Source organism: Taudactylus pleione, unplaced genomic scaffold (assembly GCF_031769625.1).
Source record: "Taudactylus pleione unplaced genomic scaffold, aTauple2 ptg002376l, whole genome shotgun sequence".
Classification (NCBI taxonomy): domain Eukaryota; kingdom Metazoa; phylum Chordata; class Amphibia; order Anura; family Myobatrachidae; genus Taudactylus; species Taudactylus pleione.
In genome coordinates this window covers 215,711-287,799 of record NW_028286764.1, presented here as the reverse complement: position 1 = coordinate 287,799, position 72,089 = coordinate 215,711, and the positions used below count along the sequence as shown (strand labels likewise).

The following is a 72,089-nucleotide window of genomic DNA, read 5'->3' as shown; positions in this document are numbered from 1 at the left end:
CCAATATCACTGCAGTTTGTTCTACTGGTGATCTCCTAATTTACTCACTTTTCAGGCCAAAGCTTTGACCAGACATCAGACACCTGGAGAGCCCTTAGTAAGGTGGTCAGCCTCTGCAACAGAGCCTCCTTCAAGGGCGGGCAGGACGGAGTACCAATACCCAAGGTGAGAAGTGACCAGGACAGATTTTTCACACCCAATGAACCAATTATATCATAGTACAAAAATATCACAGTGGTCTTGTGCCCAACGCCCAGGAAGGGCAGCCGTTGTCTGAGAAGAACCAATACTCATTGCCCAGTGCAACCTATCAAATCACCATGAACTGGTGGCACTACTGAGGCGTAAGGCACTCTGTGCTTCATGCCTCAGTAGTGTCACTAATTCCTTGTGAATTTATTGCCTGACTCAAGACTCCTCCTGCAAAATACCTGGTTTTAAATTGTGTAATCTTTAGAATCAATCAAAATAGTGTCAGTGACCCCTTTATTGAGTGACTTCTATCCCACAGCGTATTGTGATTGGTGATGCCTCGGAGACAGCGCTACTGAAGTTCTCAGAGCTAACGGTTGGCAACGTCATTGAGTACAGAGAGCGATTCAAGAAAGTGACTGAGGTCCCATTCAACTCAACCAACAAGTTTCAGGTGAGATGACGTAGGTCCGTCCATGCAGAATGAACCAATCCGTCTGTGGTTTGGTGAAAACTCTGCTTTGCATCTGGTCCCAGTGGTCTTGCCTGTATGGTGGTGTGGTGGCAACATGATCCTTCACAGACAGAAAGCCCTACAGCAACCCTTCCAAAGTGAATCATGGTTCAGCTATCCTATAGCAGATAAGCCGGAGAGTTCACACCTGACTACACGCTGAGGTTCTAAGCGCATCTTTCATTCTTCTTCTTCCCCAGTTATCCGTCCACGAGCTGCAAGATCCCCTGGACCTGCGCTACCTGCTGGTGATGAAGGGAGCCCCAGAACGTATCCTTGAGAGATGCTCCACAATCCTGATCAAAGGGCAGGAGATCGCCCTGGATGAGCAGTGGCAGGAGGCCTTCCAGACAGCATACATGGACCTTGGCGGACTGGGAGAGAGAGTGCTGGGTAAGCATTGCTGGAGCCGCAAGAAGCCAGTAGGGCTGTAGTAACACAGGAGTGATCCTACAGAGCACAAGATGGAGCTCAAACAATATAACTGTGTTAAAAGCAAGGACGTGACTAGTTTTGCAATCAGCGGAAGAGTCCGTCAGTTTTTAATCTGCTAGAATACTGCTGAAGCTTCCCCTCCTACTCATTTACATAATGCAGCCATTGGCAATTCTAAGGGCTCCAGCCATTTCTAGTTATTCCGCTAATGACAGTATTTATACTTTAAGGCAATCCGTAAACCCATATAACCGCCCTTTGTGGAGTAACGCGCCCCGCCATAGCTTGCATGGCATTGTGTGTGAGATACAGTCTCACTATATTTACCCCCATCAGGATTCTGCCACCTCTACCTGAATGAGAAGGAGTATCCCCGGGGATTTCACTTTGACACAGAAGATATGAACTTCCCCACCAGCAGCTTGTGCTTCGCTGGGTTGATCTCCATGATTGACCCTCCTCGTGCCACCGTTCCTGATGCCGTCATGAAATGCAGAACCGCAGGAATACGGGTGAGTAGTTGGGAAACAGGCGGGTGGTTGTGCATAGAGGAATACAGGGGAATTATACAGGTTGTGGAATCAGTATGTTAGTACATTACTATCTGGGGACAGAGCAGGTTCACCAGAGGTGCCTCATGTTTAGCCCTCCAGTAACTCTCAGGCCTGGGGAAGTTACTGTCACTTTCCACATAGCATCTCCAGACAGGGGCACAAATACAGCTGGCAATGACCTATCACTGTGACCATCAAGTCACATCTATAAATGGAAACATTGGGAGGACTCGGCCTATCCCCTGTATGGAGTATCCTGCGTTCACACTGTGTGGCTGACCATTAATGGCCTCTTTTGCGAAGTAATAAATAGCGTCTGGCTCTTTCCCCCAGGTCATCATGGTCACTGGAGATCATCCAATCACCGCCAAGGCCATTGCAGCCAGCGTGGGCATAATCTCCGAGGGCAGCGAGACGGTGGAGGATATTGCCGCCCGCCTGCGTATTCCAGTCGAGCAAGTCAACAAACGGTACGAGCGGTGGGCGCACAAGCTATCGCATGAGTAGCAATGTATGGAAATATAGTCACACATTGCCGAGGCACTCCTTGTAACTAAGCCCCTAACCAACTGGATCCTTGGAACTGTCTAAGTTGCCAATTTGGTAATCAATGACTTTGCCATGTGCCATTTCCTTATTCAGCTTCGGCAACCTGTGGCTTTCTATGTAAGACCGAGCACTATGGCTGCCACAATAACTAGTCTGCCTACCCATGTCCTAGCCTATACTGACTAATGACATAGACATCCTCTGTGTCGTCCCACTAACGTTCCCAAATGTCCCCCCCAACCCCAGGGATGCCCGTGCCTGTGTAATTAATGGCGGCCAGCTGAAGGACATGTCCAGTGAGGAGCTGGTGGAGTCTCTGAAGTTGCACCCCGAGATGGTCTTTGCTCGTACCTCCCCCCAACAGAAGCTGATCATTGTGGAGAGCTGTCAGAAGCTGGTATAATGCTTTGTTTTATTACCAATATTCAGTGTCTACGACCAGGGCTGTTTCAATAGCATTGTAGGCCCTGGGCAAAGCAATGCACTGGGGCCCCTACCCACCCATTCACGGGAATACAAATGTAAACGGTAAATAAAATTAACCTTTCGATTTATTGGTACTTTCAACAAAATCAATGTTTATACATAAAACATTACGTGAAGCAAGGATTACGGATTCCACATCCCTCTTCTCCAGCTTGCAGTGCAGCTCCTGCTCTTCACTGCAGCTGTGATTAAAGTTTGGTGGTCTCCTAAGAGAGGGGGCCCAGGGGATTGTGCCCCCTTTGCCTCCACCCCCTAAATGTGGCTCTGTGGTCGCATTTCTGTATTTTTGTTGTGTTGGTTCTTCCCAACAACAGAAAACAGAATTTCCTTAATTTCTCCTCCTGGACCTCTGTCATTAGCCAGATCTTCTGAATAAGGGTGGGAGCATGCCCCCGTACCCCCCCCCTTACATGTGTGACCCGAGTGTGAGCCTGTATGCTGCCCCCATTAATGACCTCTGACAAAGTCCTTGTCCTCTGATTTCCCTATTCACTCAGGGAGCCATTGTAGCAGTAACAGGAGACGGTGTCAATGACTCTCCTGCTCTGAAGAAGGCCGACATCGGGGTCGCCATGGGAATTGCGGGATCGGATGCCGCAAAGAACGCAGCCGACATGATCCTGCTGGATGATAACTTTGCGTCTATCGTCACAGGAGTGGAGCAGGGTGAGCTGTAATCTGGCACCATCTAGTGGCAACGGTGGTGAAGAGCAGAATGCAAAGACCATTTTTATGTTAGATTAGCTCTCCCCCCTTCTCTCTCAATTATATGGATATTAGACGTAAATAAGGAGTTATGGGAAAATACTAAATAAAGCGCAGAATGATGGTTTGCAAACAGATTGCTAATAGCCTTATATAGATTGCTTTCTGTATCATTCATCTTCAGTTTGTATTTCATATACTGACTGCAGAACATACAATATGTGCTTGCACATTATATATATATATATATATATATATATATATATATATATATATATAGGTAGCAATGTCCCGGCACTCACTGGAGTATAAGGTAAATGGCGTCGGTGCCTTCCATGGACCACCGGGTCCTAAACAGCGCAGGAAGAAATGGCAGCACTACACGTAACAGGTGTTGGGCGGACGCCGGTGAACGGAAGCACCTGAGTAAGGTAATGATGATTACATGTGTATATATATGTTTGTACGCACTTGTGGTGTTTGTATCCCAGACGAAGGGCGTTGGCCCGAAACGTTGGATTATGGAATAAAATTTCTGTGTATTTTATCATCAGTCGCCGAGTGCTGCCATTTCTTCCTGCGCTATATATATATATATATATATATATTCCAAGTGCCCCATTTCTTTCTACACTGTGTCGCTGATACTTACCTAATTATGTCATTGCTTAGCAGAGCTCCTCACAGTGACCCATGGAAGACATACTTATATATCTATATCATACATGTAACACGGGATGAAGGATAAAACGTGGGCCGCCCTGTATAACACAGGAGATGTTGGTACTCTAGCGCCACCTGTGGTGAACTAGCAAAATGTACATTCCAGTCTGATACTGGGATTTGTAGAGGACCAATGTCTTTGTAACTGGTTTCTCCCACAGGTCGTCTCATCTTTGACAATCTGAAGAAATCCATCGCCTACACACTGACCAAGAACATCCCAGAGCTGGCGCCGTACCTCATCTACATTACGGCCAGCGTCCCCCTGCCCCTGGGCTGTATCACTATCCTCTTCATTGAGCTGTGTACGGATATTGTGAGTACGGGCCGCAGAATCCCCCAGTACTACCCGTATACATCCATGATGTGGTGATAATCCAGAGACAGAGACATATGTTACGAGATGTAGTCAGGATACTGACCGCCAGAATCCCGACATGGGACTAAAGATAGGCGTCTAAATGCCGACGCTTATTAGCCCCACGTCGAAATCCCAATGCCCGGCATACCGAACATAGGGAGGATTAGGCACCACCAGGGGGAGGTTAGGGTTAGGCACCCCCCCCCCAGAAGGGTTGGGTTTAGGGTGCGGGGTGGGGGGTTTAGGTACCACGGGGGAAATTTAGGGTTAGGCACCCCCCGAGTCTTAGTGTTAGGAACCCCAAGGGAGTGTTAGGGGTAGGGGGAAGGGTTAAAGATACTTACGAGCCGCCATCGGGATTTTCATCTGTCAGGCTTCTCTCGCCTGGATTTGAACCGGCGGCTTGTAAGCCATCGGTATTTCATACCCATGTTATTATGCTTACAGCCTCTGCCAGCAATACCCGGGATTGACAACGTCCTTCACACTTACCGGCATGTGTATCGCAACCCACTTTTTAAATGCCATTATGGTGTGAAACTCACATGCGAAAATCCAAATTTTCACCTGGATTCGGATCTCAGGTGCCGGGACAGAGCTTCAGCGAAGCGTTAGAAGAGAATTGATAACTAGCGCTATCACTTTTCTCCCGGGTACAGAATCGGCTAACCTAATGCAGATGTGCAGCCATAAAGGGTTGGAGGGGAGAGATCTGGAAGAATTATGTCTAACCTATCTACTTGTGAGCTAAAGATTTCAACTGACTTGTCAAAATTAGTTTAAAGCCCCGTACACACTGGATGATGTGTGTACGGTGCAATGTCAGATGCGGCGGGCCCGGCAGGGGTGTCGGCATCGGTAAGTGCATACACACTTGCAGATGCCGGCAACAATGAAGGACGGCGGGGGGGGTTGGTGGAGCGATGCCATGCTGCATTTGGCAGCGCTGACCATATACCCAGATTGGACTGCATGTACAGACAACTGGGGATATCGTTAACGACCCGCGGGAGCGCGCATCGTTCGGCGGTAAGTGCATACACATTGGACAATTTGAACGATATATCGTTCAACGATATCATTATCCTTCATAAAAATCGTCCCGTGTGTATGTGGCTTAAAAGATAGAGGTCTGACTGCCGAAAAATCTGCCTCTGAAATAAATATGTAACGAGAGCCCGCAGGCTACACTGGGACAGTGCCAGCTACTGCGGCCAGGCTCCTGGTACATTACACAATATAGCAGCACCCATAGAGACTGCTGGGAGCTGTTTTTGCAATTGAAAATGAAGGGGCCGCAACAGATATCTCCAATACCCACTGCAGTCACCCCTTCATAGGTCCTGGGGATGCTTAATTATAGAGGCCTCTTTAATAAATATGCCCCTTATTCCTAAAACACTTTCGACAATGCTCCATGATAGCTGGAACATGAGCACAGGATGACACTAAGGCGGGGAAAAATAAATTATGTCTAACCCACCTACTTGTGAGCTGAAGATTTCAACGGAGGGGACAAAATGAGTTTAAAAGATAGGAGTCCGACTTCCCCATTTCTGTATTGTGTGATAACAGCACATGATGTTTAGCATTTGAGGGTGAACTTTGTTTAATATTATAAATGAATGTCTTTTATTTTATGTATACCTCTATCCGCCCAGTTCCCCTCTGTGTCTTTGGCGTACGAGAAAGCGGAGAGCGACATTATGCATCTTAAACCAAGGAACCCTCGCCGGGACCGTCTGGTTAATGAAGCTCTGGCGGTGTACTCCTACTTCCAGATTGGTAATTAAACCAGTCACATATGTTTTCCCAATATACACAAATCACACATACAGTATATAAGTTCATATGCCAGTACAAAGAAAGATCACAATAGCTCCCTCTAGTGGCTGATTACCGATTCAGCAGGCTACACAATCGGCATGTTTTCTGGATAACCTGTTTGAGAATTCCACATGATTGCTGGGTAACTGAATGTAAGATGTAATACAGAAGTGTTCATCCCTCCTCTCTCTCTCTGCCCCAGGTGTCATTCAGTCATTTGCTGGCTTTGTGGACTATTTCACAGCAATGGCCCAGGAGGGCTGGTACCCGGCGTACTGTATCGGGCTCCGAGCGCAATGGGAGAACCAGCACCTTCAGGACCTGCAGGACAGTTACGGGCAGGAATGGGTATGATTCTTACTGCGTATAACATGTAAGAGGTGTGAATTCTGGGAGCTAGCAGACAGCCTGTGGGTATATAATGGATGCCTTACTATCATTATTTGCACAGAAAATATCTAATACATCGGAACTAAAAATAAAAATTTTAATCGAATCTGCATCAAACTAATTTTTATTGTGCCAAGAAACTAGTCCTAATCCTAATGGGCAAATTCATTAATAAAGGGAATAGAAAAGTTAAATCACAAAGATGGATGAGAGTCCCACAATCAGGATAGGGAGGGATTCTTTACAGTAACAGCGGATAAGCTGCGGCTCCCTTAGGACATTAGGTGGTGTCAGTAAATTCACATACAGAATTAAAAACTATCAGTTTCCCTTCTTGCAAGTACCAGTCTCCATAGCTATACAGACGGCATTATGGGCCCAGGTCAGACCAATGGGCACACTTACAGCTGTATAAATTGGGGGGGGTCATCACAGTAACCTAACTCCGACAGCTGTTCTTTCCAGACCTTCAGCCAGCGACTCTACCAGCAGTACAACTGTTACACCGTCTTCTTCATCAGCATCGAGATCTGTCAGATTTCCGACGTACTCATCAGGAAGACCCGTCGTCTCTCAGTCTTCCAACAAGGGTTCTTCAGGTGTGTTCCCATGGGTGCCATCTTCCTCTACCAGTAATACTCATCACTATATTAGTTATACATCCAGCGGCCTTTAGTACCTTGGCTTTAGATGATAATCCCTGCCCAGAATTATAAATGTCAGATACTGATTCCCCAACTAATATTTTACATCATTCATGTATTATATAATAATTTTCCACTGATTTAGGGTCTACTATTTTTTTTTAAACCCCCTATCTGAAACCACCTCTATTCTCTCATAGGAATAAGGTTTTGGTGATTGCGATCGTCTTCCAGCTGTGTTTAGGCAACTTCCTCTGTTACTGCCCGGGAATGCCGAATGTCTTCAACTTCATGCCGATCCGGTAAGCCCAGAGTATTGCCATAAGACGGATACAACCTGAGAGTAAGTGATGGCTATGATCCCGGTGCTGCCCGTCCCAGCAGTATCATCTGAACGCTGGAGAATATTCGGTTTAGGTCCCTTAAGTCGGAGCTTGTTGAACATTCAGTTGGAAAACAGTTTGTAACCCGCGTCCTGTATTTTACCAGGTTCCAGTGGTGGCTGGTTCCTGTGCCGTTCGGCATCCTCATTTTCGTGTATGATGAAATACGGAAACTCGGAGTCCGCCGACACCCCGGCAGTGAGTATAGTTAGGGGGAATGTAAAGTTACATAGTGATCTATGTATATTAGACATTAATGATAAATATTCATGGAGTGCTACGCTGAAGCTTTCAGACAGGACTTGTACTTTAAGTTATTATTGTTCAGCATTTACAACTGCACCAACAATGTATGCAAGGCTGCACAGAGCCTGATAGGTACAGAGATTGGTTCTATGTCACAATCAGAACCAAGCTTAAGGTCCCCATACATCAGATTGATTGCAGCAATCGTGCAATTTGCAATCGATTGAAAAAGGGAAAGATTTTTGTACACAATCGATTGCAAATTGCACGATTGCTGCAATCAATTGCTGATGTATGGGGGCCTTAAGATTGCATATCACATACAGTAGTATTACATTGTTCATTTTCCTGCACACCTCTATGGGGCTACATTGAAGGCGCTGAAATGACGCCACAACATTGCCCGTAACTCGCTTCTAATTGAATCAACAACCTAAAAATGAATACAATCCGTAAAGCGCACTTTTCTCATGGAAAATTCCTGTTTGTGCACCTTTCCCCCAAAGCCAGAAAAGTCCCTAAACGTATCCTGTCATGTCCGTATCACTCTCCAAAAGGAGATCCTGTTTTTGCCCAGCTCCATAGAACTAGGCACCAATTCTATTGCTGATACTCATCCCAATGACCTACATGACTGCATGTTCTGGCTCTGACAAGTTCCAGCGGTAACATCCCTGATGAACAGGACATGAAGCCTGAATGCAGTAAGACACTAGCGAAATGAGAGGTGGGGTCTCTTTCCCCAGAACCACGATTTTCTAGGCCCTGGAGACATAATAAAACTGGGGCCTCCCCAAAGCAGGAGTCAGCTTACACAGCAGGCTGCAGGGACCTACACCTTGGGGGAACATAAATCATTTGTAGTAGTAGAGTTGTGTCATTTAATGGCCCTGACCTTTATTTGACAATCCCGAGCCGCCATTCTCTCACTGTATGACCCTTTCTGGTTTATCCGCAGGTTGGTGGGAAAAGGAGCTGTATTATTAGTCGTCCCGAACCTTACCATAACACCTCCGCAGCTGAAGACACCGGACGTTCGGGATTTTCTCCATTGATTATATATCTGGCACAAGAAAACAATCAGTGAATCTCCTGTATATATTTATATAAAGAATTCTGGACAGTTGATTTCAGTAATGGCGCTTCCTGCGGGTGTGCCGGCCAGGCTCTGCCATGCCAAAGGCTAGCGCTGCTGGCTTACGTAACGCGGAGTGAGGGGCGGGCGCAGTAACCCTCTTTTTTCCCTGCTATACACCCCATGGGAAAAGGGCGATAGCGGTTTATATATCTTGTGTGGCATTATAGCCCTGTATATAATGGATGTTACCGACTTATTCAAATAAATTATTCCATGGATAATACCTGCTGCGTGCGGTCTGGTAAATGACATGTTGTAGTTAGCAAATAAATAAAATAAAAAGTAGTAACAAATGATGTATAAAACTGGGAGGTGACAAGTCAGCGCATTGCGTCTGGGTCTGCAGTGAGGAGGTCCGTACAGCACCTAGTTCCGGTCTTTGTAATATTATCCAATACATAAAGCCTATACTAACGTGTTCAAGTGTACGTGACTCCTACACACACTGGGGCAGCCATGTTATCACTAGGCGCTAGTCAGTGCCTCAGGGGTGTCACCTGTGTCCAGAGAATCTATTACTAATGCTCCAGCCACCTCTATGGCTGTCTCCATGGTTTATGCTTCTTCTAGGTCATTGAATTAAAGGCTCGATCCAATTAGGTGCGAATTGCAAGTAGCGTTTTTGTTTCTTTAAACTCGCACAAATCGTCGTGAAGCGCGCTCCCGAGAATTCTCCAATCCAATTAAACATGCCTATTCCCACTACTCGCAGCGGAGGGGTGCGATTGACTGCCAAATGAGATTTACGAGAAATGCATGAAAATGTGGGGAGACTATCCTGGACCCCCCAAAATGGATAATTTCGTTAGCAGGACCGTATAGAGGGCGGTTTGTGGGCATTAGGAAGGTACTGTAGGTTTTGAAATGGTGACAAATGGCTGATTTGGGGGGGGGGGTTAAAATGCAAGAAAATGATTAAAAAAAACTTTTTTCGTTTAATCTCAAAACAAATTAAACGAAAAATGCAAAAAAAAAAAAAAAGTAGGAAAAAGGGTGATTTTGGGGTACTTTGAGGGCACCTTGAAAAGTGGAAAAAAAAATGATACAATAATTTTTTTTTAGTTGAAAAATAGTTTTTAATTACATTTGGGGTGCCTAAACTAACGGAAAAGCTGATTTTGGGGAAATTTGAGGACATTTTTTTTTACCTCAAAAAATGACGTAATTATTGGACTAAATAAGCTAATTAGAAACTTCCAATTGTCTAATTGGTCATTAGGGGGGTGTCCAAGAGGTTTAGCACGGTGTCCCCACATTTTAACCTTAAAATACAGATTTTCCTTCCCATCTCTCACCCTCAGTGAGGTGCGAGTGGAAAGTTGCGAATTCAGTCTGACTGGTCTGTCCGAGTTGCTATTTGGATTGCAAAATAATTCGCTATGCGAATTCGAAGAGGAAATCGCAACTCGCACCTAATAGGATTGACCCATAGAGTCATTACCAGATTTCTCCAAAATAAATAGTAGACAATACAGTAACCAGATGCAATCCAAGTATTTGCTGCATCTAAACGTCATCCCAGACTCTATGCCAGCAAAACCTGCACCGCACGTATCACACACACGTTATATACACATTATATATACACACACACAGTGCATCCAGAAAATATTTTGTTACGTTGCAGCCTTATTTCAAAATGGAATAACAAGAGATATGGTAAGAACTTACCTTTGTTATCTCTGTTTCTACGAAGTCCATAGGGTCCACAGGGTGACCTTGTGGTATAGCTGGATCCTGGATCCTCGGGCACCACGGAGTTAAAGCTTTAGCCTTTTCCAGGATGCACTTGGGTCCGTCCTCCTCTATACCCCGCCCCCGGCCACAGCACCTCAGTTGGTAAGCAGCCCAGGCCGGAGGAGGAGACAAAACAGAGAGAAGGAAGACTGGAACACACAAGAAACCATACTCACAGAAATGGGAGACGGAAAACCGGTGAACAGTCACAGAGCCCATATGAAGTCAGGGCGGGTACCCTGTGGACCCTATGGACTTCGTAGAAACAGAGATAACAAAGGTAAGTTCTTACCATATATCTTGTTTTCTACTTCAGGGTCCATAGGGGTCCACAGGGGATGGGGGATGGGGATGTCCCAAAGCAGTCCAACTAAGGGCGGGGACGCTCCTGTGCTGATAGGAGAACCCGGCGCCCAAAAGATGCATCCTGAGAGGCAAAGGTGTCAAACGCATAGAACCTCAAAAAGGTCTGAATGGAAGACCAGGTGGCCGCCTTACACAGCTGAACAGCAGAGGCGCCACGGCTAGCAGCCCAAGAAGGGCCCACAGACCGAGTGGAATGAGCCTTAACAGAGGCTGGAACAGGTAAACCCTCCTGCATATAAGCCTCAATAATAATAGAACAAAGCCAACGGGCTAGAGTCTGTTTGTTGGCAGGCCAACCCCTCTTATGAAAACCAAAGAGGATAAACAAAGAATCCGACTTCCTCACAGAACTTGCAAAAGAAACCTGTTCAGGGACTTCAAATTGAGGATGGGGGCGATGAGAGCCATTGGGTTTCTGCACCAGAAACAGCGTAGAGTAATACCCCATCCCACGTTGACATTGCGCTACGGGTATAATGACCCCCGTCAGCAAGGCCTCTATGGCTTCCTGAACCTGCAAGGCCTTGGTTTTGTCCTGAGAAGGACTCGTGCAAAAAAACTGGCAAGGCGGCCTGTGCTGAAAAGACAGGGCGTACCCCTGGGAGACCACTTCTCGCACCCAGGCATCCGTGGTGGTATTGTGCCAGCACTGGGCGAATTGAAGAAGTCGGCCTCCCACTCTGGTGTCCCCCAGAGGGAGGCCCGTCCCATCATGCAGAAGGCTTATCTTCTTGCTTGGAAGAAGGGCGCCTAGCACTCCAGGCTTGCTTCTTTGGCTTTGAGGCAGTCTTGGTTGCCTTGGGAAGAACTGACCCTTTGCCTTGCCCTGAACCCGAAAGGAGCGAAAGGCCGAGCTCCGGACCTTAGCAGGTGTCGTAGCTGAATGGAGGAAGGCTGACTTGAATTTTGCCAGGGTATCTACTATTTTGTCCAGGTCCGGACCAAATAGTAACTCTCCATTAAAAGGTAAGGCCTCCAAGCCTTTCTTTTAATCAGCGTCTGCTCTCCAAGACCTCAACCAGAAGGATCTGCGAGCAGACACTGCTGCCGCCGAAACCCTAGAGGTCAGCAGGCTAGCATCCAAAGATGCTTCTCCAATGTAGGAAGCGGCATCTCTCATCTGTCCTAACAACGCCCTCTGGACATCCGGAGCTTCATCCGTAAACGTATCCTCCAAGGCGTTGGCACAACCCTCAATGGCCTTGGCCACTCAGGAGATGGCCATGGACGGCCGGGCTACAGCCCCTGAGAGTAAATAGACTTTAGACAAGTCTCCACCTTCCTGTCCGTAGGATCCTTCAGCGAGGATATAGACGGCAATGGCAAAGTAGCACTCCTGATGAGGCGTGTTACATGGGAATCGACCGCAGGCGGAGTTTCCCATTTCTTACAATGCGCCTCCGGAAACGGATAATTGGACGCCAACCGCTTCTGTGGCAGGAATCGCTTACTGGGCGTCTGCCAGGCCACCGCCATGTGATCCGTCAACTGATCAGACAAGGGGAACGCTGCAGAAGTAACCTTAGTTTTTTTAAAACTAGGATACCTCGACTTGGGAGCGGGTGCCTCATCCTCAATCAGAAGAATGGCCCGCACCGCCCTAACCAGAGCCCGCACATTGATGGAAGACTTAGTGTCTACCTCCTGGACTGAGGCATCTGAGGCTGAGTCATCCTGCACCTCACCATCATCCGAGGACCCCTCAGAGTCCGAAAAATGCGCAGCCTGCACCATAACTGTGCGTTTAGACGCCCTGGAGGGCACATCACTGCGCAACATCGACTGAAAAGCCGAAGATGCCGCCAAATCTTGGACAGTGTGGGAAAGCGGATCCACCCAGGGTTGAGGAGCTGCCACAGGAGCCTGAAAAGGCACCACAGCCTGCTGCGCCACAGGGGTGGACTGTATATACATTGGCAACCCCGCATAGGGACCAACAGGCTGAGACCCCGGGGGAGTCTGCAATAATTGTGGGACACCCGGGGAATGGGGGATGGTAGGCTGGGGCAACGCCCTAGTAGGGACGGCAGTCAGGACCGACAGACGGTCCGCGATGGACACCAGCACCTGGGAAAACATCGCCCATGGTGGCTCCTGCGACATAGGGGGTTTAGACGTACCAGGGATCGCCTGGCACCATCCGCACAGGCCGTCCTGTGACAAATCCTCCCTATCCACTCCTGCAGAACAGCGCCTGCAGGAGAACAATACCGGAGCCACGGAGTGCTCAATCTCCTCCTCAGACATGACCGACTATATAATTAAATATACAGTTATGACATAGGAAGAAAACGTGCGCACTCACCAGTGTGCTGGACAACAGCCCACAATATGGTACTGTGTAGCACACAACCGTATGTGACGGACCTCACAAATACGTGATCTATATAAGTGAAGTCAGTAGAAACACCCTTCCCCCGCACACCTGTAGGGCTTGTAGGAGAAGGAAAGGGATAGGTATAGGCTGACAGTAAGTAGAAATTAGCACAGACAGGCAGCACTAGCAAAAGTCACATACCATGCAGGAAGATATACTCACTGCACCTTTCCACTACAATCAACCTGCCCAGATTCAGTGTCTGGGAGGGCTATAGCGCTGTGTACACTGTCCTTTTGCAGGGGAGAGGTACACAGGGGGACCGGTCCGCGTGCTCCCTGAGAGTATCTGCGCTGCCACAGAGAAAATGGCCGCTGGTGACCTCAGAGGAGCAGTGGCCGAGTAGCTGCAGCTCAGCGACGCCAGACTCCGTGCTGAAAGGCGCGCTGAGCTGAGGGGAGGAGCCGCTAGACAGGGAAGGCTTCCTCCCCTGGCTAGCATATTAACCCCCGGGTTGCCGGCATCCCACTTGCCGTGTTATTCACTCTGGTGGTCTAGTGGGGTATGCCTCCAATGGAGGGGGAGCCCACCGCCACCGCTAGCGCCCCCGGTCTGTCCCCTAGACCGGGGACATAGGATTGCATTTAAAAGGAACCCGCGCACCGCCGTTAATCAGCAGTGCGCGGCTTACCTTGATCTCCCCAACAGCAGTCCCGGGGGAAACCAGAGTCCGGCTAGTACAGACTCTGGCTTCCCCCGCCGCGATCCCCAGTTCTGTGCCGGCGCCAGCAGGGAGGAGGAGCGGCAGCGTGGGCGTCTGTACAGACAGCCCATCGCTTCCGCTCTGGAGAAAAAAAAACTGTAGTCTAAATAAAAATTAAATATAACTAAGTAAAAAAATAAAAAGCTTTAGGGGGCACCATCTTAAACTGAGGTGCCTGTGGCTCGGGGGCGGGGTATAGAGGAGGATGGATCCAAGTACATCCTGGGAGCAGCTAAAAGCTTTAACTCCGTGGTGCCCGAGGATCCAGGATCCAGCTATACCCCAAGGTCACCCTGTGGACCCCTATGGACCCTGAAGTAGAAAAATTCATTTTTGTCCTCAAAATTCTACACACAATACCCCATAATGACAACGTGTAAAAAGTTTTGAGATTTTTGCAAAATTAATTTAAAAAAAAAAAAACACCCGAAGAAATCACACGTACATAAGTATTCACAACCTTTGCTCAATACTTTGTTGATGCACCTTTAGCAGCAATTACAGCCTCAAGTCTTTTTGAATATGATGCCACAAGCTTGGCACACCTATCTTTGGGCCCATTCCTCTTTGCAGCACCTCTCAAGCTCCATCAGGTTGGATGGGAAGCGTCGGTGCACAGCCATTTTCAGATCTCTCCAGAGATGTTCAATCAGATTCAGATCCGGGCTCTGGCTGGGCCACTCAAGGACATTCACAGAGTTGTCCTGAAGCCACTCCTTTGATATCTTGGCTGTATGCTTAGGGTCGTTGTCCTGCTGAAAGATGAACCGTCACCCCAATATGAGGTAAAGAGCGCTCTGGAGCAGGTTTTCATCCAGGATGTCTCTGTACATGGCTGCATTCATCTTTCCCTCTATCCTGACTAGTCTCCCAGTTCCTGCCACTGAAAAACATCCCCATAGCATGATGCTGCCACCACCATGCTTCACTGTAGGGATGGTATTGGCCTGGTGATGAGCGGTGCCTGGTTTCCTCCAAACATAACGCCTGGCATTCACGCCAAAGAGTTCAATCTTTGTCTCTCATGGTCTGAAAGTCCTTCAGGTGCATTTTGGCAAACTCCAGGTGGATCTCCCACGATCGCTCAGTTTAGACGTCCTGCCAACTCTAGGAAGAGTCTTGGTGGTTCTGAACTTCTTCCATTTACGGATGATGGAGGCCACTGTGCTCATTGGGACCTTCAATGCAGCAGATATTTTTCTGTACCCTTCCCCAGATTTGTGCCTCGAGACAATCCTGTCTCGGAGGTCTACAGACAATTCCTTGGACTTCATGCTTGGTTTGTGCTCTGACATGCACTGTCATGTGTGGGACCTAATATAGACAGGTGTATGCCTTTCAAAATCATGTCCAATCAACTGAATTTACCACAGGTAGACTCCAATTAAGCTATAAGAACATCTCAAGAATGATCAATGGAAAGAGGATGCACCTGAGCTCAATTTTGAGCTTCATGGCAAAGGCTGTGAATACTTACCGTATATACTCGAGTATAAGTCGAGTTTTTCAGCACATTTTTTGTGCTGAAAAAGCACCCTCTCGGCTTATACTCGAGTTATGCCCGCATGGTACGCAGCTGAGTAGCGTACCATGCGGGCCGCGGTGCAGACTGTGTCTCTGTGACACAACAGCACACACAGCCGCCGGAGCCGGCAGCAATGTGTTTGGTGTAATCAGCAGCCGCTGAGAGTCTATCAGACTCTCATCGGCTGCTGCTGCTGCTCCCACTGCGGGAGCCATCTTCCGCCTCCCGCAGTGGGTAATGGGAGAGACGTCATGACGACGCCTCTCCCATTATGCAAAGCGGCCGGAGGCGCTGATAGCGGCGGGACCAGGAGCGGGGGTTTCAAGTAAGTGTTTTTTTTTATTACGTCTCTCTCTAATGGGGGGGGGAGGGTGGGGGGGACTACTGGGGGCACTACAAGGGGGGGGGGGGGGATTACTACTGGGGGCACTACCAGCTGCTGCATTTCCCACCCTAGGCTTATACTCGAGTCAATACGTTTTCCCAGTTTTTTGTGGTAAAATTAGGTACCTCGGCTTATATTCGGGTCGACTTGTACTCGAGTATATACATGTGATTTCTTAGTGTCTTTTTTTTATTATTAAATTTGCAAAAATCTAAAAAAAAAAAAAAAAAACTTTACACGTTGTCAATATGGGGATTGTGCGCAGAATTTTGAGGACAAAAATGAATTTATAGTGAAGCGCTGTGAATACTTTCCGGATGCACTGTATATTATATATACATATACGTACCACAAACACACACATACATTATATACACATACACACATTATATAAACACATACATTATATATACACACACACACACACACATATATACATACACACACATATATATACATACACACACATATATATACATACACACACATACATATTATATATACACATATACAGTACATATTATATATACATATACACACATATACGTACCACACACATACATGAAATACTTTACACCACAAATACAAGCGTAAGGAATGAGATAAATTATAACCGGAATCTCTACTCACAAGCGTCTAAAAGGTAAAATAACTCAGAGATAAATGGTCCGCATGTATTTTATTATATAAAGTTTTAGGAAATTAATTTAAACCACAAAAAAATGTGCATATAAAGTTCTCCCTCCTGTAGTGCTTTGGTTTGTGTCTTCCTCTCCAGTGACGAGACCACAACAAAGCGAGCGATGTCCGGCATTAGGTTATCCCTGAACAGCGTCAGTTTCCGTGGACGAGGCTGACGAAGAGCGTGAGGCAGCTGAGGGACAGGACCCCGGTGATGGCGGCTTTCAGCAGAAGAGCCGTCCAGCTGCCCAGTAAAAAAATGTGCACAAAACAGCTGCAAAGGAAGGAAAATGGGTCATAAAACGCCACTTACATCAGCGCAATGGTCAGAAACACGAGTCTAGGTCACACATAAGCGACACGTTAACGATCAGACGATACTCACTCCATGAGGAAGGCTTTATACATACTAAGCCCTAATAGGACCGAAACGGGCAGCCGTAAGTGTGTCGGGAGGTCGTACCGTGTCCACATCCAAACCAGGGCAGCTACGGCCATGTAATGTACCTGACAAGGCAGAAGAACGTACATTACACCGCTGGTAAGGGGCATTCAGCCCGGCACATACGCTATGACAAGGGGAGGACATACCAAGCTGATGTTGGAATCAATGCTCATCTGAATGTACTTCCAGTCAAATTCAATCCCACGAGCGCCAACCCAGAGAGGGAGACACCTGGCACAAAGCGACACTGGTCAGACCAATTATATGCTGACATAACGTCATTAATACATCGCCAGATCAGCTGTGACAATAGCACATAAAAAGCAAAAACACTGGAACAAGGAATAAACAATTCATTTACATTGTTTTGTACTGAAAAAAGTCACAATAAAGTATCCTGGGGAGTTCAGATCCAGGCCCCCCTACACCACTGCACAGCAGTCAGATAATCTGTAACGCGTCTAATATTAGCTGACAAGCCCCTTCCCCTCCAGAGCCCTCACTCCTCTGGGCTTAATGACTCAGCTCTGTCCTGGTTCCCCTCCTACATGTCCATGGGCTCATCCTCTATATCTACACCCACCTCTACCTCCCCTCCACGTCCAGGTTCTGTTCTTGGCACCTTCTCTGATCCCCCTACACATCTTCCTGGCAATACACTACATTAACCTCCATCCCTCTGTCCTCTCCTGTATCACCAGCTGTCTGTCAGCAATCTCATTCTACATGGCGCAATACTTCCTACAACTCATCCTTACTCCAGCCTCACCTCCTCCCTACAGCTCCAGCCTCACTGCCTCACCTCATCCCTACAGCTCCAGCCTAACACACTACCTATCCTCCTCCCTACAGCTCCAGCCTCAAATACTCACTACCCTCTGCTAATGATTGCTGCCTCACCTCCTCCCTACATCTCCAGCCTCACTTCCTCACATACTCCCTCCCGTCCACTTCCCTCTGCTAATGATTGCTGCCTCACCTCCTCCCTACATCTCCAGCCTCACTTCCTCACACACTCCCTCCCGTCCACTTCCCTCTGCTAATGATTGCTGCCTCACCTCCTCCCTACATCTCCAGCCTCACTTCCTCACACACTCCCTCCCGTCCACTTCCCTCTGCTAATGATTGCTGCCTCACCTCCTCCCTACATCTCCAGCCTCACTTCCTCACACACTCCCTCTCGTCCTCTTCCCTCTGCTAATGATTGCTGCCTCACCTCAACCCTACATCTCCAGCCTCACTTCCTCACATACTCCCTCCCGTCCTCTTCCCTCTGCTAATGATTGCTGCCTCACCTCCTCCCTACATCTCCAGCCTCACTTCCTCACACAGTCCCTCTCGTCCTCTTCCCTCTGCTAATGATTGCTGCCTCACCTCCTCCCTACATCTCCAGCCTCACTTCCTCACACAGTCCCTCTCGTCCTCTTCCCTCTGCTAATGATTGCTGCCTCACCTCCTCCCTACATCTCCAGCCTCACTTCCTCACATACTCCCTCCCGTCCTCTTCCCTCTGCATTGCACATACTATACGAATAGGAGCATTGCACATACTATACTAATAGGAGCATTGCACATACTTTATGAACACCAGTTCTTACCTAGACATGACAAGTTCGGCTGTTGCCCATCCCATTGCTGCAACCATTATTTTGTACTCTCCTTTCCCTGCATTCCGAGACATCACCAAGTGTAGCCCCAACAGGTCCGCCAAGTCAACCGTGGACTTCATGAATTCCTAACAGAAAGCAATACGCCAGAGTAAGTGAAACACGCAGCATGTTTATATGATAACACTAGTATTAGCGTAAGACCAAGTATCGCAGCTGTGTATATGCGCACCAACTAGATCTGGAAAACATGCCCTGTTTGCCCATGAGGACTGGAGTTGGGAAACGCTGCTATAAAGCAGATGTGCAGATTTGCTTTGAGCGTCTAAGACGCATTTTCTTGATTTAACTTTGTATTCATTGTGAAACATTTTTAACTAAGTACTTTAATTGGGCACTTTTCTGTTGTCTGGCATATGCCTAATCTATAAGGTGTACATTGGATACACACCTGTAGCAGTGTATGCTGTACACACGGATGGGGTTTTCTACGTAGTTGTATCTTTGGACACTATAGCTCTGTAATATACATATATAGATTACACTATTTTGTGTATTTTATTTGAAACAATTTATGGAACTCCGAGACAAGTAAGAGGAGACCAACCAACGGAAGAGACACTTATACCCCTTTCAGCCATCTCGAGATTCCCGGGAAATTACCCTGCTTCTGTCTGAATGGTGCTACCCGGGAATTTACTACTCCCGGGCAGCACCAAGCAGCTTTTACATGTAGTTGACAGCGCAGAGCGTCCTATAGGACGCTCAGCGCTACTGCTCACCACCCCCAGCGCCGGCCGGCTGTGCCACAGTGGGCCGCCCGCACTCCCGCTGGATCACCAGGGAATTAAAATAAATTTTTAAAAATTATAATAAAAAAAAATAAAATCTGCATTATGATTGGCCGGCTTCCGGCTGCTGAATGATGACATCATCATCAGCCAGAGAGGGGATAGGCTAGGAGGAGCAGACGGCAGAGAAGAGGCAGGTAAGCAGAAAAACCCTGCTCTTGTCTGAAACGGGTCTATCTGGGAATTTCCCGGGTAGACGCTGTAGTGTGAAAGGGGGGTCTCGACCAAATACCCGGGAATTTGCACAGGAGAAATTCCTGGGTCTGAGCAGGAAATTTCCCGGGTTGTATATCTGAAATGGGTATCAGAAAGGGGTGTTACAGATAAGCGATTTATCAATATTATTTGGTTAGTTTTTCTCCATAATCCAAAAATGCAGCTGCACACTTTTGACACTAAGGGGGTCATTCAGACCCACTCGTGAGCGGCAGTACGCTCGCAAGTGGGTCGATGTTCCCCACTGCGCATGCGTGAGACCCGGGGAGCGATGGGCTTTCCATCGCTCCGGGTCTCGCACCAAAGGGGGCGTGCTGTCGATGTTGATTGACAGCACGCCCTTTGGTGGGCGTGCCGGGGGCATGCCTGCCAGACGGAGGCGTTCCCATGGGAACGCCTACCGTCTCAAGCCGGCCCCACTGACATCACTAGTGATGTCAGTGGGAGTGATTTTGGCTCTGATAGAGCCAAAATCACTCCAGGGCTTGTGGTATGTCAAGACCATCGCGACCATCTTTTTGGCCGCTCGCATATGCTGTGGGTGGTCACCCACAGTTATACGAGCGGCCAGGAGGCCGCTCCATTTTCATGGAGGAGGGCCCTGATTCAGAGCGAGCGCTCTGGTCAGAGCGTTCGGCTCTGAATCAGGCCCTAAGACAATATAATAGCTGTTTAAACTGATGCTTTAGCTGGGAACACACTAACGGGACCGACAGTCCATGCCACCGACCGATTCTGCAAGCTTACCAGTTACCAATCGGCGACTCGATATGTCTAGCCTGACATCACAACTGGGCGAACATTTCAAATTGCCCACCCAGTTGAGATGTCATCGGCTCCTGCAGATATGTACGGGTGGTCGGCAAGTCGCCTGTACACGCAGGCCGATGTACCGATATATCGGCATCGACTGTGCTGCGGGGCCGACCTGAGATGTCCGTCAGCGAGGTCTTTTACAGACATATCGTTCGCAGATGCACTATGCGATGTGTCGTTTGTTGGCTGCACAGATGAAATATCGCATGGTGAGTACCCAGCATTACAATGAATATGAAGTTATTAGCGCACAGAAGCCCATCTACCACAGCAAGGCGACCTCTTCCAGGTGGGAATGGTGTGTGGTATTATCCGTAACAGCAGTGTAGCACATTTAAATGTATTAAGGTGAGAAGAAAATGACAATCTGATATAAATGGACGTGTACGGTTATAGGCAAACAGAGGGGCAAGGACCAAACAGGTTTCATCCTCACCCCAATAAAGTCATATACTCCAACCGCCCCTTCCCACGTCGGGAAAAACGTTGCCAGGAAGAGCATCTGTAACGAGATCATACATGTTAGTGACGAGATCATACAGGTTAGTGAACAGGTCATTATCAATAGCAACTCTAGTTGTACACGTAGCGTAAATTCACCCACGGACGCAGAGTGATCATCACCCAATTTAGTGGCTCCAATTCTTTAAAAAAGTTCTCAGCAAAACAAAGTTTGACTATTAATTCTTTAAAATGGATTAAATTGATCGCATTTCCGAAAACAAGTAAAATAATCTTTGTTCATTTACGTCAGGGGTGGGGAACCTTTTTTCTGCCGAGGGCCATTTAGACATATGTTAAATTATTTGCGGGCCCGATGCAGCCCACGTCCCCTCCACGTGACGTTACACAGGGCGGGGCCACAATCGCCTGTGATTACAGCAATGTCCGGAGCATCCTGAGGATGCTCCGGGGAGCTGTAAGGGCAGCGGTGGGTCCATCTGAAGCATCCTAAGTACGCTCCAGGCAGCCCTGCTGCATAGATTCTGGCTGCATGATGTCATTCTAGGCACCCTGCTGGCCAGATGAGGCTAGCAGAGAAATGCTCAGAAGGCCTGACCAAATGATTCCACGGTCCTTATACACCAAATGATTCCACGGTCCTTATACACCAAATGATTCCACGGTCCTTATACGGCCCCCGGGCCTGAGGTTCCCCATCCCTGATTTACGTCATATACCACAACTATGTCGCCTAGAGGTCACTATGAACATTTCTATCAGTGATGTCAGTTATCCATTTATGACATTACTATATACAAATCTGACCAGAATTCGTGAGACTAAGCGACAGTGTGAATCTGGGTCCCCCAGTCTGGTCTCGCCCCGATTTACCCCTCTGTGGTTACCCTGCCCAAATTGCAGGAGCCCCCGAGTAGGACTCACCTTGCAGAGCTGCACACACAGGTAGGTGGCTCCGGCCTGAACACATCTCCAGAAGGCACCATACTCAGACCTGCAATACAGACAGTCAGATGCAGCCGGGGCCTGGAACCCCCTCTCTCCTAGTGCCCAGATCTCCCCAGACTCACTTCTGGCTCTCTCCTCAAACTCTCCTGTTGCCCAGTGCCTCTATCTTACCCAACTCAGCCTCCCCCCCCCCCCCTCACCTTCACTCCAGGGGCACACCTCTCCCCCCCATCCCCCACCTTCACTCCAGGGGCACACCTCTCCCCCCCCATTCCCCACCTTCACTCCAGGGGCACACCTCTCCCCCCCATCCCCCACCTTCACTCCAGAGGCACACCTCTCCCCCCGTCCCTCACCTTCACTCCAGGGGCACACCTCTCCCCCCGTCCCCCACCTTCACTCCAGGGGCACACCTCTCCCCCCGTCCCCCACCTTCACTCCAGGGGCACACCTCTCCCCCCGTCCCCCACCTTCACTCCAGGGGCACACCTCTCCCCCCGTCCCCCACCTTCACTCCAGGGGCACACCTCTCCCTCCGTCCCCCACCTTCACTCCAGGGGCACACCTCTCCCCCCGTCCCCCACCTTCACTCCAGGGGCACACCTCTCCCTCCGTCCCCCACCTTCACTCCAGGGGCACACCTCTCCCTCCGTCCCCCACCTTCACTCCAGGGGCACACCTCTCCCTCCGTCCCCCACCTTCACTCCAGGGGCACACCTCTCCCTCCGTCCCCCACCTTCACTCCAGGGGCACACCTCTCCCTCCGTCCCCCTCCTTCACTCCAGGGGCACACCTCTCCCTCCGTCCCCCACCTTCACTCCAGGGGCACACCTCTCCCTCCGTCCCAAACCTTCACTCCAGGGGCACACCTCTCCCCCCGTCCCCCACCTTCACTCCAGGGGTACACCTCTCCACCGTCCCCCACCTTCACTCCAGGGGTACACCTCTCCCCCCGTCCCCCACCTTCACTCCAGGGGTACACCTCTCCACCGTCCCCCACCTTCACTCCAAGGGCACACCTCTCCCTCCGTCCCCCACCTTCACTCCAGGGGCACACCTCTCCCTCCGTCCCCCACCTTCACTCCAGGGGCACACCTCTCCCTCCGTCCCCCACCTTCACTCCAGGGGTACATCTCTCCCCCCGTTCCCCACTTCACTCCAGGGGTACACCTCTCCCCCCGTCCCCCACCTTCACTCCAGGGGTACACCTCTCCACCGTCCCCCACCTTCACTCCAGGGGCACACCTCTCCCTCCGTCCCCCACCTACACTCCAGGGGCACACCTCTCCCTCCGTCCCCCTCCTTCACTCCAAGGGCACACCTCTCCCTCCGTCCCCCTCCTTCACTCCAGGGGCACACCTCTCCCTCCGTCCCCCACCTTCACTCCAGGGGCACACCTCTCCCCCCGTTCCCCACCTTCACTCCAGGGGTACACCTCTCCACCGTCCCCCACCTTCACTCCAGGGGCACACCTCTCCCTCCGTCCCCCACCTTCACTCCAGGGGCACACCTCTCCCTCCGTCCCCCACCTTCACTCCAGGGGCACACCTCTCCCTCCGTCCCCCACCTTCACTCCAGGGGCACACCTCTCCCTCCGTCCCCCACCTTCACTCCAGGGGCACACCTCTCCCTCCGTCCCCCACCTTCACTCCAGGGGTACATCTCTCCCCCCGTTCCCCACTTCACTCCAGGGGTACATCTCTCCCCCCGTTCCCCACTTCACTCCAGGGGTACACCTCTCCCCCCGTCCCCCACCTTCACTCCAGGGGTACACCTCTCCCCCCGTCCCCCACCTTCACTCCAGGGGTACACCTCTCCCCCCGTCCCCCACCTTCACTCCAGGGGTACACCTCTCCCCCCGTCCCCCACCTTCACTCCAGGGGTACACCTCTCCACCGTCCCCCACCTTCACTCCAGGGGCACACCTCTCCCCCCATCCCCCACCTTCACTCCAGGGGCACACCTCTCCCCCCGTCCCCCACCTTCACTCCAGGGGCACACCTCTCCCTCCGTCCCCCACCTTCACTCCAGGGGCACACCTCTCCCCCCGTCCCCCACCTTCACTCCAGGGGCACACCTCTCCCTCCGTCCCCCACCTTCACTCCAGGGGCACACCTCTCCCTCCGTCCCCCTCCTTCACTCCAAGGGCACACCTCTCCCTCCGTCCCCCACCTTCACTCCAGGGGCACACCTCTCCCTCCGTCCCCCACCTTCACTCCAGGGGCACACCTCTCCCTCCGTCCCCCACCTTCACTCCAGGGGCACACCTCTCCCTCCGTCCCCCACCTTCACTCCAGGGGCACACCTCTCCCTCCATCCCCCACCTTCACTCCAGGGGTACACCTCTCCCCCCGTCCCCTACCTTCACTCCAGGGGTACACCTCTCCACCGTCCCCCACCTTCACTCCAGGGGTACACCTCTTCACCGTCCCCCACCTTCACTCCAAGGGCACACCTCTCCCTCCGTCCCCCACCTTCACTCCAGGGGCACACCTCTCCCTCCGTCCCCCACCATCACTCCAGGGGCACACCTCTCCCTCCGTCCCCCACCTTCACTCCAGGGGCACACCTCTCCCTCCGTCCCCCACCTTCACTCCAGGGGTACATCTCTCCCCCCGTTCCCCACTTCACTCCAGGGGTACACCTCTCCCCCCGTCCCCCACCTTCACTCCAGGGGTACACCTCTCCACCGTCCCCCACCTTCACTCCAGGGGCACACCTCTCCCCCCGTCCCCTACCTTCACTCCAGGGGCACACCTCTCCCCCCGTCCCCCACCTTCACTCCAGGGGCACACCTCTCCCTCCGTCCCCCACCTTCACTCCAGGGGTACACCTCTCCACCCGTCCCCCACCTTCACTCCAGGGGTACACCTCTCCACCGTCCCCCACCTTCACTCCAGGGGCACACCTCTCCCCCCGTCCCCCACCTTCACTCCAGGGGCACACCTCTCCCCCCGTCCCCCACCTTCACTCCAGGGGCACACCTCTCCCCCCGTCCCCCACCTTCACTCCAGGGGTACACCTCTCCCTCCGTCCCCCACCTTCACTCCAGGGGCACACCTCTCCCACCGTCCCCCACCTTCACTCCAGGGGCACACCTCTCCCTCCGTCCCCCACCTTCACTCCAGGGGTACACCTCTCCCCCCCATCCCCCACCTTCACTCCAGGGGCACACCTCTCACCCCGTCCCCCATGCCTTCATTCCAGGGGCCCAGTTCCCTTCCCCCCGTCCCCCACCTTCACTCCAGGGGCACACCTCTCCCCCCGTCCCCCACCTTCACTCCAGGGGTACACCTCTCCCTCCGTCCCCCACCTTCACTCCAGGGGCACACCTCTCCCACCGTCCCCCACCTTCACTCCAGGGGTACACCTCTCCACCGTCCCCCACCTTCACTCCAGGGGCACACCTCTCCCTCCGTCCCCCACCTTCACTCCAGGGGCACACCTCTCCCCCCCATCCCCCACCTTCACTCCAGGGGCACACCTCTCACCCCGTCCCCCACCTTCACTCCAGGGGCACACCTCTCGCCCCCCATGCCTTCATTCCAGGGGCCCAGTTCCCTTCCCCACACTTCTTCACTCCAGGGGCCCAGCTCTATCCCCCTTCCGACTTCACAACAGGTGCCTTGCTCTCCCCGCCCCTTCGTTCCCGGGCCCCAGCTCCCTCCCTCCGGTGCTCCGGTCACTCACAGGCCGCTGCACTTGTAGGTGATGAAGTACGGGAAATAGGCCAGAGCGAAGCAGTTCCCGAAATGAAAGAGCGTCATGGCGACCAGCAGCGGCCCGGTCCCCGCACAAGTACGCCGACCAATCACACCGCGCCCGGCGCGCCTGCGCACTGTGTACGGGGACACGTCACGTGACCCGCGCCAGCTGTCAGTGCCTCGCACATGCGCAGAAGCGTCCTGTCTGTCAGCCTGGTGTCACGTGACCCTGGCCAGCTGCCACTGCCTCGCACATGCGCAGTAGTCAGAGGGCCAGGTCTGAGGGTCCCAGCTCTGCTGGTGGTGGAGATCAGTCACTGCCTGAGGGGAGGTCTTATTTACACCCGTTATTTGTCTGTGTGTGATGTAGGACTATAAATTCCAGCATGCCCTGGCTGTATACAGTATACTGAGACACAGAAGCATATATACTAATTATTGGGTTCTAGAACCAAAAATTATAATGTATAATTGCAGTTTATAGCAAATTGAGAAATAAAGGTTTGCCCCGATATATTAAAATGCACAGGCAGGGACAGGGGCAGGGGCTCGGACAGGAGCCCATCGCTGTGAAGTGAAATGACCGATAATGCGATCACTTCCCCATCGGGCCCCTAGCGGTCTGCAGACTGCGCATGTGCGAGAGGATTGTGCTGGGGAGGGATCCTGCCTACAGGTCCCTCTCCCGGTAATATATATATATGGGATGTAGCGGCTAATGCCATCTAAAGATTAGCATTCCGGAGCTTGGCTATCCGCACGGCTTCATGCGCATAATCACACCGCACAGTGGGGGTCATTCAGACCCGGTCGCAAGCACCGATGCGCTTGCAACCGGGTCAATGGTTAGCCTTGCGCACGCGCAGCGGCCGCACTGCGCGTGCGCAAGCCCCGGAGCGAGAGAGAAACTCTCTTGCTCCGGAGCTCGCTACAAAAGGGGTGGCTGTCGATGGTGATCGACAGCTCGCCCCGTTTTGTAGGCGGGGGGGTGGCTACACAAACGAAGGCGTTCCTGATGGAACGCCTGCCGTTTTGTGAGCGGCCGCACTGACATCATCAGTGATGTCAGTGGGAAGCTTCCTCCTCGATCAGAGCAGGAAGCTCCCTGGGGCTTACGGCTGCCGAGACCCAACCTTAGGGTCTGGTCGCAAGCCCTGATGGTCGCGACCATCACCCTGGTCGCTAGCTAAGCTGTGGGTGGTAACCCACAGCTTAGCTAGCGACCAGTAGGCCGCACACAAAAAAAAGCACCCGCCCTCATTCAGAGAGAGCGATCGCTTCTTGCGACCGCCTCTGAATGAGGTCCCGTGTTTCCCCATCTGCAGCCGCCATCGTTGCTATCGGCACTCGCACCGACCTCATGCTGGGTGCGAGAAAGAGGCGTCCCCTCTTCCGCACGCCTCATAAGAGCGCAGAACTCTGGCCACACGCCCAGGACACTCCCACAAAATGGAAGCACGCTTGTGTGTATTCACAAGGTAGCTGCAGCAGATGATACCCAGAGAAAACCGCCTGCGCATGTAGCCTCCATCAAGATGCGTACACATGGTGCAGCGTGCGCGCAGCGTGATAAATATCGCCAGAAGCGTCCGCTTTTTGAACGTCTGTGCAACTTAGAACCAGGACCTAGTGTGCGAAGTACATTGTAAAACAACGGCATAAATATCTGCTCTGTTCCTGAGGCGTATCTTAGAATAAATGTATGAAAACAAATGTAAAATGTAATAAACACTATGGGGTATATTTACTAAAGTGCAGGTTTATAGAAGTGATGTTGTCCATAGCAACTAATCACATTCTAGCTATAATCTTCTAGGTGCTAGATAAATGTTAAGTAGAATCTGATTGGTTGCTATGTGCAACATCTCCACTTCTAAAAATCCGCACTTTAGTAAATTTACCCCTATTTTTCCATTTCTCTGAAACAAATTGCGCCGCCTTATAGGTAGTATTTAAGGAGTTTCTCTCTTCTCATTTGTAAAGACTTCAGTGTTTACATTTGGTGAATACTGTATATAAATATGGGATAATGTGATGTGGGCATAGATGATCAAACAAATCACATGAATATAGAAAATATGTACATTATAACAGGAAGTACAGTTAAATCATTAAAATAACATCCATATGTGTGGGTGAAGGTAAAAATGTTCACAATAGGGATGGGCATTGAATTCTGATATATCAAACCAAGTGGTATTTTAGTGCGATATTTTACCTAATATGTACCTGATGATACATTGGCTGGGTCTAGTCTGCCTTTGAGATATATCCTTAACTGCCACCCAGCTGCTTTTCCCTACCCACCTCTCTCCTGCATCTGTCTGGGGCCGACCTAGCAGCAAGCTGGTTCTCTGGGACGCTGAGAGAGTGTACCAGGGGACGCCAAGAGCCTCAGGGGTCTATTTACTAAGCAGTGTTAGGAGACAGAGTGAAAAGTGACAAGGTGCCAGCCAATCAGCTCCCAACTGTCATTTTTCAAACACAGCCTGTGAGATGACAGTTGGTAGCTGATTGGCTGGCACCATATCACTTTCTTATCACTTTTCACTCTGTCTCCTAACACTGCTTAGTAAATAGACTCCGCCCTCAGCCCCAGAGCAGGTGCATATTACTACTGTGCATGCACAACATGGTACCTAAGAATATCGATACAACAACCACTAAATACCTTCAGAGTCGATTCAGGCAAACCGATCCCATATCTATTCACAACAACAAGATCAACAATTTGCCATCCCTAGTTCTTGATATATCGGCACTGCATCAGTACAGCTATGTGGGAACAAAGGTCAGAGTTTACTTGTTGTGGGCACCATCGCCTGCTCATCTCCAAAATCGCCTGGCCGTCTTATTCCTGCTTTTCCTCAGCTTCATCAGGCCCATCAATGTGAGTGGCGTCTTTCCTGTTCTCTCCTGCTGGCTGTAGGGCAAGGCAAGGGTAGCGACGCTCTAGGTTGGGGTCTGCAGTAAATACAGTCCGATCACTGCAGACCCGAATCCTGAACAACAACCTTGTAGCATTGCTGCACTTGACACACGGCCAGCACATTAGAACGGGAAATACGCCATTCACATGGACTTTGTAATACTCCCCTTAAACACAGCAGGTTGGCACGGTGAACAAAGAAACAGGGTAAGGGAGGTAAGATTGGGCTTTGAGACCTCCAGCCGTTTTCAGTGAATTTTCCAGAATGAGCAAGTTGCGGTTTTTATGAACTGTGGGCCTGATTCAGAGCCGGACGCTCTGAACAAGCGCCCGCTCTGAATCAGGGCGTTTTTTAAAAAAAAAGTGCTGCCTTTTGGCCGCTCGCATAGCTGTGGGAAACCACCCACAGCTTATGCGAGCGTCCATGATGATGGTCGTGATGGTCAAGACCATCGCGACCATCGGGCTTGCGACGAGACCCTTGTGGTAGGGTCTCATGACCGCAAGCCCTGGAGTGCTTTTGGCTCTATCAGTGATGTCAGTGGGGCCGACCCCAGACGGTAGGCGTTCCCATGGGAACGCCTCCGTCTTTGCAGCCACGCCCCCGGTACGCCCACCAAAGGGGGCGTGCTGTCACTCACCATCGACAGCACGTCCCCTTTGGTGCGAGACCCATAGCGACAGCTTGGCCGTCATTATTCGGGTCTCGAGCATGCGCACGACGGAGCCGCCTCCGTCGTGCGCATTTGCACTTGGTCAACATCGACCCGCTTGCGTGCGCTCAGCGCTCGCGAGCGGGTCTGAATTAGGCCCTGTGCACCCTCTGTGTGGCATGTACTATTATTATTATTATCCTTTATTTATATGGCGCCACAAGGGTTCCGCAGCGCCTTATACAGTACATAAACAAATGACTTACATTCTAAAGGTGAGGGGCAGACAGACGGGTGACACAGATGGGGTATACAGTGAGTCATAGACATATGACTTATAAACCTGGCAGCGCCAGCCTGGCTGTATATTGCTACCCTCAAAACCCCACATCGGGGGATAATCAGGATTCTGCAAGGAGATGACTCCCATCACTGTGCTTGCAGTATAAAATTGAAATGCTGATCATTTTACCCAGACACACCTGGATATACAGCATCCTTATTTGTTATTTTGTGTTATTTTTAGTATTCATGCTTGGTCGTATAATATGCTGTCATGTAATATGATGTCGGTAAAGAGGCAGCCTCATGTTTAAAGTGGCTTTGTGGTAAATGTATTAATTCTATTTTTTGGTATTAGTGATGCCCTGACGTTGCTGTTATCTTGTCACCCCGGAATTCCAGGAGAGAGCTCAGAATTGTGCGCTATTTACTATAGGCTCTCCCAGGCCGTCCTCCCGCCAGTGACCTATAGAGGACCAGGAATAAGCGCAGTCTGATAGTTCGGCTTGGATGGTACGTTGGGCTGTCGGAGTAGAGAGCTCGCTCCTTGGCCTGGCTTCCTCTTTGCCCTTCAGATGTGCCCGCCTGGTACAGAGTATACCCCATAATTGAAATCCAACAGGCCCTCTTAAATAATTTAACATTATATCACTGTGTCCAGTAAAAGAAAAATAATCATTTTATGATTACAGAAATAAGAATCAATTTGATTTATCAATTTTTATTATGCAAATTAGGAAGCATAAATTGTAACATGGCGGAAAACCGTCGGTGTAACATTATTCTGCTTTTTTGTAATCCGCAGCCTCTAGTTGGATTCCATGGTCTGAAAGATAAAAACATAATTTGTTTAATTATCCTTTTTTTATATTCTTTACCAAACCGTTGTCTGTATATAGACACAACTAATTGTATCCTGTTGCCAGTTTTATTCCCCAGCATTACTGAACCCCTGTGGCGCCTTATAGTAATATAATACTGTATCTAGGCTCCGGCCTCCATCTGGTGTACTGAGCAGACCCTTACCGAGATGATCCAGCTGTTGAATTCCGAGACACGAGTGAAGACTGAGGGTTTCTGGAAGTAATTACATCCCAGCGAGGAACCGAAGCTGACCGCGCCGTGCACCTCCCATGCACCTTCATCGTTCAAGCAGTTCAGGGGTCCTCCGGAGTCTCCCTTGAAGATAAAAGCGAAAAGTAAAATGCGTTGCTTACATCTTAATGATCAAGCGCTAGCTTATAAAGGAAGACGATTGATTGGCGTTCATTGGAAAGAAAGATGGAATGACTCGTTTCCAGAAATGATCTGCTCATGATACTCTACGGCACGGTTCCTCAGCAGAGGGTACGTGTAACCAAAGGGGCACGTCAGACAGGTGGGACTTCAACCTGTTAGATTTGTTTCAACTTTGTTCTGGTAAATAAAGAAACATGGGGTTCCTTGGTAGGAACATCAGTAAGGCCCCGTGGCACTTGGAATATATTTACAAAAATTAGGCAGTGCATGGGAAATATAAAATCTGAAATGCCAAAAATAGGCTACGGTGACTCAAATTTATGTACTGTGTATCACGTACGTAACAGCTGGACACGATGCCATCTCCTCCACCGCAGATCATGATGGTCTTCACAGAATTTCCCCACCAGTCAGACTGGCTACAAGTTTCGTGGTCCACCACCAGGAGGAGACCCTGCTGCAGGGCATCGGGTGAGGGTCCTTCAGCTGAAATGTACAACAACCGCAATGCATCATGGGTTGTCACACAAAAGCCACACCCCCATACGCATAGTAACTGACCATTCACTAATGAACGAGTATGCAAAATATCCTGGGGCATATCCAAGATAGCTTATGGCAACATCTAATACAGACCAGCTACAGTTTTTTTAGATGGGAAGGAGCCGAGGTTGTTTTATCGTTGAGGGTGATACAACTGAAAGCGCCACAATTGCATCATTTGTTGGTCAATCTGCGCAGCTGATATCCAATTTTGTACTTACTCTGAATGTTGCCCCAGCCCGTAACGTAGCAGCCAAAATTGTGGGGCAGGATGTAGTCGGCAACGGGCAAGCAAGCTGGCTGGATGATGTCACTAAATTCCAGGGGTGTTTCCAGCTTGATGAGGGAAATGTCATTTCTGTTGGATTGAACAGTAAAGATTGTGGAAGCTCAGTTAGTGCACTGATAGTGTAACAATAATGGAGCGTACACACGGTCAGATTTGTCAGACTTGTCAGATTTGTCAGATGAACGATTGAATGATTAAACGATTTGAACGATTTTACCAAAGTTTTGAACGATTTGAACGATTGAACGATTTTTGACTACATTAAAATGAATGGAATCGTCCAAGTCTGACTGCAAACCCATCAGATGTCAGATATCGTTATCTGACAAACGGGAACGCGCATCGTTGATCGTCCATCGTTCAGGCATGTCAGATATGAACGATTTTCCTTCAGATATGAACGACTGAACGATTTTTAAATCGTTATCGTTCATATCTGAAGGAAAAATCTGATCGTGTGTATGCACCATAAGAGATGTATCAGGTGCCGGAGTTTAAATCCCCTTATACACAAGTCAACATGGCACCCTGGCACTAATAATCAGATGTATGCTTAGCGGTGCCACATTAATTCTGTGCATAACCCTTCTTTGCAATCCAGGGGGTACATTTACTAAGGGTCGATTTTCAATTCCATTCTATTTTGTGGTGATTTTGAACTGAATTGGTGGTGATTATGACAATAAGGTATTTATTAATGGGAAAACCGACTCAAAATCCCCAGAAATTTGACTTCACACACAGACCATCGGTACGTCCCCATATTCATCAGTAGAAAACGCTTATTTACCAACAGTCGATTTGAAAATTGACCCAAAATCAACATTTTGGATAGAACCATTAGTAACAGTTTTATTTTATTTTAAATCATGTAGAGTTGTCTGGAAACTCACTATGAGGGGAAACTACATGGGAGAGAAGCCTGTGGGGAACGCTGTCTGTATACATCAGGCATGTAAAGGCGTAGCAATGATTTAAAAAAATCGAGGATGTGCAAATTAGCACTGGGATGAAGGTGTTAGTGGGTAATACAGTGCATGTGACATGTTTGGGCCAATAGGAATGCTTTTATATAAATTTGGGTCGATTTTGGGGTCGATTTGAGTTAATAGAACACATTTAGAACTTCAGATAGAAACCAGTGCACCATCGAAATTAGAATGGAACCCACAATCGATTATTAGTAAATGATCTATTTTGAATAGAAACACTGTGGTTGATTTTGCGAGGCTGTTGGTTTTTATTTTGGTCGATTTTAAATGGAACCAAAACCGACTTTTAGTAAATTTAGCCCCAGATGTCACCAGTTTACAAAGTAACGCTGGGATCCTTAGTGATGTAAGTGGTATTGCTTTCCCATGAAGACGGGACAGGTTAGGCCTCTAGGAAGAACATCATTTTTGCATGTAATTATCCATTAAGATAAGATTACCGAGGATGTAATAATCTCTCATAATAAGGGGCGCATTTTTTGTAACAATATTTTAACGCAGCTATTTAAAGGATAAATAAAGTTTAATTTTCTTTTTAATAGAAGCGTTTAAGCAGCATCTGATTTTTATTACTGTATATACTCGAGTATAAGCCGAGTTTTTCAGCACATTTTTTGTGCTGAAAAAGTACCCCCTCGGCTTATACTCGAGTGAAGTGTGTAGCGCTGACCGGACGGAGTTCGGTCAGCGCTACACAGCACAAACACACAGACGCCGGAGCCGGCAGCTGCGTGTTTGGTGTAATCAGCAGCCGCTGAGAGTCTGTCAGACTCTCATCGGCTGCTGCTGCTCCCACTGCGGGAGCCATCTTCCAGCTGTATGACACCCCCTGTATGACATATCCCTGTATGACATATCCCTGTATGACATACCCCTGTATGACATATCCCTGTATGACATATCCCTGTATGACACCCCCTGTATGACATATCCCTGTATGACATACCCCTGTATGACATATCCCTGTATGACATATCCCTGTATGACATATCCCTGTATGACATATCCCTGTATGACATACCCCTGTATGACATATCCCTGTATGACACCCCCTGTATGACACCCCCTGTATGACATATCCCTGTATGACATACCCCTGTATGACATATCCCTGTATGACACCCCCTGTATGACATATCCCTGTATGACACCCCCTGTATGACATATCCCTGTATGACACCCCCTGTATGACATATCCCTGTATGACACCCCCTGTATGACATATCCCTGTATGACACCCCCTGTATGACATATCCCTGTATGACACCCCCTGTATGACACCCCCTGTATGACATATCCCTGTATGACATACCCCTGTATGACATATCCCTGTATGACACCCCCTGTATGACATATCCCTGTATGACACCCCCTGTATGACATATCCCTGTATGACACCCCCTGTATGACACCCCCTGTATGACATATCCCTGTATGACACCCCCTGTATGACACCCCCTGTATGACATATCCCTGTATGACACCCCCTGTATGACACCCCCTGTATGACATATCCCTGTATGACATCCCCTGTATGACACCCCCTATTTGATACCCCCTGTATGACATACCCCTGTATGACACCCCCTGTATGACACCCCCTGTATGACATACCCCTGTATTACACCCCCTGCTGCATTTGTGATTCCAGCACTGCGACCGAGCTTACTCAGGCTGGCCGGCTTGCGAGGCCAGGAAACTGGCTCTATGGACGCAGCCCCTGGCCTTGTTACTCCCGAAAATGGGGCGGACATGCCCCCGTTTCCAGGAACGCCGGCCGTCCCCACATCGCCCCTTAAATTCCTCTGCCGGTCAATCAGACAGAGGCATAGAAGGGGCTGCATGCGATCACGCCGAATGAGCCCTTCTGTAAGCTATGAAGGCAGTAGACTTTGCAGGTAGGAGGCCGAGCTTTTGTGGATAGTTACCCGTTGGACAGGACATTGGGGTTCCATCTGGGGTGGTTAATGAGTGTGATGACGCTGACTGTTGTGGCCTGTGGCTCGCTCTGTTGCAGGAAGTGCCTCCCGGCCTGCACTCTGTACACCCGAGAAGAGCTGTGGGGTGGAAACAGAACATATTTATATTCCTAGGTAAGGCCCCACATCCTTAGTAATACTGTACAGTTATATCGCATATAAAGGAACATTACAACAGGTTGGGTACGTGATCCGGGTGCTCATGATCCTGGCAGTCAAAATCCTGATGTCGGCATCCCGACAGGGTTAGGGGATACCGACACCCGGCGGTGAGTACCCTACCCCTAAACCTAACCCTCTCTCCCCGCAGCCTAAACCTAACCCTCTCCCACACTGCCTAACCCTCCCTCCCCGCAGCCTAACCCTCTCTCCGCGCAGCCTAACCCTCTCTCCGCGCAGCCTATCCCTCCCTCCCCGCAGCCTAACCCTCCCTCCCCGCAGCCTAACCCTCCCTCCGCGCAGCCTAACCCTCCCTCCCCGCAGCCTAACCCTCTCCCACACAGCCTAACCCTCCCCCTGCGCAGCCGAACCTTCCCTACCCACAGCCTAACCCTCCCAACCCGCAGCCTAACCCTCCCAACCCGCAGCCTAACCCTCCCTCCCCGCAGCCTAACCCTCCCTCCGCGCAGCCTAACTCTCCCTCCGCGCAGCCTAACCCTCCGCGTAACCTAACCCTCCCTGCCCGCAGCCTAACCCTCCCCCTGCGCAGCCTAACCCTCCCTCCCCACAGCCTAACCCTCCCTCCGCGCTGCCTAACCCTCTCCCACACAGCCTAACCCTCCCTCCGCGCAGCCTAACCCTCCCTCCGCGCAGCCTCACTCTCCCTCCCCGCAGCCTAACACTCTCCCACACAGCCTAACCCTCCCTCTGCGCAGCCGAACCTTCCCTCCCCGCAGCCTAACCCTCCCTCTGCGCAGCCTAACTCTCCCTCCGCGCAGCCTAACTCTCCCTCCGCGCAGCCTAACCCTCCCTCCGCACAGCCTAACTCTCCCTCCGCGCAGCCTAACCCTCCGCGTAACCTAACCCTCCCTCCCCGCAGCCTAACCCTCCCTCCGCGCAGCCTAACCCTCCCTCCCCGCAGCCTAACCCTCCCTCCGCGCAGCCTAACCCTCCCTCCCCGCGGCCTAACCCTCCCTCCACGCAGCCTAACCCTCTCCCACACAGCCTAACCCTCCCTCCGCGCAGCCTAACCCTCCCTCCCCGCGGCTTAACCCTCCCTCCCCGCGGCCTAACCCTCCCTCCCCGCGGCCTAACCCTCTCTCCGCGCAGCCTAACCCTCTCTCCGCGCAGCCTAACTCTCCCTCCGTGCAGCCTAACCCTCCTTCCCCGCAGCCTAACCCTCCCTCGCGCAGCCTAACCCTCATTCCCCGCAGCCTAACCCTCCCTCCGCGTAGCCTAACCCTCCCTCCTCACAGCCTAACCCTCCCTCCGCACGGCCTAACCCTCCCTCCCCGCGGCCTAACCCTCCCTCCCCGCGGCCTAACCCTCCCTCCCCGCAGCCTAACCCTCCCTCCCCGCAGCCTAACCCTCCCTCGCGCAGCCTAACCCTCCCTCCGCGCAGCCTAACCCTCCCTCCGCGCAGCTTAACCCTCCCTCCGTGTAGCCTAACCCTCCCTCCCCGCAGCCTAACCCTCCCTCCGCGCAGCCTAACCCTCCCTCCCCGCGGCCTAACCCTCCCTCCGCGCAGCCTTACCCCTACCTCCACGCAGCCTAACCCTCCCTCCGTGCAGCCTAACCCTCCCTCCCCGCGGCCTAACCCTCCCTCCCCGCAGCCTAACTCTCCCTCCCCGCAGCCTAACCCTCCCTCCGTGCAGCCTAACCCTCCCTCCACGCAGCCTAACCCTCCCTCCACGCAGCCTAACCCTCCCCCTTATGCCTAACCCCAATACTTACCTGTAGCTCAGAAGGGCACTAGGCCCTGTAGCAATTGTTGGCATCTGGTTAGGCAGGCATTAAGCCCCAGGTCAGCGAGTAGGCACCATTAATAGGAAATGTCAGGTGTTATGTAACCCTGTCATTTCGTCATTGGTCTCCCGCATTCAGGCACCCATTAAAGTTAGGCTGTTGGTAAGGTACCTGCTTGTGTTTTGTTGATTTGTTACTGTTGTTCTTTATTATTCTTTTCCTTTGCAGGGTCTGTGAACAGGGATTTCTGCCAACACCATCAACGGCCAACCTGTGATCCATTACCATAGACTGGAGCCTCATTGGCTCTTACTCCCACAGCCAGCCCTCACAGCTGCACATCATGGGCACCGCAGCTGGCTCTAACTCCCACAGCCAGCCCTCACAGCTGCACATCATGGGCACCGCAGCTGGCTCTAACTCCCACAGCCAGCCCTCACAGCTGCACATCATGGGCACCGCAGCTGGCTCTAACTCCCACAGCCAGCCCTCACAGCTGCACATCATGGGCACCGCAGCTGGCTCTAACTCCCACAGCCAGCCCTCACAGCTGCACATCATGGGCACCGCAGCTGGCTCTAACTCCCACAGCCAGACCTCACAGCTGCACATCATGGGCACCGCAGCCGGCTCTTACTCCCACAGCCAGCCCTCACAGCTGCACATCATGGGCACCGCAGCCGGCTCTTACTCCCACAGCCAACCCTCACAGCTGCACATCATGGGCACCGCAGCCGGCTCTTACTCCTACAGCCAAACCTCAGGAGGAGATATACAGCAGCTCTGTGTGCCCTGCTACAGCTGTCATTGCTGGCCAGATAGGGAGGAGATATACAGCAGCTCTGTGTGCCCTGATACAGCTGTCATTGCTGGCCAGGTAGGCAGGAGATATAGAGCAGCTCTGTGTGCCCTGCTATAGCTGTCATTGCTGACGAGGTAGGGATGAGATATAGAGCAGCTCTGTGTGCCCTGCTACAGCTGTCATTGCTGGCCAGGTAGGCAGGAGATATATTGCATCTCTGTGCCCTGCTACAGCTGTCATTGCTGTCCAGGTAAGCAGGAGATAAATTGCAGCTCTGTGTGCCCTGCTACAGCTGTCATTGTTGGCCAGGTAGGCAGGAGATATATTGTAGCTGGAAAAGACTTTGCTAAACTCTGAGTGGACTGTACTGATATAACCCTGCTTACTGTTTGCTGGATTTCTGTGTCTCCATGAATAAAGTTCATCTTGCCTTCATTTTAACCTGCTCCAATGTGTGATCCCTGAACCCTGGGATACCCAGGTCACCCGGTATCCTCACAATATGAGTGTAATCACTAGGATAAATCAGGAAAAACACTAATATCATGAGCTTGTAAGTAATTAAGTGTGGCGGAAGTATGTCTGCACCAGCGGTTTAAAGAGCATCAGACCTATATCAGTTAAACGACCCCTCAAGAGACCATGGTATCACATACATACGTGATGCAATGAGCAGCGGTCAGGACCCATTCTGATGAGATCAGCGTTCCACCACAAGTGTGATACCAGAATCCGTCAGATGTGTACTGGACCGACACCTGTCAGTAAGACACAATTGTACTGAGCGCAAGTAAACTGTGCAGCTGTGATGTAACAGTGTATCAGATGATAAATTACACTGTACAACAAAAAATACTTTTCATTTGTTTCCTTCCTAAAAATAGTCATACTCTACTAGTTTCACGTCAAGAAAAATGAATATGACTTCAGGTTGTTTTTATTAGCTTTAGTTTTTGAGCTACGCTACTTGCGTTGTATGTACCTCGGTTACAGTGCATCCGGAAAGTATTCACATCGCTTAACTTTTTCCACATTTTGTTATGTTACAGCCTTATTCCAAAATGGAATAAATTCATTTTTGTCCTCAAAATTCTACACACAATACCCCATAATGACAACGTGTAAAAATATTTTTTGAGATTTTTGCAAATTTAATTAAAAAAAACACTAAGAAATCACATGTACAGAAGTATTCACATCCTTTGCCATGAAGATCAAAATTGAGCTTAGGTGCATCCTGTTTCCACTTGTTGATGTTAAATAAAAATGGAGTCAGTATTGCCTGAAATAAAGGAATTATTAAGGTTTTATATTAATATATGTGTTTGTAGCTTTTACAGTGATTCAGATGAATATGGGTTAAAATGTCTTTTATAATCAGAAAATAAGTCATAAAACTGTATTTTACTGTGGACTACGTGATATGTGAAGTTGGATGCCTGTCAGACTGTGGTGTGATACATTTGAGCCTATTTTCATGTTTGCTTGAAGAGATAACCCCAACCTTTCGAGAAGATTCCATCTAAGATGTCTTGATGACCAGAGCATAAGATGTCAAAGATCACAGACTCATTATCTGATATTAATTACTCATTCACTTAGAAACCCAACCCCGTTACATGCATTATTATATATTGTCACAACCCTTTCCCTGTGCATCAACCAATCCAATATCTTGATTGTAATATACATGTAAACACCCTCTTGTTAATGATTTTGTAATTTATGCAACTGTTGTGTATAAAATCCCTTATTTACTGGTACATTGCCAGAGGGATCTGACTGATACTCTGTGTGCTAGCCTCCACATTACTCTGCGCAGAATAGTGGAGGTATTGCTGTAATAAAACCTATATCTGTTTTATCACAAACTGACGGTCTAAGAATTCTTCCTTATCAGATGGGGGCTCGTCCGGGATCCAATGATCTGGTGACACGAGATACTAGCTGAATGACTCAATGCATTGGCTACAAGGGAGTACAGTCCGCGGCTTAAGGTAAATATACCATTTTTTTTCTCCTTCTCTTCATTGTTTCATTGTCTCCAATGCAGTGACCCCTTCTATCTGTGTCTATCAGAAGCTTGGAATACGAACTCAGGTTACAGTGAGTTAAGTTTGTGATAAACAGTATATAACTGCTTTAAGTGTTTTAAAGTGTTAAGTTGATGGTAAGTTAAGTTAGTTAAGTGTTTAAGTTGTACTAACCAATCATCAATCATCTGTTTTATGTGTTGTTATATGTTAGAAATGGGTGAAGTATGAGAGTATGAGAGATATTCTGTCTGTATGAATTTATCTGTCAGAACTGTGTCTCAAAAGAGTGTTGTCCTTTGGTTATTGGGGACAAATGGGAACGGACCTTGACTTAGTAGCGTGGTGTATACTAGACTTAGTCTTGGTGCGGTCCTTGGGTTCCTTGTGTTGAGTGACGCACTGACGCGGGTCAGGTGTGAGAGAAGTGATGCAAAGTAAAACCTGGGCCCCTGATTTTGAATCAGAAGGTGTCTTGTTCATTATTTGTTTGTCAAAATCATGATACTAACTTTTCCCAAATGTTTTTGCATATGCACTTTAAGATTACCATTCGATTTCAGAGGAAGGGGGTAATGTGTGGTATGTAAGAGAAGTCACATCACTGGGCAGATTTGTGTTAGGATTAGATGCTTTATGTTTAGGTAGACTCAGATGAGGAAAAATACAGCTTAACTGGAGTCCACCTGTGGTAAATTCAGTTGATTGGGCATTATTTTGAAAGGCATACACCTGGCTATATAAGGTCCCACACTTGACAGTGCATGTCAGAGTGCAAACCAAGCATGAAGTCCAAGGAATTGTCTGTAGAACTCCGAGACAGGATTGTCTTGAGGCACAAATCTGGGGAAGGGTACAGAAAAATATCTGCTGCTTTAAAGGTCCCAATGAGCACAGTGGCCTCCATCATTCAGAAATGGAAGAAGTTCGGAACCACCAGGACTCTTCCTACAGTTGGCCGGCCGTCTAACTGAGTGATCGGGGGAGAAGGGCCCTAGTCAGGGAGGTGACCAAGAACCCGATGGTCACTCTGTCAGAGCTACACCATTTCTCTGTCAAAAGAGGAGAGCCTTCCAGAAGGACAACCATCTCTGCTGCAATCCACCAATCAGGCCTGTATGGTAGAGTGGCCAGACGGAAGCCACTCCTTAGTAAAAAGCACATGGCAGCCCACCTTGAGTTTGCAAAACTTCACCTGAAGGACTCTCAGACCATGAGAGACAAAGATTGAACTCTTTGGCGTGAATGCCAGGCATTATGTTTGGAGGAAACCAGGCACCGCTCATCACCATGCCAATACCATCCCTACAGTGAAGCATGGTGGTGGCAGCATCATGCTGTGGGGATGTTTCTCAGCGGCAGGAACTGGGAGACTGGTCAGGATAGAGGGAAAGATGAATGCAGCAATGTACAGAGACATCCTGGATGAAAACCTGCTCCAGAGCGCTCTTGACCTCAGACTGGGGCGACGGTTCATCTCTCAGCGGGACAATGACCCTAAGCACACAGCCAAGATATCAAAGGAGTGGCTTCAGGACAACTCTGTGAATGTCCTTGAGTGGCCCAGCCAGAGCCCAGACTTGAATCCGATTGAACATCTCTGGAGAGATCTGAAGATGGCTGTGCACCGACGCTTCCCATCCAACCTGATGGAGCTTGAGAGGTGCTGCAAAGAGGAATGGGCGAAACTGCCCAAAGATAGCTGTGCCAAACTCGTGGCATAATATTCAAAAAGACTTGAAGCTGTAATTGCTGCCAAAGGTGTATCAACAAAGTATTGAGCAAAGGCTGTGACTACTTATGTACATGTGATTTCTTAGTGTTTTTTTATTTTATGACATTTTCAAAAATCGCAAAAAAACTTTTTACACGTTGTCATTATGGGGTATTGTGGGCCTGATTCAGAGCCGCTCGTAAGCGGCCGCTCGTTTGTTCTGACCGATGTTCGCACATCTGCGCATGCGTATGGATTGTAATACGCATGCGCGAACCAGTCAGTGCGGCCAAAAATCGTTTGTTCGCTAAATAGCGAATGCCTGCTATTTTGAGTGACAGGAGGAGGCGTATGTGGGTGGTAACAGGGGAAGGTGCTTGAAAACGGGGAGTGGAGATCAGAACGCAGGCGTGCTTAAAGGTCAAAACGGGCGTTTTAAGGCTGTGCATAATTAAAAAAGAAGCGTCATTGACCACGTCATTTGGGTTTTTTTTAGTCATAACTGCTCGTAATATAGTGGTAGGAAAAACTAACCACAAGAATAGCGAGCAGTTGATACGCTGTTCGATGTACTCGATTAATATAATAAACAGCGGACATGACGTATGGTGCGATCGGCCAGGGGGCGTCTTTTTCAAAATTACGACCGCAAGTTTTGCTCGCTCGTTCATACTTAGAGGCGTGAACAGACCGCAAAGAGCAAACGGTTCATTTGAATAGCCACCCCCTTTTCCAGAACGAACGACCGCAAATAGCGACTGGCTCTGAATCAGGCCCTGTGCGTAGAATTTAGAGGACAAAAATGAATTTATTGCATTTTGGAATAAGGTTGTAACATAATAAAATGTGGAAAAAGTGAAGCGTTGTGAATACTTTCTGGATGCACTGTATATAGTCATAGCGAAAAGCAGTTTTAAAATAACCTGATATTTTCTTGTTACAACATATATAACAGTTATTTCACTTCAACCATTCGCAAAACAAAACAACATACAGCAACTGAGAGTACTGTCTCATAGAGGCCCATTCATGAGAGCACTTTGTCTTTCCTTGTGGCTTGTGCTTCGCTTCTGGGGCATCTCTTCTCACTGTCCAGTAATAGTCAGCGAGCATAGAAGCGTTCCCCCTACCCCAGTATCTTCCTCCCATTGCTGATATGTCCTGGTGGCATCGCTCACCGTGCTCGTCACTCACTGCATCGCAGCTGTCAGGGAAGACGTCCACTCACTCACCGTGCTCGTCACTCACTGTACTGCAGCTGTCAGGGAAGACGTCCACTCACTCACCGTGCTCGTCACTCACTGTACTGCAGCTGTCAGGGAAGACGTCCACTCACTCACCGTGCTCGTCACTCACTGTACTGCAGCTGTCAGGGAAGACGTCCACTCACTCACCGTGTTAGTCACTCACTGTACTGCAGCTGTCAGGGAAACGTCCACTCATTCACCGTGCTCCTCACTCACTGCACCGCAGCTGTCAGGGAAGACGTCCACTCACTCACCGTGCTCGTCACTCACTGTACTGCAGCTGTCAGGGAAACGTCCACTCACTCTCCGTGCTCGTCACTCACTGTACTGCAGCTGTCAGGGAAACGTCCACTCACTCACCGTGCTCGTCACTCACTGTACTGCAGCTGTCAGGGAAGACGTCCACTCACTCACCGTGCTCGTCACTCACTGTACTGCAGCTGTCAGGGAAACATCCACTCATTCACCGTGCTCCTCACTCACTGCACCGCAGCTGTCAGGGAAGACGTCCACTCACTCACCGTGCTCGTCACTCACTGCACCGCAGCTGTCAGGGAAACGTCCACTCACTCACCGTGCTCCTCACTCACTGCACCGCAGCTGTCAGGGAAACGTCCACTCACTCACCGTGCTCGTCACTCACTGTACTGCAGCTGTCAGGGAAACGTCCACTCATTCACCGTGCTCCTCACTCACTGCACCGCTGCTGTCAGGGAAGACGTCCACTCACTCACCGTGCTCGTCACTCACTGCACCGCAGCTGTCAGGGAAACGTCCACTCACTCACCGTGCTCCTCACTCACTGCATCGCAGCTGTCAGGGAAACGTCCACTCACTCACCGTGCTCCTCACTCACTGCATCGCAGCTGTCAGGGAAGTCGTCCACTCACTCACCGTGCTCGTCACTCACTGCACCGCAGCTGTCAGGGAAACGTCCACTCATTCACCGTGCTCCTCACTCACTGCACCGCTGCTGTCAGGGAAGACGTCCACTCACTCACCGTGCTCGTCACTCACTGCACCCCAGCTGTCAGGGAAACGTCCACTCATTCACCGTGCTCCTCACTCACTGCATCGCAGCTGTCAGGGAAGTCGTCCACTCACTCACCGTGCTCGGCACTCACTGCACCGCAGCTGTCAGGGAAGACGTCCACTCACTCACCGTGCTCGTCACTCACTGTACCGCAGCTGTCAGGGAAGACGTCCACTCACTCACTGTGCTCGTCACTCACTGTACTGCAGCTGTAAGGGAAACGTCCACTCATTCACCGTGCTCCTCACTCACTGCACCGCAGCTGTCAGGGAAGTCGTCCACTCACTCACCGTGCCCGTCACTCACTGCACCGCAGCTGTCAGGGAAGACGTCCACCGACTCACTGTGCTCATCACTCACTGCACCGCAGCTGTCAGGAAAGACGTTCACTCACTCACCGTGCTCGTCACTCACTGCACCGCAGCTGTCAGGGAAGACGTCCACTCACTCACCGTGCTCATCACTCACTGCACCGCAGCTGTCAGGGAAGACGTCCACTCACTCACCGTGCTCATCACTCACTGCACCGCTGCTGTCAGGGAAGACGTCCACTCACTGCATCGCAGCTGTCAGGGAAGACGTCCACTCACTCACCGTGCTCATCACTCACTGCACCGCAGCTGTCAGGGAAGACGTCCACTCACTCACCGTGCTCATCACTCACTGCATCGCAGCTGTCAGGGAAGACGTCCACTCACTCACCGTGCTCGTCACTCACTGCACCGCAGATGTCAGGGAAGACGTCCACTCACTCACCGTGTTCGTCACTCACTGCACCGCAGCTGTCAGGGAAGACGTCCACTCACTCACCGTGCTCGTCACTCACTGCACCGCAGCTGTCAGGGAAGACGTCCACTCACTCACCGTGCTCGTCACTCACTGCACCGCAGCTGTCAGGGAAGACGTCCACTCACTCACCGCACTCGTCACTCACTGCACCGCAGCTGTCAGGGAAGATGTCCACTCACTCACCGTGCTCGTCACTCACTGCACCGCAGCTGTCAGGGAAGACGTCCACTCACTCACCGTGCTCGTCACTCACTGCACCGCAGCTGTCAGGGAAGACGTCCACTCACTCACCGTGCTCGTCACTCACTGCACCACAGCTGTCAGGGAAGACGTCCACTCACTCACCGCGCTCGTCACTCACTGCACCGCAGCTGTCACGGAAGACGTCCACTCACTCACCGCGCTCGTCACTCACTGCACCGCAGCTGTCAGGGAAGACGTCCACTCACTCACCGTGCTCGTCACTCACTGCACCGCAGCTGTCAGGGAAGACGTCCACTCACTCACCGTGCTCGTCACTCACTGCACCGCAGCTGTCAGGGAAGACGTCCACTCACTCACCGTGCTCGTCACTCACTGCACCGCAGCTGTCAGGGAAACGTCCACTCAATAACGTGATCATCACTCACTACATCGCAGCTGTCAGGGAAGACGTCCACTCACTCACCGTGCTCGTCTCTCACTGCACCGCAGCTGTCAGGGAAACGTCCACTCACTCACGTGATCATCACTCACTACATCGCAGCTGTCAGGGAAGACGTCCACTCACTCACCGTGCTCATCACTCACTGCACCGCAGCTGTCAGGGAAGTCGTCCACTCACTCACCGTGCTCGTCACTCACTGCACCGCAGCTGTCAGGGAAGACGTCCACTCACTCACCGTGCTCGTCTCTCACTGCACCGCAGCTGTCAGGGAAGACGTCCACTCACTCACCGTGCTCGTCACTCACTGCACCGCAGCTGTCAGGGAAGACGTCCACTCACTCACCGTGCTCATCACTCACTGCACCGCAGCTGTCAGGGAAGACGTCCACTCACTCACTGTGCTCATCACTCACTGCACCGCAGCTGTCAGGGAAGTCGTCCACTCACTCACCGTGCTCGTCTCTCACTGCACCGCAGCTGTCAGGGAAGACGTCCACTCACTCACTGTGCTCATCACTCACTGCACCGCAGCTGTCAGGGAAGTCGTCCACTCACTCACCGTGCTCGTCTCTCACTGCACCGCAGCTGTCAGGGAAGACGTCCACTCACTCACCGCACTCGTCACTCACTGCACCGCAGCTGTCAGGGAAGACGTCCACTCACTCACCGTGCTCATCACTCACTGCATCGCAGCTGTCAGGGAAGACGTTCACTCACTCACTGTGCTTGTCACTCACTGCACCGCAGCTGTCAGAGAAGACGTCCACTCACTCACCGCGCTCGTCACTCACTGCACCGCAGCTGTCAGGGAAGACGTCCACTCACTCACCGTGCTTGTCACTCACTGCACCGCAGCTGTCAGGGAAGACGTCCACTCACTCACCGTGCTCGTCACTCACTGCACCGCAGCTGTCAGGGAAGACGTCCACTGACTCACCGTGCTCGTCACTCACTGCACCGCAGCTGTCAGGGAAGACGTCCACTGACTCACCGTGCTCGTCACTCACTGCACCGCAGCTGTCAGGGAAGACGTCCACTCACTCACCGTGCTCGTCACTCACTGCACCGCAGCTGTCAGGGAAACGTCCACTCACTCACGTGATCATCACTCACTACATCGCAGCTGTCAGGGAAGACGTCCACTCACTCACCGTGCTCGTCTCTCACTGCACCGCAGCTGTCAGGGAAACGTCCACTCACTCACGTGATCATCACTCACTACATCGCAGCTGTCAGGGAAGACGTCCACTCACTCACCGTGCTCATCACTCACTGCACCGCAGCTGTCAGGGAAGTCGTCCACTCACTCACCGTGCTCGTCACTCACTGCACCGCAGCTGTCAGGGAAGACGTCCACTCACTCACCGTGCTCGTCACTCCCTGCACCGCAGCTGTCAGAGAAGACGTCCACTCACTTACCGTGCTCATCACTCACTACACTGCAGCTGTCAGAGAAGACGTCCACTCACTCAGCGTACTCGTCACTCACTGCACCGCAGCTGTCAGGGAAGACGTCCACTCACTCACCGTGCTCATCACTCACTGCACCGCAGCTGTCAGGGAAGTCGTCCACTCACTCACTGTGCTCGTCACTCACTGCACGCAGCTGTCAGTGGATTTTGAGTGACATGTTGCAGCGTAATTGATGATTCTGTTCTAGAAGTTCTTCACAATCTCAGGATAGTTTCCAGCTCTTCTGTTACCCCAGACGCCATGCTCAACACTATTAGAGGCTGGCCAAGCCGCTTTCTCATTAACCTGGAGGTCTTGGTCGAAGTCTTCATCATTAAGAAGTTGACGAGTTTGCAGACCAACAACGAGACTTCCTCACCTTTAGCATCACTCAGAAGTGAACATTTTCTATACAGACACTTTAAAGCTTCTCCATCTTTGTTCATCCCCTACAAAGGTCTTCATAATTTCCAGTCTGATGAGGGGCCAGTAGAATTTTTGTCTTATCAACCAGAGGACTTTGATGGACAAAACATGTCCTACAGTGACTCAGTATTCCTGTATCCAACCTATATGTTCTCTAGATGCCAAAATTCCCTAGTATTTAACAAAATACCCCTACATCATTATACATGGGCTAGATCTCGAAACCAAGAGCTGAGAGTTTTAAATATCATATAAGTCCTTCGCCTGCTGCGATCAATAAGGACAAAGTGACTATTTTCAGATCAGATACATTTTTACTGTTGCACAGTGTAATCTTTAGTTTTCTGCATACTTGCCGATATCCTGCCTTCTGGGAAGGAGCAGCCAGGTCGGCTTAGCAGTGGGGCGGGGCCGGCAAAGGGGCGTGGCCGGGGACATTGCACGACATTTAGGGGTGTGGCTAGGGGCGGAATCACGTACTCGCATTATTCTCGGCCCGCCCCCGCTACACAATGCAGAGATTTTAGGTATTGTGGAGCAGGGGGCAGGGTCATGATGACGCAATTCAGCGAGAATCGCATCATCAGCCCCCCCCCCCCCCGCTGCGGGATGCATTGCGGGAGGACTGGAGGGGCTGGGAGGCTTGCCTGCTTTTCCCGTGGCCTGATTTCCGGGAGGCTCCCGGCCAAATCGGGAGAGAGTAGGCATGTGTGGTTCTATGTAGTGCCCAAATTCTATGCAGCGTACAGTGGCCCTCTATCAGAATACACAATATTAATCAGAAGAGGACATAACATGCAGACCGACCACTTACCTGCCAAGGCCAGCTGTTGGGAACTACGGCCTGCCCGTTAACCACCCTCGATGTATCGGGGTTGTAGGTGGGGATACCACACCCGTACGCTGTATAGAAAATTATAGATGTGATCATGAATCAGCTACAATGCTACATGCACCAGCCTTACTGACACAATAAGAAGTGTCAGGCAAATTGGCATATTGTCCCTGTGGATTAGCTTAAAGTTGTCCTTAACTCTTCGTGGTATATTTACTAAGAATTGTGTCTGGTCCCGTATTTCTCTTTAACCAGCACCGGGCTGAATCAGCCGGGGTGCTTACACTACAGCAGGGAGACACACAGCGTGGGCCATAATGTAAACCAGCTCCAAACTGGTTAATCCAGGGCTGGCAATCCTGGGAAATTAGGGATCCCCGAAAAAAATGGGGACCCCCAGCTCCCCCCCAGCCAAGCATTAACCAGCGGCTTTTCCGTGCGCTCCTGGCCGATAGGTGCAGAGGTAATGGTGTAAATAAAGGGTTAATGTTGTTTTTCACTGTGGGACTACAGGTACAGTACCGGTGATTATACCTACGAGCTTAGAACTACAAGTGCCAGCAGGCCGCTGGCCCCAGTACCCCCACTGTGGAAAAAATATAAAAACAACACACAAGACACACACACCGAAGGTTCTAGTCTTTTATTACACATGCACTCACTCTCCCGCACTCACACTCACCCCAACTCACACTACATACATACTCCCTGGCGCAGGTCAGTCCTCCTCTCCAGTAGGCATCTGTCTTCAGAAAATAAATAAATGAGTGACCCAGGCTAGAACGAGCGTTATACAGTTGGGGGGGGATCTTAATCACAGTATAAAATACAGAAACATGCACAGATCACACTGATCCGTGCTGTGCCTCTGCTAAACATGCTGTTGGCGAAGGAGCCTATTTAAAACGTCTATTTTGGCCCAAGTTTGCTCCATTTCCGATTGAGGGGCCTATTCATCAACACTAAAATAACGTTTTTAAGGACATTTTCCTTAAATAACGTTATTTTGGTATTCATGAACAGACTTAACACAGGAGATACCACAGATATCTCCTTGCTAAGTTCCCCTGCGTTAATTACCACACTCCCCATACATTAGTACATTAGTATGAGGACATTAGTATGGGTACTTTAGTACATTAGTATGGGGATGAGGAAATTGTGGTATTCATCAAATTCCGAAAATTCTGAATTTTCGGAATTTGATGCAGTTACTATTCGCCACTGTGAGGTGGCGAATAGCAGAATCCACTTACCTGTATCCGCGTGTGCAGGTCCCCCGACGAGTCCCTCCGGCGCTCTGCTCCGTCCTCAGGCTTCGGAGGCTGGTCTGTCATGTGTGCTCACCAGCAGAGCACAAGAAAGTTTAGAAAAAGAAAAAAAATTTATTTTTTTTTTCTAATCTGTCATGTGGTCTGCTGGGAAACAACATGACAGAGCAGCAGGACGGAGCCGGGGGCTGCTGCGCGGACAGGTAAGTCGGGGGGGGAAGGTAAGCGGAGGGGGGAGGGCGGGGGGTACGAAACTTTCCACATCTGTAGGCAGTGCTGCGCATGCGCTGGTATTACAGATGTAACAGCGCATGCGCCTCACTGTTTCCAGATGCGATAAGGTGGTGTAGGCAGGAAAAGTATCTATTTCCCGAAAAGCTGTCATCGCAAAAATGACAGGTACCGGAATAGATAGTTATGGAGAGGTGGAATGATGAATCCCACCTATAATTAGCTAGAACTCCATGAGAGTTCTAAAGCTAATTATCTCCACAGAATTTTAATGTTTAATGAATAGGCCCCTGAGTTAGCAGACACGATTCTAGGTAAATCCCCGTGTAGTATTCTTGGTTAAGAAAAGTGCTTACAAGTTTTGTCTGATGTTCAGCCGTGTTTTGCAGATAGATTAGTGATATTACACCAGTGTTTGCCTTTAGTAAATTTCTGTGTCTGAAAATCAGGAGAAACTCTCACGGGAACACTCACTCGTCCAGACAAGATTTTTAGAACATTATAGATGTTATGATAAATCAGCTACAATGCTACATGCACCAGCATTACTGACACAATGAGAAGTGTCAGGCAAATTGGCATATTGGACCTTATTCAGAGTCGGTCGCGAACACCGATGCGCTCATAACCGACTCGATGGTTAGGCCTGCGCACACGCGCTGCGGCCGCACTGCACGTGCGCAAGCCCCGGAGCGACAGAGAAACTCTGTTGCTTCGGAGCTCGCTACCAAAGGGGCGGCTGTTGATGTTGATCGACAGCTGCCCCCATTTGGTAGGCAGGCCAGGGGGTGGTTTCCAAAACTGAGGCGTTCCTTTACGAATGCCTACCGTTTTGTGGGCGGCCCCACTGACATCATCAGTGATGTCAGTGGGGAGCTTCCTGCTCCATCAGAGCAGAAAGCTCCCTGGGACTTACGAGTGCCCAGACCCAACCTTAGGGTCTGGTCGTAAGCCCCGATGGTCGCGATGGTGATCACCATCGCGACCTTCAACCTGGTCGGTCGTTAAGCTGTGGGTGGTAACCCACAGCTTAACGATCGACAAGGAGGCGGCCGTTCAGGATGCAAGCGGCCGCCCTGATTCAGTGCAACCGCTTGCAACTAACGATCGCCTCTGAATGAGGGCCATTGTCCCTGTGGATTAGCTTACAGATGTCCTTAACTCTTAATAATGTTTCAGTGAGGCGACCTTTATAGAACATAAAATACAGACCAATATATCCTGTTCATTAAGGACTCCTAAAAAAGGATGGAACAGTCTCCGGGTGGACAGTCCATGCCGGCAGAACTCGCAACATGCTCTAAAACACCGTACATAAAGCCTGAACCCCGAGGGCTGCCCCCTGCATTACACGGAGGTCTATCCTACTGGACTGCTGTGGCATAGTTACCTATAGAGTAAAACACATCCCTTTTCCCCAAAAAGATGTTCATATGGTCCTATACAGTTGCTGATAACATGCTACATTCCTACAGGCTGTTAGTAAGACCGATTTCTCATACTTTGATCACCTTTAATAAACTAATTCTATATAGAACACAAATATCTGTAACCCCGAAGTACAGTACATACCTCCAACAGCCAACAGCAGCAACGCAAGCAGGGAAGCCATGTCGAAATGCTATAGCTCGCCCACCTTGGGGTGTATTTATCTAAAATAGCCCCATGAACACCCCCCAGTGGAAAGCTAAATATAAGTCTTATCTACAACAGAAAACATGTTTATTTTTTCTCACCATCTGAATCTACTACTGTACTGAACACTGACCGACACTGAGAGCAAAAATATCTACATTATACTAATCTTGTTTGTGTATACGTAACACTCAGGCCCAGGTTACACATTTTCTTTTTCCATCTGGCAAGAAACAACGATTTGAAGATAATCAGGAATATACCGAATCGCATTTTACTCATTACAAAAGGTTTATTTTTTTCACTAGTTTATATTGAGACACAATTTGTTATTAATAAGTTCTACATTTACAATGTACTTGTCCATTTCAGGTAGAATTAGACATGAAATTAAAGTAAAGTGAAAAACTAAGGTGCAGAAAATTACATCACATGGAAGATTGCTATGGAAATGCAACTAAAGCGTGAAAGGTTGTGGAAAGTTACAATTGATCCCGGTAACAGTACAAACCCAGATGATCTAGAGATAGCCATGGGTGATTGGTTTGAGTGTTGAACATCACATGTACTATATCATTCATGGAAAAGTGTCAACAAGAGACATGTGGACAGTACAGCAGGCAGCGCTGGATCTCAGCGCTCTCTTACCGGGTCTGGCGGCACTGGTTGGCATCTGGGCAGTAGGTGGGGAGGCTCTTGCACCCACTACTGAAGTCTCCGAGGTAATCAGGGAGATTGGCAGACTCTTCAGGGAGACAGCGAGATTGCTACTATTTCAGGGAGTCTTCCTGATAATCAGGGAGAGTTTGTAAGTATGACCTGGCCCTATCACTCTCAGTGACGTATTCAGGGCAGGTCGGCCGGCCACGGTCCAGGTCCGGTAAAGTCAGTCAGTTTAGTGTGGACCGCAGTGAGTGCGGTCTTCACTACACAGTAACAAACACAACGCTGCCAGCGCTAGGTAGTACACTCGTTCTGGGCTGGATCTCACTCATGAGCTCCACCTTCTGGCTCCTGCAGTGGGTGAATTGGAGAGATGTCATGAAGTCTCTCCTATAGTAGAAGCAGGACCAAGCGGGAGGACGGAGTCCTCCCGGCGGGCGAGGCAGGAGCGGGGATTCAGGTAAGTGTTTGTATAGGATGCACAGCAGGGAGGGGTGTACACAGATGATTGTATAGGATGCACAGCAGAGGGGTGTACAGAGATGGTTGTATAGGATGCACAGCAGAGAGGGGTGTACAGAGATGATTGTATAGGATGCACAGCAGGGAGGGGTGTACAGAGATGATTGTATAGGCTGCACAGCAGGGAGGGGTGTACAGAGATGATTGTATAGGATGCACAGCAGGGAGGGGTGTACAGAGATGATTGTATAGGATGCACAGCAGGGAGTGGCGTACAGAGATGATTGTTTAGGATGCACAGCAGGGAGGGGCGTACAGAGATGATTGTATAGGATGCACAGCAGGGAGGGGCGTACAGAGATGATTGTATAGGCTGCACAGCAGGGAGGGGCGTACAGAGATGATTGTATAGGATGCACAGCAGGGAGGGGTGTACAGAGATGATTGTATAGGATGCACAGCAGGGAGGGGTGTACAGAGATGATTGCAAAGGATGCACAGCAGGGAGGGACGGGCAGAGATGATTGTATAGGATGCACAGCAGGGAGGGGTGTACAGAGATGGTTGCATAGGATGCACAGCAGGGAGGGGAGTACAGAGATGATTGTATAGGATGCACAGCAGGGAGGGGTGTACAGAGATGATTGTATAGGATGCACAGCAGGGAGGGGAGTACAGAGATGATTGTATAGGATGCACAGCAGGGAGGGGCGTACAGAGATGATTGTAAGGATGCACAGCAGGGAGGGGTGTACAGAGATAATTGTATAGTATAGGATGCACAGCAGGGAGGGGTGTACAGAGATGGTTGTATAGGATGCACAGCAGGGAGGGGTGAACAGAGATGGTCGTATAGGATGCAGAGCAGGGAGGGGTGTACAGAGATGATTGTATAGGATGCACAGCAGGGAGGGGTGTACAGGGATGATTGTATAGGATGCACAGCAGGGAGGGGTGTACAGGGAGGGGTGTATAGAGATGATTGTATAGGATGCACAGCAGAGAGGTGTACAGAGATGATTGTATAGAATACACAGCAGGGAGGGGCGTACAGAGATGGTTGTATAGGATGCACAGCAGGGAGGGGTGTACAGAGATGATTGTATAGGATTCACAGCAGGGAGAGGTGTACAGAGATGATTGTATAGGATGCACAGCAGGGAGGGGTGTACAGAGATGATTGTGTAGGATGCACAGCAGGGAGGGGTGTACAGAGATGATTGTGTAGGATGCACAGCAGGGAGGGATGCACAGCAGGGAGGGGCGTACAGAGATGATTGTGTAGGATGCACAGCAGGGAGGGATGCACAGCAGGGAGGGGCGTACAGAGATGATTGTATAGGATGCACAGCAAGGAGGGGCGTACAGAGATGATTGTGTAGGATGCACAGCAGGGAGGGGCGTACAGAGATGATTGTTTAGGATGCACAGCAGGGAGGGGCGTACAGAGATGATTGTATAGGATGCACAGCAGGGAGGGGTGTACAGAGATGATTGTATAGGATGCACAGCAGAGGGGTGTACAGAGATGATTGTATAGGATGCACAGCAGGGAGGGGTGTACAGAGATGATTGTATAGTATAGGATGCACAGCAGGGAGGGGTGTACAGAGATGATTGTATAGGATGCACAGCAGGGAGGGGTGTACAGAGATGATTGTATAGGATGAACAGCAGGGAGGGGCGTACAGAGATGATTGTATAGGATGCACAGCAGGGAGGGGTGTACAGAGATGATTACATGGGATGCACAACAGGGAGGGGCGTACAGAGATGATTGTATAGGATGCACAGCAGGGAGGGGTGTACAGAGATGATTGTATAGGATGCAGAGCAGGGAGGGATGTACAGAGATGATTGTATAGGATGCAGTGCAGAGAGGGGTGTACAGGGATGATAGTATAGGATGCACAGCAGGGAGGGGTGTACAGAGATGATTGTATAGGATGCAGAGCAGGGAGGGGTATACAGAGATGATTGTATAGAATGCACAGCAGGGAGGGGTGTACAGAGATGATTGTATAGGATGCACAGCAGGGAGGGGTGTACAGAGATGATTGTATAGGATGCACAGCAGGGAGGGGTGTACAGAGATCATTGTATAGGATGCAGAGCAGGGAGGGGTGCACAGAGATGATTGTATAGGATGCACAGCAGGGAGGGGTGTACAGAGATGATTGTATAGGATGCACAGCAGGGAGGGGTGTACAGAGATGATTGTATAGGATGCAGAGCAGGGAGGGGTGTACAGAGATGATTGTATAGGATGCAGAGCAGGGAGGGGTGTACAGAGATGATTGTATAGGATGCACAGCAGGGAGGGACGGGCAGAGATGATTGTATAGGATGCATAGCAGGGAGGGGTGTACAGAGATGGTTGCATAGGATGCACAGCAGGGAGGGGAGTACAGAGATGATTGTATAGGATGCACAGCAGGGAAGGGTGTACAGAGATGATTGTATAGGATGCACAGCAGGGAGGGGCGTACAGAGATGATTCTATAGGATGCACAGCAGGGAGGGGTGTACAGAGATGATTGTATAGTATAGGATGCACAGCAGGGAGGGGTGTACAGAGATTGTTGTATAGGATGCACAGCAGGGAGGGGTGAACAGAGATGGTCGTATAGGATGCAGAGCAGGGAGGGGTGTACAGAGATGGTTGCATAGGATGCACAGCAGGGAGGGGTGTACAGAGATGATTGTATAGGATGCACAGCAGGGAGGGGAGTACAGAGATGATTGTATAGGATGCACAGCAGGGAGGGGCGTACAGAGATGATTGTATAGGATGCACAGCAGGGAGGGGTGTACAGAGATGATTGTATAGTATAGGATGCACAGCAGGGAGGGGTGTACAGAGATTGTTGTATAGGATGCACAGCAGGGAGGGGTGAACAGAGATGGTCGTATAGGATGCAGAGCAGGGAGGGGTGTACAGAGATGATTGTATAGGATGCACAGCAGGGAGGGGTGTACAGGGATGATTGTATAGGATGCACAGCAGGGAGGGGTGTACAGGGAGGGGTGTATAGGGATTATTGTATAGGATGCACAGCAGAGGGGTGTACAGAGATGATTGTATAGAATACACAGCAGGGAGGGGCGTACAGAGATGGTTGTATAGGATGCACAGCAGGGAGGGGTGTACAGAGATGATTGTATAGGATGCACTGCAGGGAGAGGTGTACAGAGATGATTGTATCGGATGCACAGCAGGGAGGGGTGTACAGAGATGATTGTATAGGATGCAGAGCAGGGAGGGGTGTACAGAGATGATTGTATAGGATGCACAGCAGAGGGGTGTACAGAGATGATTGTATAGAATACACAGCAGGGAGGGGTGTACAGAGATGATTGTATAGGATGCACAGCAGGGAGGGGTGTACAGAGATGATTGTATAGGATGCACAGCAGGGAGGGGTGTACAGAGATGATTGTATAGGATGCACAGCAGGGAGGGGTGTACAGAGATGATTGTATAGGATGCACAGCAGGGAGAGGTGTACAGAGATGATTGTATAGGATGCACAGCAGGGAGGGGTGTACAGAGATGATTGTATAGGATGCACAGCAGGGAGGGGTGTACAGAGATGATTGTATAGGATGCACAGCAGGGAGAGGTGTACAGAGATGATTGTGTAGGATGCACAGCAGGGAGGGGTGTACAGAGATGATTGTGTAGGATGCAGAACAGGGAGGGGTGTACAGAGATGATTGTATAGGATGCACAGCAGGGAGGGGTGTACAGAGATGATTGTATAGGATGCACAGCAGGGAGGGACGGGCAGAGATGATTGTATAGGATGCATAGCAGGGAGGGGTGTACAGAGATGGTTGCATAGGATGCACAGGAGGGACGGGAGTACAGAGATGATTCTATAGGATGCACCGCAGGGAGGGGTGTACAGAGATGATTGTATAGGATGCACAGCAGGGAGGGGTGTACAGAGATGATTGTGTAGGATGCACAGCAGGGAGGGATGCACAGCAGGGAGGGGCGTACAGAGATGATTGTATAGGATGCACAGCAAGGAGGGGCGTACAGAGATGATTGTGTAGGATGCACAGCAGGGAGGGGCGTACAGAGATGATTGTTTAGGATGCACAGCAGGGAGGGGCGTACAGAGATGATTGTATAGGATGCACAGCAGGGAGGGGTGTACAGAGATGATTGTATAGGATGCACAGCAGAGGGGTGTACAGAGATGATTGTATAGGATGCACAGCAGGGAGGGGTGTACAGAGATGATTGTATAGTATAGGATGCACAGCAGGGAGGGGTGTACAGAGATGATTGTATAGGATGCACAGCAGGGAGGGGTGTACAGAGATGATTGTATAGGATGAACAGCAGGGAGGGGCGTACAGAGATGATTGTATAGGATGCACAGCAGGGAGGGGTGTACAGAGATGATTACATGGGATGCACAACAGGGAGGGGCGTACAGAGATGATTGTATAGGATGCACAGCAGGGAGGGGTGTACAGAGATGATTGTATAGGATGCAGAGCAGGGAGGGATGTACAGAGATGATTGTATAGGATGCAGTGCAGAGAGGGGTGTACAGGGATGATAGTATAGGATGCACAGCAGGGAGGGGTGTACAGAGATGATTGTATAGGATGCAGAGCAGGGAGGGGTATACAGAGATGATTGTATAGAATGCACAGCAGGGAGGGGTGTACAGAGATGATTGTATAGGATGCACAGCAGGGAGGGGTGTACAGAGATGATTGTATAGGATGCACAGCAGGGAGGGGTGTACAGATATGGTTGTATAGGATGCACAGGAGGGAGGGGTGTACAGAGATCATTGTATAGGATGCAGAGCAGGGAGGGGTGCACAGAGATGATTGTATAGGATGCACAGCAGGGAGGGGTGTACAGAGATGATTGTATAGGATGCACAGCAGGGAGGGGTGTACAGAGATGATTGTATAGGATGCAGAGCAGGGAGGGGTGTACAGAGATGATTGTATAGGATGCAGAGCAGGGAGGGGTGTACAGAGATGATTGTATAGGATGCACAGCAGGGAGGGACGGGCAGAGATGATTGTATAGGATGCATAGCAGGGAGGGGTGTACAGAGATGGTTGCATAGGATGCACAGCAGGGAGGGGAGTACAGAGATGATTGTATAGGATGCACAGCAGGGAAGGGTGTACAGAGATGATTGTATAGGATGCACAGCAGGGAGGGGCGTACAGAGATGATTCTATAGGATGCACAGCAGGGAGGGGTGTACAGAGATGATTGTATAGTATAGGATGCACAGCAGGGAGGGGTGTACAGAGATTGTTGTATAGGATGCACAGCAGGGAGGGGTGAACAGAGATGGTCGTATAGGATGCAGAGCAGGGAGGGGTGTACAGAGATGGTTGCATAGGATGCACAGCAGGGAGGGGTGTACAGAGATGATTGTATAGGATGCACAGCAGGGAGGGGAGTACAGAGATGATTGTATAGGATGCACAGCAGGGAGGGGCGTACAGAGATGATTGTATAGGATGCACAGCAGGGAGGGGTGTACAGAGATGATTGTATAGTATAGGATGCACAGCAGGGAGGGGTGTACAGAGATTGTTGTATAGGATGCACAGCAGGGAGGGGTGAACAGAGATGGTCGTATAGGATGCAGAGCAGGGAGGGGTGTACAGAGATGATTGTATAGGATGCACAGCAGGGAGGGGTGTACAGGGATGATTGTATAGGATGCACAGCAGGGAGGGGTGTACAGGGAGGGGTGTATAGGGATTATTGTATAGGATGCACAGCAGAGGGGTGTACAGAGATGATTGTATAGAATACACAGCAGGGAGGGGCGTACAGAGATGGTTGTATAGGATGCACAGCAGGGAGGGGTGTACAGAGATGATTGTATAGGATGCACTGCAGGGAGAGGTGTACAGAGATGATTGTATCGGATGCACAGCAGGGAGGGGTGTACAGAGATGATTGTATAGGATGCAGAGCAGGGAGGGGTGTACAGAGATGATTGTATAGGATGCACAGCAGAGGGGTGTACAGAGATGATTGTATAGAATACACAGCAGGGAGGGGTGTACAGAGATGATTGTATAGGATGCACAGCAGGGAGGGGTGTACAGAGATGATTGTATAGGATGCACAGCAGGGAGGGGTGTACAGAGATGATTGTATAGGATGCACAGCAGGGAGGGGTGTACAGAGATGATTGTATAGGATGCACAGCAGGGAGAGGTGTACAGAGATGATTGTATAGGATGCACAGCAGGGAGGGGTGTACAGAGATGATTGTATAGGATGCACAGCAGGGAGGGGTGTACAGAGATGATTGTATAGGATGCACAGCAGGGAGAGGTGTACAGAGATGATTGTGTAGGATGCACAGCAGGGAGGGGTGTACAGAGATGATTGTGTAGGATGCAGAACAGGGAGGGGTGTACAGAGATGATTGTATAGGATGCACAGCAGGGAGGGGTGTACAGAGATGATTGTATAGGATGCACAGCAGGGAGGGACGGGCAGAGATGATTGTATAGGATGCATAGCAGGGAGGGGTGTACAGAGATGGTTGCATAGGATGCACAGGAGGGACGGGAGTACAGAGATGATTCTATAGGATGCACCGCAGGGAGGGGTGTACAGAGATGATTGTATAGGATGCACAGCAGGGAGGGGTGTACAGAGATGATAGTATAGTATAGGAAGCACAGCAGGGAGGGGTGTACAGAGATGGTTGTATAGGATGCACAGCAGGGAGGGGTGAACAGAGATGGTCGTATAGGATACAGAGCAGGGAGGGGTGTACGGAGATGATTGTATAGGATGCGCAGCAGGGAGGGGTGTACAGAGATGATTGTATAGGATGCACAGCAGGGAGGGGTGTACAGAGATGATTGTATAGGATGCAGAGCAGGGAGGGGTGTACACAGAAGATTGTATAGGATGCAGAGCAGGGAGGGGTGTACAGAGATGATTGTATAGTATAGGATGCACAGCATGGAGGGGTGTACAGAGATGATTGTATAGGATGCACAGCAGGGAGGGGTGTACAGAGATGATTGTATAGGATGCACAGAAGGGAGGGGTGTACAGAGATGATTGTATAGGATGCAGAGCAGGGAGGGGTGTACAGAGATGATTGTATAGGATGCAGTGCAGGGAGGGGTGTACAGGGATGATAGTATAGGATGCACAGCAGGGAGGGGTGTACAGAGATGATTGTATAGGATGCACAGCAGGGAGGGGTGTACAGAGATGATTGTATAGGATGCACAGAAGGGAGGGGTGTACAGAGATGATTGTATAGGATGCAGAGCAGGGAGGGGTGTACAGAGATGATTGTATAGGATGCAGTGCAGGGAGGGGTGTACAGGGATGATAGTATAGGATGCACAGCAGGGAGGGGTGTACAGAGATGATTGTATAGGATGCACAGCAGAGGGGTGTACAGAGATGATTGTATAGGATGCACAGCAGGGAGGGGTGTACAGAGATGATTGTATAGGATGTACAGCAGGGAGGGATGTACAGAGATGATTGTATAGTATAGGATGCACAGCAGGGAGGGATGTACAGAGATGATTGTATAGTATAGGATGCACAGCAGGGAGGGGTGTACAGAGATGATTGTATAGGATGCACAGCAGGGAGGGGCGTACAGAGATGATTGTATAGGATGCACAGCAGGGAGGGGAGTACAGAGATGATTGTATAGGATGCACAGCAGGGAGGGGCGTACAGAGATTATTGTATAGGATGCACAGCAGGGAGGGGTGTACAGAGATGATTACATGGGATGCACAGCAGGGAGGGGCGTACAGAGATGATTGTATAGGATGCACAGCAGGGAGTGGTGTACAGAGATGATTGTATAGGATGCAGAGCAGGGAGGGGTGTACAGAGATGATTGTATAGGATGCAGTGCAGGGAGGGGTGTACAGGGATGATAGTATAGGATGCACAGCAGGGAGGGGTGTACATAGATGATTGTATAGGATGCAGAGCAGGGAGGGGTATACAGAGATGATTGTATAGAATGCACAGCAGGGAGGGGTGTACAAAGATGATTGTATAGGATGCACAGCAGGGAGGGGTGTACAGAGATGATTGTATAGGATGCACAGCAGGGAGGGGTGTACAGAGATGGTTGTATAGGATGCACAGGAGGGAGGGGTGTACAGAGATCATTGTATAGGATGCAGAGCAGGGAGGGGTGTACAGAGATGATTGTATAGGATGCACAGCAGGGAGGGGTGTATAGAGATGATTGTATAGGATGCACAGCAGGGAGGGGTGTACAGAGATGATTGTATAGGATGCAGAGCAGGGAGGGGTGTACAGAGATGATTGTATAGGATGCACAGCAGGGAGGGACGGGCAGAGATGATTGTATAGGATGCATAGCAGGGAGGGGTGTACAGAGATGGTTGTATAGGATGCACAGCAGGGAGGGGTGTACAGAGATGATTGTATAGGATGCACAGAAGGGAGGGGTGTACAGAGATGATTGTATAGGGTGCAGAGCAGGGAGGGGTGTACAGAGATGATTGTATAGGATGCAGTGCAGGGAGGGGTGTACAGGGATGATAGTATAGGATGCACAGCAGGGAGGGGTGTACAGAGATGATTGTATAGGATGCACAGCAGGGAGGGGTGTACAGAGATGATTGTATAGGATGCACAGAAGGGAGGGGTGTACAGAGATGATTGTTTAGGATGCAGAGCAGGGAGGGGTGTACAGAGATGATTGTATAGGATGCAGTGCAGGGAGGGGTGTACAGGGATGATAGTATAGGATGCACAGCAGGGAGGGGTGTACAGAGATGATTGTATAGGATGCACAGCAGAGGGGTGTACAGAGATGATTGTATAGGATGCACAGCAGGGAGGGGTGTACAGAGATGATTGTATAGGATGCACAGCAGGGAGGGATGTACAGAGATGATTGTATAGTATAGGATGCACAGCAGGGAGGGATGTACAGAGATGATTGTATAGTATAGGATGCACAGCAGGGAGGGGTGTACAGAGATGATTGTATAGGATGCACAGCAGGGAGGGGCGTACAGAGATGATTGTATAGGATGCACAGCAGGGAGGGTGATTGTATAGGATGCACAGCAGGGAGGGGTGTACAGAGATGATTGTATAGGATGCACAGCAGGGAGGGGTGTACAGAGATGATTGTATAGGATGCACAGCAGAGGGGGTGTACAGAGATGATTGTATAGGATGCACAGCAGGGAGGGGTGTACAGAGATGATTGTATAGGCTGCACAGCAGGGAGGGGTGTACAGAGATGATTGTATAGGATGCACAGCAGGGAGAGGCGTACAGAGATGATTGTATAGGATGCACAGCAGGGAGTGGCGTACAGAGATGATTGTTTAGGATGCACAGCAGGGTGGGGCGTACAGAGATGATTGTATAGGATGCACAGCAGAGGGGTGTACAGAGATGATTGTATTGTATAGGATGCACAGCAGGGAGGGGTGTACAGAGATGATTGTATAGGATGCACAGCAGGGAGGGGCGTACAGAGATGATTGTATAGGATGCACAGCAGGTTGGGGCGTACAGAGATGATTGTATAGGATGCACAGCAGGGAGGGGCGTTACAGAGATGATTGTATAGGATGCACAGCAGGGAGGGGCGTTACAGAGATGATTGTATAGGATGCACAGCAGGGAGGGGCGTACAGAGATGATTGTATAGGATGCACAGCAGGGAGGGGCGTACAGAGATGATTGTATAGGATGCACAGCAGGGAGGGTGATTGTATAGGATGCACAGCAGGGAGGGGTGTACAGAGATGATTGTATAGGATGCACAGCAGGGAGGGGTGTACAGAGATGATTGTATAGGATGCACAGCAGAGGGGGTGTACAGAGATGATTGTATAGGATGCACAGCAGGGAGGGGTGTACAGAGATGATTGTATAGGCTGCACAGCAGGGAGGGGTGTACAGAGATGATTGTATAGGATGCACAGCAGGGAGAGGCGTACAGAGATGATTGTATAGGATGCACAGCAGGGAGTGGCGTACAGAGATGATTGTTTAGGATGCACAGCAGGGTGGGGCGTACAGAGATGATTGTATAGGATGCACAGCAGGGAGGGGCGTACAGAGATGATTGTATAGGCTGCACAGCAGGGATAGGCGTACAGAGATGATTGTATAGGATGCACAGCAGGGAGGGGTGTACAGAGATGATTGTATAGGATGCACAGCAGGGAGGGGTGTACACAGATGATTGCAAAGGATGCACGGCAGGGAGGGACGGGCAGAGATGATTGCATAGGATGCACAGCAGGGAGGGGTGTACAGAGATGGTTGCATAGGATGCACAGCAGGGAGGGGAGTACAGAGATGATTGTATAGGATGCACAGCAGGGAGGGGTGTACAGAGATGATTGTATAGGATGCACAGCAGGGAGGGGAGTACAGAGATGATTGTATAGGATGCACAGCAGGGAGGGGCGTACAGAGATGATTGTAAGGATGCACAGCAGGGAGGGGTGTACAGAGATGATTGTATAGTATAGGATGCACAGCAGGGAGGGGTGTACAGAGATGGTTGTATAGCATGCACAGCAGGGAGGGGTGAACAGAGATGGTCGTATAGGATGCAGAGCAGGGAGGGGTGTACAGAGATGATTGTATAGGATGCACAGCAGGGAGGGGTGTACAGGGATGATTGTATAGGATGCACAGCAGGGAGGGGTGTACAGGGAGGGGTGTATAGATATGATTGTATAGGATGCACAGCAGAGAGGTGTACAGAGATGATTGTATAGAATACACAGCAGGGAGGGGCGTACAGAGATGGTTGTATAGGATGCACAGCAGGGAGGGGTGTACAGAGATGATTGTATAGGATTCACAGCAGGGAGAGGTGTACAGAGATGATTGTATAGGATGCACAGCAGGGAGGGGTGTACAGAGATGATTGTATAGGATGCAGAGCAGGGAGGGGTGTACAGAGATGATTGTATAGGATGCACAGCAGAGGGGCGTACAGAGATGATTGTATAGAATACACAGCAGGGAGGGGCATACAGAGATGGTTGTATAGGATGCACAGCAGAGGGATGTACAGAGATGATTGTATAGGATGCACAGCAGGGAGGGGTGTACAGAGATGATTGTATAGGATGCACAGCAGGGAGAGGTGTACAGAGATGATTGTATAGGATGCACAGCAGGGAGGGGTGTACAGAGATGATTGTATAGGATGCACAGCAGGGAGGGGTGTACAGAGATGATTGTATAGGATGCACAGCAGGGAGGGGTGTACAGAGATGATTGTGTAGGATGCACAGCAGGGAGGGATGCACAGCAGGGAGAGGTGTACAGAGATGATTGTATAGGATGCAGAGCAAGGAGGGGCGTACAGAGATGATTGTGTAGGATGCACAGCAGGGAGGGGCGTACAGAGATGATTGTTTAGGATGCACAGCAGGGAGGGGCGTACAGAGATGATTGTATAGGATGCACAGCAGGGAGGGGTGTACAGAGATGATTGTATAGGATGCACAGCAGAGGGGTGTACAGAGATGATTGTATAGGATGCACAGCAGGGAGGGGTGTACAGAGATGATTGTATAGTATAGGATGCACAGCAGGGAGGGGTGTACAGAGATGATTGTATAGGATGCACAGCAGGGAGGGGCGTACAGAGATGATTGTATAGGATGCACAGCAGGGAGGGGTGTACAGAGATGATTGTATAGGATGAACAGCAGGGAGGGGCGTACAGAGATGATTGTATAGGATGTACAGCAGGGAGGGGTGTACAGAGATGATTACATGGGATGCACAGCAGGGAGGGGCGTACAGAGATGATTGTATAGGATGCACAGCAGGGAGGGGTGTACAGAGATGATTGTATAGGATGCAGAGCAGGGAGGGATGTACAGAGATGATTGTATAGGATGCAGTGCAGAGAGGGGTGTACAGGGATGATAGTATAGGATGCACAGCAGGGAGGGGTGTACAGAGATGATTGTATAGGATGCAGAGCAGGGAGGGGTATACAGAGATGATTGTATAGAATGCACAGCAGGGAGGGGTGTACAGAGATGATTGTATAGGATGCACAGCAGGGAGGGGTGTACAGAGATGATTGTATAGGATGCACAGCAGGGAGGGGTGTACAGATATGGTTGTATAGGATGCACAGGAGGGAGGGGTGTACAGAGATGATTGTATAGGATGCACAGCAGGGAGTGGCGTACAGAGATGATTGTTTAGGATGCACAGCAGGGAGGGGCGTACAGAGATGATTGTATAGGATGCACAGCAGGGAGGGGCGTACAGAGATGATTGTATAGGCTGCACAGCAGGGAGGGGCGTACAGAGATGATTGTATAGGATGCACAGCAGGGAGGGTGATTGTATAGGATGCACAGCAGGGAGGGGTGTACAGAGATGATTGTATAGGATGCACAGCAGGGAGGGGTGTACAGAGATGATTGTATAGGATGCACAGCAGAGGGGGTGTACAGAGATGATTGTATAGGATGCACAGCAGGGAGGGGTGTACAGAGATGATTGTATAGGATGCACAGCAGGGAGAGGTGTACAGAGATGATTGTATAGGATGCACAGCAGGGAGTGGCGTACAGAGATGATTGTTTAGGATGCACAGCAGGGAGGGGCGTACAGAGATGATTGTATAGGATGCACAGCAGGGAGGGGCGTACAGAGATGATTGTATAGGCTGCACAGCAGGGAGGGGCGTACAGAGATGATTGTATAGGATGCACAGCAGGGAGGGGTGTACAGAGATGATTGTATAGGATGCACAGCAGGGAGGGGTGTACAGAGATGATTGCAAAGGATGCACAGCAGGGAGGGACGGGCAGAGATGATTGTATAGGATGCACAGCAGGGAGGGGTGTACAGAGATGGTTGCATAGGATGAACAGCAGGGAGGGGTGTATAGAGATGATTGTATAGGATGCACAGCAGAGAGGTGTACAGAGATGATTGTATAGAATACACAGCAGGGAGGGGCGTACAGAGATGGTTGTATAGGATGCACAGCAGGGAGGGGTGTACAGAGATGATTGTGTAGGATGCACAGCAGGGAGGGGTGTACAGAGATGATTGTATAGGATGCAGAGCAGGGAGGGGTGTACAGAGATGATTGTATAGGATGCACAGCAGAGGGGCGTACAGAGATGATTGTATAGAATACACAGCAGGGAGGGGCATACAGAGATGGTTGTATAGGATGCACAGCAGAGGGATGTACAGAGATGATTGTATAGGATGCACAGCAGGGAGGGGTGTACAGAGATGATTGTATAGGATGCACAGCAGGGAGAGGTGTACAAAGATGATTGTATAGGATGCACAGCAGGGAGGGGTGTACAGAGATGATTGTATAGGATGCACAGCAGGGAGAGGTGTACAGAGATGATTGTGTAGGATGCACAGCAGGGAGGGGTGTACAGAGATGATTGTGTAGGATGCACAGCAGGGAGGGATGCACAGCAGGGAGGGGCGTACAGAGATGATTGTGTAGGATGCACAGCAGGGAGAGGTGTACAGAGATGATTGTATAGGATGCACAGCAAGGAGGGGCGTACAGAGATGATTGTGTAGGATGCACAGCAGGGAGGGGCGTACAGAGATGATTGTGTAGGATGCACAGCAGGGAGGGGCGTACAGAGATGATTGTATAGGATGCACAGCAGGGAGGGGTGTACAGAGATGATTGTATAGGATGCACAGCAGAGTGGTGTACAGAGATGATTGTATAGGATGCACAGCAGGGAGGGGTGTACAGAGATGATTGTATAGTATAGGATGCACAGCAGGGAGGGGTGTACAGAGATAATTGTATAGGATGCACAGCAGGGAGGGGCGTACAGAGATGATTGTATAGGATGCACAGCAGGGAGGGGTGTACAGAGATGATTGTATAGGATGAACAGCAGGGAGGGGCGTACAGAGATGATTGTATAGGATGCACAGCAGGGAGGGGTGTACAGAGATGATTACATGGGATGCAGTGCAGAGAGGGGTGTACAGGGATGATAGTATAGGATGCACAGCAGGGAGGGGTGTACAGAGATGATTGTATAGGATGCAGAGCAGGGAGGGGTATACAGAGATGATTGTATAGAATGCACAGCAGGGAGGGGTGTACAGAGATGATTGTATAGGATGCACAGCAGGGAGGGGTGTACAGAGATGATTGTATAGGATGCACAGCAGGGAGGGGTGTACAGATATGGTTGTATAGGATGCACAGGAGGGAGGGGTGTACAGAGATCATTGTATAGGATGCAGAGCAGGGAGGGGTGTACAGAGATGATTGTATAGGATGCACAGCAGGGAGGGGTGTACAGAGATGATTGTATAGGATGCACAGCAGGGAGGGGTGTACAGAGATGATTGTATAGGATGCAGAGCAGGGAGGGGTGTACAGAGATGATTGTATAGGATGCAGAGCAGGGAGGGGTGTACAGAGATGATTGTATAGGATGCACAGCAGGGAGGGACGGGCAGAGATGATTGTATAGGATGCATAGCAGGGAGGGGTGTACAGAGATGGTTGCATAGGATGCACAGCAGGGAGGGGAGTACAGAGATGATTGTATAGGATGCACAGCAGGGAGGGGTGTACAGAGATGATTGTATAGGATGCACAGCAGGGAGGGGAGTACAGAGATGATTGTATAGGATGCACAGCAGGGAGTGGCGTACAGAGATGATTGTATAGGATGCACAGCAGGGAGGGGTGTACAGAGATGATTGTATAGTATAGGATGCACAGCAGGGAGGGGTGTACAGAGATTGTTGTATAGGATGCACAGCAGGGAGGGGTGAACAGAGATGATTGTATAGGATGCACAGCAGGGAGGGGTGTACAGAGATGATTGCAAAGGATGCACAGCAGGGAGGGACGGGCAGAGATGATTGTATAGGATGCACAGCAGGGAGGGGTGTACAGAGATGGTTGCATAGGATGAACAGCAGGGAGGGGAGTACAGAGATGATTGTATAGGATGCACAGCAGGGAGGGGAGTACAGAGATGATTGTATAGGATGCACAGCAGGGAGGGGCGTACAGAGATGATTGTAAGGATGCACAGCAGGGAGGGGTGTACAGAGATGATTGTATAGTATAGGATGCACAGCAGGGAGGGGTGTACAGAGATGGTTGTATAGGATGCACAGCAGGGAGGGGTGAACAGAGATGGTCGTATAGGATGCAGAGCAGGGAGGGGTGTACAGAGATGATTGTATAGGATGCACAGCAGGGAGGGGTGTACAGGGATGATTGTATAGGATGCACAGCAGGGAGGGGTGTACAGGGAGGGGTGTATAGAGATGATTGTATAGGATGCACAGCAGAGAGGTGTACAGAGATGATTGTATAGAATACACAGCAGGGAGGGGCGTACAGAGATGGTTGTATAGGATGCACAGCAGGGAGGGGTGTACAGAGATGATTGTATAGGATGCACAGCAGGGAGAGGTGTACAGAGATGATTGTATAGGATGCACAGCAGGGAGGGGTGTACAGAGATGATTGTATAGGATGCAGAGCAGGGAGGGGTGTACAGAGATGATTGTATAGGATGCACAGCAGTGGGGCGTACAGAGATGATTGTATAGAATACACAGCAGGGAGGGGCATACAGAGATGGTTGTATAGGATGCACAGCAGATGGATGTACAGAGATGATTGTATAGGATGCACAGCAGGGAGGGGTGTACAGAGATGGTTGCATAGGATGAACAGCAGGGAGGGGAGTACAGAGATGATTGTATAGGATGCACAGCAGGGAGGGGAGTACAGAGATGATTGTATAGGATGCACAGCAGGGAGGGGCGTACAGAGATGATTGTAAGGATGCACAGCAGGGAGGGGTGTACAGAGATGATTGTATAGTATAGGATGCACAGCAGGGAGGGGTGTACAGAGATGGTTGTATAGGATGCACAGCAGGGAGGGGTGAACAGAGATGGTCGTATAGGATGCAGAGCAGGGAGGGGTGTACAGAGATGATTGTATAGGATGCACAGCAGGGAGGGGTGTACAGGGATGATTGTATAGGATGCACAGCAGGGAGGGGTGTACAGGGAGGGGTGTATAGAGATGATTGTATAGGATGCACAGCAGAGAGGTGTACAGAGATGATTGTATAGAATACACAGCAGGGAGGGGCGTACAGAGATGGTTGTATAGGATGCACAGCAGGGAGGGGTGTACAGAGATGATTGTATAGGATTCACAGCAGGGAGAGGTGTACAGAGATGATTGTATAGGATGCACAGCAGGGAGGGGTGTACAGAGATGATTGTATAGGATGCAGAGCAGGGAGGGGTGTACAGAGATGATTGTATAGGATGCACAGCAGTGGGGCGTACAGAGATGATTGTATAGAATACACAGCAGGGAGGGGCATACAGAGATGGTTGTATAGGATGCACAGCAGAGGGATGTACAGAGATGATTGTATAGGATGCACAGCAGGGAGGGGTGTACAGAGATGATTGTATAGGATGCACAGCAGGGAGAGGTGTACAGAGATGATTGTATAGAATGCACAGCAGGGAGGGGTGTACAGAGATGATTGTATAGGATGCACAGCAGGGAGGGGTGTACAGAGATGATTGTATAGGATGCACAGCAGGGAGAGGTGTACAGAGATGATTGTGTAGGATGCACAGCAGGGAGGGGTGTACAGAGATGATTGTGTAGGATGCACAGCAGGGAGGGATGCACAGCAGGGAGGGGCGTACAGAGATGATTGTGTAGGATGCACAGCAGGGAGAGGTGTACAGAGATGATTGTATAGGATGCACAGCAAGGAGGGGCGTACAGAGATGATTGTGTAGGATGCACAGCAGGGAGGGGCGTACAGAGATGATTGTTTAGGATGCACAGCAGGGAGGGGCGTACAGAGATGATTGTATAGGATGCACAGCAGGGAGGGGTGTACAGAGATGATTGTATAGGATGCACAGCAGAGGGGTGTACAGAGATGATTGTATAGGATGCACAGCAGGGAGGGGTGTACAGAGATGATTGTATAGTATAGGATGCACAGCAGGGAGGGGTGTACAGAGATAATTGTATAGGATGCACAGCAGGGAGGGGCGTACAGAGATGATTGTATAGGATGCACAGCAGGGAGGGGTGTACAGAGATGATTGTATAGGATGAACAGCAGGGAGGGGCGTACAGAGATGATTGTATAGGATGCACAGCAGGGAGGGGTGTACAGAGATGATTACATGGGATGCACAGCAGGGAGGGGCGTACAGAGATGATTGTATAGGATGCACAGCAGGGAGGGGTGTACAGAGATGATTGTATAGGATGCAGAGCAGGGAGGGATGTACAGAGATGATTGTATAGGATGCAGTGCAGAGAGGGGTGTACAGAGATGATTGTATAGTATAGGATGCACAGCAGGTAGGGGTGTACAGAGATTGTTGTATAGGATGCACAGCAGGGAGGGGTGAACAGAGATGGTCGTATAGGATGCAGAGCAGGGAGGGGTGTACAGAGATGATTGTATAGGATGCACAGCAGGGAGGGGTGTACAGGGATGATTGTATAGGATGCACAGCAGGGAGGGGTGTACAGGGAGGGGTGTATAGGGATGATTGTATAGGATGCACAGCAGAGGGGTGTACAGAGATGATTGTATAGAATACACAGCAGGGAGGGGCGTATAGAGATGGTTGTATAGGATGCACAGCAGGGAGGGGTGTACAGAGATGATTGTATAGGATGCACTGCAGGGAGAGGTGTACAGAGATGATTGTATCGGATGCACAGCAGGGAGGGGTGTACAGAGATGATTGTATAGGATGCAGAGCAGGGAGGGGTGTACAGAGATGATTGTATAGGATGCACAGCAGAGGGGTGTACAGAGATGATTGTATAGAATACACAGCAGGGAGGGGTGTACAGAGATGATTGTATAGGATGCACAGCAGGGAGAGGTGTACAGAGATGATGGTATAGGATGCACAGCAGGGAGGGGTGTACAGAGATGATTGTATAGGATGCACAGCAGGGAGAGGTGTACAGAGATGATGGTATAGGATGCACAGCAGGGAGGGACGGGCAGAGATGATTGTATAGGATGCATAGCAGGGAGGGGTGTACAGAGATGGTTGCATAGGATGCACAGCAGGGACGGGAGTACAGAGATGATTGTATAGGATGCACAGCAGGGAGGGGTGTACAGAGATGATTGTATAGGATGCACAGCAGGGAGGGGTGTACAGAGATGATAGTATAGTATAGGATGCACAGCAGGGAGGGGTGTACAGAGATGGTTGTATAGGATGCACAGCAGGGAGGGGTGAAGAGAGATGGTCGTATAGGATGCAGAGCAGGGAGGGGTGTACAGAGTTGATTGCATAGGATGCGCAGCAGGGAGGGGTGTACAGAGTTGATTGTATAGGATGCGCAGCAGGGAGGGGTGTACAGAGATGATTGTATAGGATGCACAGCAGGGAGGGGTGTACAGAGATGATTGTATAGGATGCAGAGCAGGGAGGGGTGTACAGAGAAGATTGTATAGGATGCAGAGCAGGGAGGGGTGTACAGAGATGATTGTATAGTATAGGATGCACAGCATGGAGGGGTGTACAGAGATGATTGTATAGGATGCACAGCAGGGAGGGGTGTACAGAGATGATTGTATAGGATGCACAGAAGGGAGGGGTGTACAGAGATGATTGTATAGGATGCAGTGCAGAGAGGGGTGTACAGGGATGATAGTATAGGATGCACAGCAGGGAGGGGTGTACTGAGATGATTGTATAGAATGCACAGCAGGGAGGGGTGTACAGAGATGATTGTATAGGATGCACAGCAGGGAGGGGTGTACAGAGATGATTGTATAGGATGCACAGCAGGGAGGGGTGTACAGATATGGTTGTATAGGATGCACAGGAGGGAGGGGTGTACAGAGATCGTTGTATAGGATGCAGAGCAGGGAGGGGTGTACAGAGATGATTGTATAGGATGCACAGCAGGGAGGGGTGTACAGAGATGATTGTATAGGATGCACAGCAGGGAGGGGTGTACAGAGATGATTGTATAGGATGCAGAGCAGGGAGGGGTGTACAGAGATGATTGTATAGGATGCAGAGCAGGGAGGGGTGTACAGAGATGATTGTATAGGATGCACAGCAGGGAGGGACGGGCAAAGATGATTGTATAGGATGCATAGCAGGGAGGGGTGTACAGAGATGATTGTATAGTATAGGATGCACAGCAGGGACGGGTGTACAGAGATTGTTGTATAGGATGCACAGCAGGGAGGGGTGAACAGAGATGGTCGTATAGGATGCAGAGCAGGGAGGGGTGTACAGAGATGATTGTATAGGATGCACAGCAGGGAGGGGTGTACAGGGATGATTGTATAGGATGCACAGCAGGGAGGGGTGTACAGGGAGGGGTGTATAGGGATGATTGTATAGGATGCACAGCAGAGGGGTGTACAGAGATGATTGTATAGAATACACAGCAGGGAGGGGCGTACAGAGATGGTTGTATAGGATGCACAGCAGGGAGGGGTGTACAGAGATGATTGTATAGGATGCACAGCAGGGAGAGGTGTACAGAGATGATTGTATAGGATGCACAGCAGGGAGGGGTGTACAGAGATGATTGTATAGGATGCACAGCAGGGAGGGGTGTACAGAGATGATTGTATAGGATGCACAGCAGGGAGAGGTGTACAGAGATGATTGTGTAGGATGCACAGCAGGGAGGGGTGTACAGAGATGATTGTGTAGGATGCAGAACAGGGAGGGGTGTACAGAGATGATTGTATAGGATGCACAGCAGGGAGGGGTGTACAGAGATGATTGTATAGGATGCACAGCAGGGAGGGGTGTACAGAGATGATTGTATAGGATGCACAGCAGGGAGGGGTGTACAGAGATGATTGTATAGGATGCACAGCAGGGAGAGGTGTACAGAGATGATTGTATAGGATGCACAGCAGGGAGGGGTGTACAGAGATGATTGTATAGGATGCACAGCAGGGAGGGGTGTACAGAGATGATTGTATAGGATGCAGAGCAG

At 50.1% G+C, this 72,089-nt stretch overlaps 3 protein-coding genes across 3 annotated transcripts in view; 1 reads left to right on the top strand and 2 right to left on the bottom strand.

Moving 5' to 3' along the window:
• Positions 1 to 8,996, top strand: part of ATP4A (ATPase H+/K+ transporting subunit alpha) — a 19,544-nt gene extending 10,548 nt beyond the window's left edge. Inside the window, exons 10-23 of the mRNA XM_088466067.1 lie at positions 56 to 165; positions 512 to 646; positions 907 to 1,099; positions 1,478 to 1,653; positions 2,029 to 2,165; positions 2,491 to 2,641; positions 3,228 to 3,396; positions 4,320 to 4,474; positions 6,181 to 6,304; positions 6,549 to 6,694; positions 7,202 to 7,335; positions 7,581 to 7,682; positions 7,870 to 7,961; positions 8,968 to 8,996. Of these exons, the coding sequence (XP_088322193.1) occupies positions 56 to 165; positions 512 to 646; positions 907 to 1,099; positions 1,478 to 1,653; positions 2,029 to 2,165; positions 2,491 to 2,641; positions 3,228 to 3,396; positions 4,320 to 4,474; positions 6,181 to 6,304; positions 6,549 to 6,694; positions 7,202 to 7,335; positions 7,581 to 7,682; positions 7,870 to 7,961; positions 8,968 to 8,996 (1,853 nt within the window). The remainder of the gene's footprint in view (positions 1 to 55; positions 166 to 511; positions 647 to 906; positions 1,100 to 1,477; positions 1,654 to 2,028; positions 2,166 to 2,490; positions 2,642 to 3,227; positions 3,397 to 4,319; positions 4,475 to 6,180; positions 6,305 to 6,548; positions 6,695 to 7,201; positions 7,336 to 7,580; positions 7,683 to 7,869; positions 7,962 to 8,967) is intronic.
• Positions 8,997 to 16,900: 7,904 nt separating this feature from the next.
• Positions 16,901 to 26,144, bottom strand: TMEM147 (transmembrane protein 147). Its single transcript, XM_088466063.1, has 7 exons — positions 25,957 to 26,144; positions 22,243 to 22,312; positions 21,293 to 21,358; positions 18,965 to 19,101; positions 17,513 to 17,597; positions 17,307 to 17,428; positions 16,901 to 17,195 (listed from the first exon to the last, which is right to left on the bottom strand). Exons 1-7 carry the CDS (start codon positions 26,031 to 26,033, stop codon positions 17,075 to 17,077), a joined length of 678 nt encoding a protein of 225 aa, XP_088322189.1. The 5' UTR covers positions 26,034 to 26,144; the 3' UTR covers positions 16,901 to 17,074.
• Positions 26,145 to 30,818: 4,674 nt separating this feature from the next.
• Positions 30,819 to 50,872, bottom strand: LOC148431362 (chymotrypsin-like elastase family member 2A). The gene is made up of 7 exons (XM_088466065.1): positions 50,833 to 50,872; positions 47,738 to 47,826; positions 38,244 to 38,341; positions 34,826 to 34,954; positions 31,838 to 31,974; positions 31,414 to 31,559; positions 30,819 to 31,013 (listed from the first exon to the last, which is right to left on the bottom strand). Exons 1-7 carry the CDS (start codon positions 50,870 to 50,872, stop codon positions 30,819 to 30,821), a joined length of 834 nt encoding a protein of 277 aa, XP_088322191.1.
• Between the last annotated feature and the right edge of the window lie 21,217 nt (positions 50,873 to 72,089).

Bases quoted from the DNA above. Each gene is read 5' to 3' on its own strand.
- TMEM147 (XM_088466063.1), bottom strand. From the start codon at position 26,033: ATGACGCTCTTTCATTTCGGGAACTGCTTCGCTCTGGCCTATTTCCCG. The intron at 22,313-25,956 runs GTGAGTGACCGG...TCTGTATTGCAG, and splicing joins ACCTACAAGTGCAGCGGCCT to GTCTGAGTATGGTGCCTTCT. The intron at 21,359-22,242 runs GTGAGTCCTACT...ATCTCGTTACAG, and splicing joins TGTGTGTGCAGCTCTGCAAG to ATGCTCTTCCTGGCAACGTT.
- LOC148431362 (XM_088466065.1), bottom strand. From the start codon at position 50,872: ATGGCTTCCCTGCTTGCGTTGCTGCTGTTGGCTGTTGGAG. The intron at 34,955-38,243 runs GTATGTATGTGA...TCCACCCCACAG, and splicing joins ACCGCTGCTCATTGCATCAC to CTCTTCTCGGGTGTACAGAG. The intron at 31,014-31,413 runs GTACGTGATACA...TTTATCTTCAAG, and splicing joins GCATCGTGTCCAGCTGTTAC to GGAGACTCCGGAGGACCCCT.